Source organism: Tyto alba, unplaced genomic scaffold (assembly GCF_018691265.1).
Source record: "Tyto alba isolate M040663 unplaced genomic scaffold, T.alba_DEE_v4.0 Super-Scaffold_32, whole genome shotgun sequence".
Classification (NCBI taxonomy): Eukaryota; Metazoa; Chordata; class Aves; order Strigiformes; family Tytonidae; genus Tyto; species Tyto alba.
The window spans coordinates 4,684,646-4,745,593 of record NW_024881307.1 but is presented as its reverse complement, the minus strand read 5'-3'; the positions used below and the strand labels follow the sequence as shown (position 1 = coordinate 4,745,593).

The window sequence follows — 60,948 nt, the reverse complement described above, 5'->3', positions numbered from 1 at the left end:
TATCTCACTGTATCATCACTAGCATATAGGGAATCTTCCTGGAGATTCCCAACAGCCCTTTTCTTACTTGGGGGTCACTGTAAAAAAAAAAAAAAAAAACAAACATTTTTGGAGATCTTTTTGTTTAATTTGAAATATTTTCAACAACAAGAAGAGTTGTAACTTCAAAATTGTTTGTGAGTTCATCCGAGAACAATGTACCACTGGATATTGTATACAGAAAAGTTATCTACTCACCAATTAGGTTTTGCAGCCTTTTTTTTTTTTTTTTTTTTTTTAAGAGGAACCCTGACAAAGAAAGGTTCATCTACAGCTTTTACAAGATTGTCTAAATTTTTATATGCAGTTTTAATATGTTTCTCTTTGTGCTGCTTGTATACAAGTATGTAGCACAGCAAATCAGCAGGATTGCTGATTCAACAGGTGTGTGAAAGATGGGACAGGGTCCATCCGATGGAGATACGGACTCATATGAGGACTTATAAAGTTATTTGTAGAAGCTGGTCAGGTAAAAGCTGAGATAAAAGTAGTAAGGACTTGTTAATTGAATACTTCAACAATTCCAGACATAAAACTACTGAGTTAAAGTTGAACCAATCTGCAGCTGCAGCTTGTCCTCCTGACAATTTCTGTGATTCACCATACCAGCCCAGTATCTGCAAGGAGCAAGGCTTCATTTGGTAAAGTTATTAAGCATGTGCCTGGTTTCAAACTGATTCACTGATGAACTAGCTCAGTGAAACTACTCTTTTCTCACAGAAATGAGGCATTTATTATTTCAGGCTTCAGGAAACAACCCAACAAATTAAGTGCTTCTTCAAGGAATAAACGAACAAGCATAAGATGGCCTCCAAAACTCAGTACCAAACAACTCCTTCAATTTGTCATTATTAGAGTTTCCCAGTTTCTTTGGAAGGGGAAGCCACAGTTTTACTCTTGTTGCCTTGTGGCAAATGACACCTTTTACCCGTGATAGAAACACAATACACCCATGGATAGATGCTGGGGACCCAAAGAAACTATGAGTATTAATTTAATTCAGGGCAAGGTTTCACCTTTTGCAGATGGAACTTTTGAAAGCAAGATTGCTTGTTTGCCATATTTTCTGGATTTCACTCTGGTAGGTAACACTTTTGCATCTTCCCATGTCCCAGTTTATCTACAGAGAGAAGAGAAAAAGTAGCCGGTAAGAGAAGATCAAATATAATTCTTGTACTTCCGTGGTATACACCATGTCATCTGTGGCTCCGGTACTTCACGCACAATGGAAAGATATAAACAAGCTTTTTCTTCTTTAGGCAGTTTTAGTTTTTTAGTTCTGGAAATGAAGATTTCCCATTTTGACTATAAATTAAAAACCTTCTTCTTTAGTTCAGGCTTTTATTCCTCCCCTAGGAGCACAACTGATTTGATATTCTCTCCTCTCATGTTTAAGAACAAGATTATAGAAACTTCTACTTCAGGCTACCTACCCAGGAACTTTGGAGTGACAATGTTGTGGTCTTTCCACAGTCATGTAAAAACAGCTTCTTGGGAACCTTCATGTCCTGTGAGGGATAAAAGCACTGTATTAAACCCAGAAACATTTGAAAGAACATTTCCTGGAGGTAGAACTGGGACTATCAGGAAATCTCTGTCCTATGTGGAGGCAATCCTGACTTCCACTAGACCATTTGCAAAAGCAGCCTTAATTTCAGTGTCCAATTCCTGGTATCTTAGTTCTATCTTCAGTAAGTGTTCAACATCATTAGGTCCTATTTTCTCTGAGTGGAGCTAAGGATGCTCAGAGGCTCAAGCTAGGAATCTAGAACAAAAATCCTCTCTGACTTTCAACCTTCACCTGTGTGAGGATATTTCTTTAGCTACAAAGGAAAATGAAAACATCTCCAATATAGAGAGATATGTGACTAAGTAGTACACAAAACTCTGTCACTCAGGAGCTGCAATGCATAGCAGTCCTGGTTCTGGAGCAAATTCTTCACCTGGCCAGTCTCATCTGACAATTCAATTTCACCTGCAACACACAGAAGTCTCAGTCAGGGTTCAAGGGCAGGAAGCTAATAAGAGTTATGGCAATTAAGTTCAAGACATGTGTCAGTTATGTAAAGGTAACCCACATCTAAAAAACAGCTCAAAGTCTGGGTGCATTTTAGTCGAGTACTATGATTCAGGACCGTCTCAAAATAATTATCTCTCTCTCATCCTAGTGGTGAGCCAGCCAAGTCACATTGATGTGTATGCTTTTTCTCAAGGCAAAAACTAGGTTGGGTCATATAACTCAGCACAAACCTCTTTTGCTGTGGGATAAGCTGGCTTGTAATACACTGCACTTGCTGTGGTCTAGGAGAATTCAATAGGTAGCCATTACAGCTATATTCATCAGTGGCAATTTGGTAGGCTCAGTTAACACGCCTGTATTCAAGGACTGAGTGTGACAACCTGCAAAGAATCCACCAGCAGACGTGGGCTGTTAGGACATTTCATCACGTTGATATAGTAATGAAATCCTTATTGGGCATTTTCTTCAAATGGACATTTTCGTCAGACATTTTAATTGGACCTTTTTTCCTAACCCCATTTAAAAGCACGCTAGCTGTGTACATATAAGAGGCAAGGATTAACCAGATAATGAGCACAGCCAGGGGTGGCCTCAGTAACTGCAACAAGCATCGTCAGGAACATTATCTGGCTTTGTGAATGCACCGGGAGGCTTGATGACAGTTTCACACTGGAAGACAGAATCAGCAGAAACCATCCAGCTCACTTCAGGACTCAAGAGCCACACGCAGCCATAGACCAAAGAGTTTCCTTTTCAGGGAACTCAACCATACCTTCCTTCTCACAGCCACAGCAGTGTTTGATGTTCTCCAAGAGAAACTGAACTTTACACTGAACGTTGAAAAGAACCTTTCAATTTTCTGTTGAGAGGCAAAAGTCAAAGCAACTGAAGAAAAACCAACAGCCCTGTGATCCTTCTCCAAATTCCAAATTAAATGACCTTGCACTCAATCACTCTTATCAGCAGTCTCAGGGAAATGGCACCCTTCTGAATGTGAGGGGACTTCACAGCTACTCCAGACAGCGCTGGACTTCCAGAAGATTCCACAGGCCACTAGAAAAAGAGCTATCAACAGTAAATACTTCAAAAGGAGAAAAAACCCAGTGATTGCACCACTCCTCTTTTTATTTGTTCTTTCCTTTCCAAAAAAGCTATTAACAGGGCATGAAAAGAAATACTGTGTGAAACTGGTCTTTTCATTGATATTATTTTGTTTTGCAGGAAAAGCCAACCCAAAACATTTTGAAACTCAAAAATGTTTACTTATAGCTGAAGTGTACTTGTTTAGAAAACCACAGTGGGGAAAAAAATAAAACTTCTAGCAAAACTCCATACACATATATTTGTTTTGGTCCAAAAGAAAAAAATGTTTTCATTGGAAAGACGTTACAATGAAAAATTTGACAAATCTTATTTACTACTGCTTTCCACCCTGCATTTTACAAATGTAACCTGGGACCACAAGTCACAGAGATAAATTTATCACCTGTCTGGGTACCATGTTTCCCTGCGGATATTACAAAGACAGCAATCACTGAAGATGCTTACATCCATGTAGCACTGTTATAAACATGTCTGCTGTTAACCACAAAAGGAAGCAACGAGGACAGCAATGACAGTTTTTTCACTTCTATATTCTACAACAGGCAATCATAGAGAGTGACCTACAGGTGTTTTGTAGTGTTTGCCTGCGGGTTCCCATTTTTTGGAAGTCCCTTCAAAGTGTCAGTAGGTACCCAAATTCTCCCAAGGTGAAGTTGCAAAGGAACCATGTTTTGGTTTTAGGAGCAAGCTCAGAAAATGTGGAACCACCAAAAGGAGCAGATGAGGGCAAAACACCTTGCAGTTCATCTGGATCCACCAGAGGTACCAGGTAGTAAAAGCAAACCCAAGAGCTTCTGTCTTGGCTCCTGGGCACTGGAGTCTGACTCTCTTAATACCTACTATAGTTATGCAAAGGCAGAAGGAGCAAATACAGATTTGTGCCTAGGAATCAGGAAGGAGTGGGTTCACAAACGAGCAATTCAGTAAATATTGCAATGAGAAGATAATAGGCTTTGCTGTTGGAAACAGCTGCCTGAAGCCTACCTGTGGGGGCTGACAAGATACTGCGCTGGCTCAGAGTCAAGAAATTTTACGTTGCTGCTCTTGGAGCTAAGGAATATTGCGCAGAAAGAGATGGAGCAGGTGCTCTGATTCCGCTCCTGTTTCACAAAAGCAAAGCCCTCTTCACAGCCAGGCTCTCTGGGCTTCACGCAGACAGGCCAAAAGAATAAGAATGGCAGGAAGGACATTTTCTGTTTAAAGGTCAGGCTCCCAGAGAACTGGACAACAGCAACTACACTAATCCCTGAAGTCACTACTACTGGGAATAGTTTAAGTGTACTCTTTTCTCAAAAAAAATCACGTCTCTAGAGACCTTCAAGGTCTCTGCCAGTAGACCTTACTGAGATCAACATGTATATATCCAAAACATTCACAGGTGTTGTGGAGATGCTGGGCAAGGCTTAGAAATGTGGCTTTAAACTGTACTTGAAAAAACCTCTCGTATATCCTCCGTATCAGAGACCATAAAGGCTATACAGAACGCACTGGTAAGTAGGGGCTCTTTTGTCACCCACAGCCTCACAATTTTTCTGCCTTACTGACTTAACAATGAAAACTATAAAATTAGTAAGCAATGCCAAGAATCTCAGCTTCCTTCTCAAACCTATAAATTATCAATAATCCAAGGCAAGTATGGAAGTATTTCAACCAGGTTAAGGAAACAGAATAGGATTATTCATTACACATTTAACCAAGTACATCTCTAACCAAATACATATCTATTCTGATATTTCAGGTACTGCAGCTCTGTCCACAGACACACACACATGCTCCCATAATCCACCTTTAGCCATTGCCAAGGATGAGCTAGGTTCCTCAAGGAAATGAGCTGGTGGCTATTTTGCTTTGCAGAAGATGAAATACTTCTGCTTCTGTCTCTTCAATCCTCTGAACAACGCAGCTCCTCTTTATTTCCAGCAACAGAGCTTCATCCCTCTTTGTGGCCCAAGACTCCAGCAGCTCAGAAGAGGTCTGAGCTCCCCACACTTGTTTGATGTTTGCTGTCTGTTACAGAAATTCAAAACAAGACCAGAGTGTAAATTCAGTGGACAACATCAAGGGACTGCTATGGCACTACTAAGGCAGCCTAGTCCAATAGGCAAAAAGCCAGGACAGGATCTACTGTCAGCACTATACACTGACTTGGTGACTCTAGAGTATGTGGCAAGCTGTACAGTGCACACTGATAGCGTATTCAGGCCTTTGCAAAGCTCACTGTATCTGAATTTCAAAATAATGCAGATGATTCACTCATCATTACACCAAAACTACACCATTAATAATTCCAAACTCTAAGCATCACAGTCTCAAAATTCAACAACAGCTTGAGGAAAATGTTCTGTTCAGAAAACATCCTGTTTATTTTAACCCTTTTTTTATTTATGGCCATAAACCAGCACACATGAAGAGAACAAACTGCCTTATTGTCTTCGTGGTAAATTGCTCCCTAAGATCACAGATCTCAGCTGCATTACAACATTTTCCCCAGAAACCTTTTATGATGAACAGACAACCTCTAATAAATGAGTTAATGAGAAACAAAAATTCTCTGTTTGTGTAAGTACCTACCGAGAGAAAGAAGGAAACGAGTCTACACATGTGAATTAGTCAAGCACTTTGGTCTGCTTATGAACCTTCTGGTCGCTTCTATTTAATGACCTGTAGGTCAATAGCAGACATTTGTGCGTGCGTTTTACCAGCACACCAAGGATGAGACACAACTTCTTTCCCCTCATTTTGTAATCCTATAACCTATCCACTATAGGGAAGCAGAAGCTGCAATGCAGACTAAGATTTGTTACCTGGATTAACAAGGTCTGAAGGTTGCTGCAGATTCACTAAAGCTTGCTTGATCTCACACAGAGTCTTGGCAAGGGGGGAAGCTGCTATCAGGCTCTCCACCTCCAACTCAGTCAGATAAGTCAACTGGAGATCTAAATCTGAAGAAAACAGGGGGGCACTTTTAAGCCTAAAGGAAAAAGAGGCTCTTCATGGCTGGATAACTGCAACATCCACGCTGTCACAAGGAAATTCTGTATTGAGCAGAGAGAATGAATGAATGCCCAGAGGCTGTGAGAATCACAGAACTGATGTTATAGAATTTTCCTGACCTCTCCATATTAAAATTTAATTAGTATAATGACATCCAATCTCTTCCCTACAGGTAGTCGCTTAATATAAAGGTGTAAAGGGTCTGTGGGGATGAAAGTTCCCTGACTTCCCTCTTACAGAGGAATAGAGGAGGCAGAAGTGGCTTTCCTGAACTGAAGGAATTTCAGTTGTCAACCTCAGAGAAAAAAATTTATGTGAAAGTAAGAAATAGCATAAATGGGAAAAAGTAATTATATGTTTGCTCTGTTAGCAAACATACATACCCTCTCTTGACCTGGACTTCACCTGAATCAGCTTTCTACTGTGATCTCTGAAAAGTACCCATGGCACCCACAACTAAGCCACTGCCCTTACCATGTTCTTCGTGTCCAGGGAAGCTAAAAAAGCCATCTTTCCTATCGAAGAATTCGCATTGCTGAGGCAGCTCATGATCCTGTGGGATAAAAAATGCCCAAGAATTAAAAGAAAAGGGTAAGTGGAAAAAAACTAACAGAAAGGTGAGAGATGGCCCAACAGCAGACACCTGCAACTCACCTGCCCTTCCACAACTTCTGATTTACTTTCACTGCCCAGGCTGTCCAGTGAGGGTACAACTGTCACCGCATCCTGTCCTTGGACCTTCTGCTCCATCTCTTGTTTCACAGCTACATTCTTGTACAGAACGTTCCCAAGCAGCATTTCCAGAGCTTTCATTAACTCTGTTGCCTCTTGCCACGGAGCACCTAATGAACCTGACAAGCAATTTAAATGGACTTCTACAGAACCACACGACGACCTGTAATTATCTCCTGAGCAAAATCAAGAACAGGAACCTTTCTTTAGAAATTCCACAAGATAGCTCCAAGATGCCTTATGCTGTAACATTTCCAAATAACTCTGTGCTTACCTGTTCCTAAGCTGACAGACCTGTCCTCTCATTGAGCTCACATGAAGACAGGCTGCCAGCTCTTACAGAACTACACCACCACTAGAAGACATGATCTTGTGGGATCTCATCTCGTATATGATCTATGACTTTTTTTTAACCAGTCCATTGATGTTACCCTTACACTTCACTTCTGCTCTTGCTCTGCACTCTGATTCTCTCACCTGCTTGGAAGTTGTTGCTACAGTGTTCATCACATTGTTCAACACTCACTGCTGCCCAGCTGCTGTCTGCAGGTTTATGCCCACAAATCCTTTGCCTGGCAATGATTTTCAGGCTTTCAGTGTCCAGCGCTTGCACCATATCCTGTTTACAGAAAGCAGCAGTATGACACTCTGAAACCCTCACAATCCACCCATTCCACATGCTGCCTGTCATATCAAAACACAGATTAGCATAACTATTCTATGGCAAAATAAGGCATTGAAAGGAGGAAGACCTATCCCTCAGTAAACTGCCACTTCAAGGGAACAAGCTGATTTTACAAATGTCACGGTCCCAAGATTTCCCTTCCTCAATTGCTTCTTCACACTGACCATGAGACTTTGAATTCGCTGGCTGATTCCGTTGTAAAACACCAACACATCCATCCTGTGCTTTGCCAGCTGAGATGCCAGGTGCAAATTTTGATCTTCCAGCTTATCGTACAGGGTGCGAACACTGAAATCCTCCAGAACCCTCAGTGCAAAACGCTCTTCTGAAACACAAGGCAAGTCTCACACTTAACCACTGGCCACAAGTCCATTCTAATTTAATTCCCAGAAGGGGCACTGCCTATGAAGCAACAGCATTTTCTCTACTGTGAAGAAGGAAAATGGATGAAGCAAGAGATGGAAGAGAAGGTCTATTCCTGAGTGATGGGGAGGATGACAGAGTGCTACTATCAACTCCTGACTTGTCCAGTAAACTGTCAGGGTGCTACTTCTCTGTAAAATGTTCTCAGCATCACTAGATGGTGCTATCTGCTGGGCTCTGGACTTGCTGTATCCTGTGAACATCCTGAAATTCCCAAGATGAGGTCAAACCCAGAAGGTAAGCAAGCACCATGAGTTATGTGCTTTTGGAGAATAGAATGAGCAACAGGACAACTCAAGGAAATATTTTTAAAGATTGTTATTTTCTTCACTAGTCATTTGAACCCGCTGTTGTTTTAAAGGACTTTTCAGGGCTGGCCAGTTACTCTCCTGACTCTTAAGGAAGAAAACACTAACCCATTCCAATGACAGGAGGTTACACTCCTCAAATGAAGAGATCAAGTGAACCTAGAACGCAAGTGTGCCTGGTGTGTGTGTGTAAATGTGCACATACGTGTGAGTGCATAGCAGCCAAAGTGCCTGCGTGACCTCATGTGCATGCATAAATTTCTGGGTGAGTAGGTATCAAAATATCGTACTAGAGAGTTAACAGAAGACAACAGAATGGGGTGTAAGCAGGAAGAAGCCAAGAGGAGAACACCTGAAGTTGCCACAGCACTTCACCTGTGTTATGTGCAATTCCTTTTTCTCCAAAGCCAGCATCTTCTCCAGAACCATGAGGACCAACCATCTGGTAGAACTGAAGGCTAGAGGGAATGACAGAATAGGGTGAAGAGCATCTTATTCTTCTCAGTAGAATCAGATATTGCAGCATCACCTGTCTAGTTCAAGCAGATGGATAGGCTTCCTGTCTAGATTTTGAAGTCAAAACATGCAGGGTAAGCCTAGGTGAGGAAATTCAGGCAATAATTGTCTGTGCAGAAGACACAATGGAGCTGTTATACACTACACTGAAAGAGAGCTGGAATACTGCTGGGAAACTCCTGGGTAATTCCAAGAAATTCCCCGTGCAGCTAGAAACTCAGCGTACTGGAAAGCTGATAAGAAATCCAGCACTGGGGTCTGAGTCACTAATTGCAACCAGACATGCTTTTGTACTATCAAGGTCCGAGCTCCTGATACCTATTATCACACAAAGGTGGTTTACCTGTCTTTAAGGAGGATGTACTCTGGTGGGATGTGTGGCTCGCCCAGGCTCCTCCATCGCGGCTTCCAGCTCTTCAGGGGGCTAATGATGGGGACAGCAGGCTGGAGCACTATAGCCAGGGTTGTCAGCATCACAATTAGGAAGCCCAGAACAAAGAGGACCACTGGGGAAGCCAAGAGGGGTGGCAAGAAGTGAGAAACAGAGGAAGCAGTGTGTATCAGTAGCACAGACTCCCATTAACACTTTATGAAACGCTCTCCATCTGACAAACCCCCAGCATTTAGAAACTTTTGTAATCATTACATGGGCTTCTGCTTCTCCCCTTGCTGATCTGGTGCATGCAGGCAAGGAGGCAAAATGTTTTCTATTCAGGAAGCTGAAGGTGACAGAACCAAGGATCATGCTTGCAAGCCACACTTTCATTTCTATTGCTTTACTGTCTTCTCACTGAAGGACAAGGGACAGGCACGTGCACAGAGCTTAATCAGAGGTATGGCTTTGAGGAAAGACCTTAACTCGCCTTGTGTTTAGTCTTCAGTGAACTTTCAAATGATGCATTTAATTCCAGTTTAGTTTATCACGGAAACACACTGGCACTTTATGTTTTCAAGCCAAGGAAAACAAAGCCCTCAATTACTTGAATTCTTCAAGCAGGGTGTGGGGAGAATATACAACTGCTCCTTCCCTCTCTCCCCCTTCAGATACTACACAGGCAGGCTCTTGGCTAAAGAGCAGTGAAGCTTGGGAAGAAAAGCTCTATGTGAGAAAGGGATTAAAGATGACAAAGCCAGTGGTTTGATGGTATTTCCCAAAAAAATGCTTGTTTAAACACACCCGAAGAGGTACAAGAAAGGTCATGGCTAAGCATCAAGGTTCAAGGTAGGCGTCACAGTGTTTTGGTTGTACCTGTGATAGCAGCCCAGTTAGGAGCCAGGTTCAGATGCTGTTGCTTCAAAACCCCATGTCTGGCTAGCTGGAACAGAGAAGAGGGCTGGAAGGACACGTCTCTGGGGTCACAGCCCACATTTGCTTCATTTACAGTCACAATCAGGAAGTGTTCCTGAATGGTCCTATCCCTGAAAACATATGTCCCAGACTCCAGGAAAACATGGGCAAACCTAAAAGGGAGAAGTAAGGAAGGCACCGGTTGATTCAAGCTTCCTTTAGTCTTCAGCTGTGATGATGGTTAAATACAAAGACTTGAACACACCAAACTGGCATTTTCACATACTGCTCACTGCCAAGGACCACCTGATTCTGGAAAAGACTCACTCTCAAGTCCTGCCCATAACATATGCACTATTAATCACACCAGATATTACCAGGAGATGTTGAGGTGAGTCTCCTGGATGAGGTGGTCTAGCCTTCGGAAGGGTCCAAAATCCCAGCTTGGGTTGCTGTTATATAGATGCTGCTTCTGATAAACAGGGTAATGGCTGGATGCACGATCTGGGAACAGTTCAACACAGTGTCAGCAACTCTGACCCACTTTAGACAGCTGACACTGGTCTGGCAAAGAACTATGTAATTGTATTTCTTTTATAGGGCCATGCAGTGTCAGCTCATTTAATTGAGCATCAAATTGCATTACTGCCCAACAAAGACTTTCGTTTTCTAACAGAGTACAAATTTTATCTTTATTCTACAGAAATCCTGTGAAAAATGTAAAAAACACCAGGTAAGTCACCAGCAGAGCCTAGACTAAAGTTCTGGAATCCCCTGAAGGCAAGAAAGACAGGGAGGTGAAAGAATGTGCTCATACATGCAGTACTACCAAATGTGGAGTTATTGCTTTAAATGAGTTTGGACACACGTATCTGCAGAGAGCACCCAGACCCAACAACACTCACTGTGGGAGTTGATGCTAAGCTGGAAAAGGATCGTGTCTCCTGCTTCCAAACACACTACTGGGTTAGGAACAAGGGGCAAGGCTTGGATATCTTTGGAGGAAGTCCTCTGGACTTGACGACCCTTCTGCAGCAACTGATCTGATGAAATATCTCCTGCCACAGGCAAGAGAACAAAACAGAATGAATTCCGTAAAATGAGCAGCATGTGAAAACACCTAACCCTTAGCAATGAAGAACTATTTATTTTGTATCCGTGGGCAATTACAGCTCACAAGGCCAAATTCTGCTCTCAGTCACACTACCAAGAATGAGGAGCAACTGGAATCAGGAGTCAGCACACATTTGCCAACAGATTTGCCTCCAAATGGAGTTTCATTCTAGTTCCTTGGAAGGCAAAAATCATCCTACAGCCTTTATCTGACCCATTCCCACAGAATTAACCATGCAGCCAGTGCAGGTCCTCATTGTTTACTCCCAGATAGAATGAGATCTATCCCTACTTTGTAAATACTTTGAGATGTCTGAAAATAAATTGTCTCAGCGCCAGCTTGCTGTCTACTTGCTATGCCAACTAGAAAGAAAATGAATGGCTTTGGCTGGAACTTCAGTTCACTCTCAGGGGTTCTCGAGCCTTACCTGTGAGAAATGCATCCAGAACATCTGTGCTTGAGACAATGAAACCTAGCACTCCACTGGGACTAAACAGAACCAAATGCACCCGCTGGCTTTTCTGCACGTGTTCATCCGGGCCCAGAACGTTTCTCACTTCCTATTAAAAGCAGAAGGGAACACTGATCACTGATACAATCAATGCTGGACTCAGACCCTGGTTTGTGATCAAGCTTACCTTCAGCTGTACAAGACTGCTCTAGTGAGGTTTTTTTCCTCACCGTTCAGGAACTGTCATTTCTTATAATGTACCAACCTGCTGCCTGATCAGTATTCTGAGTCATGAGACATACCAAGCCTCTCCTCTCTGCTCACAGGTTCATACCTGTCTCTAACCTCAGCCCCCAGGAGTCCCTTTACCTAACTCTAATCTGTAAGGGCCCTCTCCAGACTTGCATGCTGAGAAACCATTCCCCCACTCCATACTTACCCTCACTTCTCCTTCATTCATCCTCAGAAGTAGCTCTCTATTGATGCCAAACCCCAAGGAGATTTGTGGGGCTCTCAGCAAACACACTTGGTCACAGAGTTCCTCAGCAGAGACATACTGCTTGCAGTGACATCTATAAATTGGACAAAAGGTCTTGATCCCTTACAATCCCCAAGCAAACAGCTACAACATACTGATGATCAGGCTAGTCCTAGTATCTTACAATCTACACAATGAGTGGGCCTGCTCTATGTCTGTGGAAAACAGGATAGACCAAACTCACAGCCCATCTCATCCAGAACTGTGTCTGCTACTCAGTGCATGGGAAATGCCAAAATGTGATACCCCAGTCTCTCACAGGCCTCTGCTGGTGTCTAATAGAGATCAACTTCAGCCCTGTAACAGAGCATTATGCATTCCTCCCTAAAGTTCTGATTAAAGGAAACAGTTGAAAGAAAGAGAGTATAATTTTAACACACTAAATTTCTGTGCAGTCCATGTCAGGAGGAAATTTTGCAATACAGAAATTCATTCACAAGGAGGAAAAGTAGTGTCACATGACAAGAACGAGCTTCAATGTTTTAGTCAATGTTCAAGGTGGGGAGAGAATGAGGATTTATCTCCTCAGTTCTTACCTAAATCAAACAGAGTGATCATCCACTTTAGGGGGGCTCAACCTGAGGTACGTGGAAAAGGTCTACCTCAGAAAATATGAGCTCTGTCCACCCTCACCTTGTCACTCAGTGTTCATTCTGGTGTCTCCACCCAAGCATATAAAATCACTAGGTAATGCAGAAAACACAGGCATACCCTCCAGGTCGAGGAATGAGGCCAATGAATGTGGACTGAAGGCCAGTTATGTCCACGGAAAGGAACTCTAGCAGTGGAAATTTTCTCAAAAATACCTCCCACAGCCCTACCCTGGAATGACCTCATGGGATTAGTAACTCAGTCAGTCATAACTAATTGTGAAGTGCTTCTTAATGAGGGGCTGGGCTGAGACTTACATGCCCAGCTCTGCGTTAATCTCTCCACCTGCAGGCCCACAAGAAGGAGAGCAGTCATATCGCTCAGGAAAAACGCACTGGCGCGTAGATGCTAGACGGACCTCTCCAGGAGCACAGAGCTCATCCACCTGGAAGAACAACACTCACCCAATGTGTGAAACCAGACAAGCTCTAGCACTTCAACCGAGATGCAGCATCCTTAAAATTCTCTTCTTCCTCCACCCACACTGCTGACATTCAACGTAAAGGTAATCCAACAAGGGCCATTAAAAGACAACTTGGAAAGCATGGAAGAAAGATCACAGCAATTTCACTCCCCATCCAAATTTCTCAAGCAGGTCTGATGAAGAACTCCTTAGCAACAATATGAAGGTTTGAATTCCTTCATTTGTCATCTATCTGAGACACTGCGCTGCTCCCCATTGCCCTATCATGGAAGTATCCTCTGCTTCCATCCCTTACGAATTTAGCTTCACAAGATTCTCGTAAAGAAGACAAGTGCCATTATCCTACAAGCAAGGGCTAAGGGTCACAAATCAAACAGCTGAAGGACCTGCTTGTGTCTGCAGCAGCCCAGAGAACTGAACTTGGATTGCACGCACGCACACACGCTGAGACAGAGCCTAAAAGTGCTGAATTACTCTCCCTCTCCTGCACGTCACACAACAATGTTTTGAAGCCAAATTTTACCTGAGGTCGGCAGTCCTGATCACTGTTGCTGTCAGGGTCTTTCTTGCCTCTCTCATCATAGTAAATGTAACCTGCCTGGCAGATACAGGAGGCGTCTGAGTGCTGGAAGGCCCGGTTCAGCCCATGGCAGGTACAGCTGGTAGCACCTTAGAGAAGAGATTGGATTTAGAGTGGTAATCAGGATAGGGAACATAGTGCGTAAAAACTGCACTTACTGAAAAGGAGCAGTTCCTATGGTGAATACTCTTTGACCAAATCACACTGCTTATTTTAGCGATGCTCCTGGAGTCTGTTGCCCTACTAGCACAGCAGAGCTGAGCCAACAGGAAAGCCAGCTGGAGCCAGCCTGCCTTCTGCTCCACCAGCAGTGTCATTAGACCATTTCCTGAAGTGTCCATTTAACAAGAGATGCAGAAAGGCCCAGCTGGTCCTCTGCCGCAGTGGCATTTTGACAAGCACTCCATTAATTTGTACATTAAGCCACTGGATAGGGTAAGGACCCAGTCTATCAAGACTTCCAAGCCCCTTGTGCCTCAAACACTCTCAAATATACTTGATTGGAGATGCTGGTACAGTACTGCACAGTACACTAAGGCATATGCACTCTACTGTGCTCAGTCACCCACCTCCCAGTTTTCTACCCTTTTCTCATCTTAACATGGCCCAAGCTGGACAGGGTTCAGTGTCCAATTTTGGCTCAAAAGCACACCCACACTTAACACAAGCTCCCCAATTCAGGGCAAAAGTACTCTTGATAAAACTCCACTGCTTTCAAAGCAGTGATAGAGCAAGAATTAGTAGGGCTGCTCATCTCTTCCTTCCTTTGAAAGAGACCAAATCCCCTCAGCTAACAGAGAAAAAGCAATGGCTTTGAAAATTGAATCCTCCTCCTGGGTGGGACAGAGGAAGAGCAGCTGGGCATTGGTAGCACGCTGAGCATCATGAGGGCTTGTGGTCCATTGTGAAACCATGTGGGGGAACCACATTACTAGGCGTTTTCAGTCTTTCTCCTAACAGAGGAGAAAGTTTCACTCACACAGAGCAACTCACCAGGCTGAGAGGAAGAAGAGCTGCCACAGGGGAAACAGGCAGCCTGGGCAGGAAGGTGATTGAAGGACCCAGCAGGACAGGCCTGGCAATCCTCTCTGTGCTTCGCAAAGTTGCTGCTCCCATGGGTGCCCGGGGGACAGGGCAGAGGGGCAGATGCCAGGGGAGGGCAGTAATGGCCAGTGGGACAAGGCTTCTTGTGGTAACTCTCGCTGCCTAGAGAAAGTGATGGGCTATCAGACACAGACACTGCTCAAGGACCCAGGGAAGTGCTAAGAGGTAAGCAGAGACCACTTATTTATTCCAGTTATAGGTGTACCCATACCCAAATATATGTACATACATACAAATGAATATATATACACATGTATGTACATAGAGAGTTAATCAGTTCAACATTTTTCAATCTAATTTATTAATATCTAAATATAAATCTTGCTTTCTTTGTCCCAGCTATTTCTCTGGAAAAATCCAGTGGCAAGAGTGGGTAGGCATGAACTCCTTCACGTTATACAGCAGGAGCTAACACATCAGTGAGCTTAATATAGGATCCCAGCCAACAGAGGCTTTCAAATGCTTGTAAAGTGATTCCTCCGGCATCCTAACCCAGCAGGTTGTAAGCAGCAGTGGATGTCACACAGCAGACTTTGAACCCCTAGGTTCGCTCTTCTACTTCTGGTAATACATTAACTCCTCTCAGCTAAGCCACAAAATTAGAGAAAACAGGTCTGAGAAATCATCCCCTGAGAGACAGGACACCAGTATCCAAACCGCTCTTGACCCATTTCCCTAAATTCTCATAACAACCTACCACAACAAACGCTCCACAAACTAAATGTGACAGCCCACACCAGGGATTTATAACTGTAAAGGATTGAGAGTTTTGGCCACATAGAACTTAAAACTTTCTGGTTACAATTTAAGCTGCTATTTCTTGCCCCACTCCTCCATGGCAGCACCATTTACCTTGTGGGCAGAGGAAGCCGGCTGGGCAGGGCTGACAGGGTGCCGCGATGAGGGAGTCACTACGATAGGTGCCTGCATCACAGATTCTGCAGAATTTCTCGAATGAATCCCTTGGACCAGGGGAGCTGAGGGCCATGTACCCTCCCTCACAAGGCAGGGGATGGGCACTGCCTGGGGGACAGTAGTAGGGAAACACACACCTGGAAAACAAAACAAGAAAGAGGGAAAAAAGTCTCTGGAAAGGTTTTGATTTCTGGATTCAATGACCAGTGCAAACTGAGGGCAATATTAAAAATGGTTCTCATCTGGTTCCAGGCTCAAACTAGCTAACAGAAATCATAAATCACCCTATTCAGTCTTAGCAGTCACCCAAATTCTTAACTGTAATTACAAATGTACCTTTGGCTTTTGTGCAATGCACAGACTGTGCTTGAAGCATTAACTCAGGTTTTATCACAGGCACATTTCACAATATTCAGAGTTTTTAGAAACTTAAAGCTGGCTGCACCAAACATTCTGGGTACTCACAGCTGCTCAGGGCTATTGTATGTTGATGATCCTTCAGGACAGTAATACCCAGCAGGGCACGCAGAAGGCACGGCTGTGTGAGCACCACAGTACAGGCCAGGCCTGCAAGGCTTTGGATTTACTGAACCTGGTGGAAACAAGGGGGAATGGTGACTGATTATGTGACATTACCAGAACAGGAGAGTATGTGTTGGGGAGACAGTGAGCAAAACCACACTTTATTAAGTGTGACTATCCATAAACAATCACTTTTCCTATTGCTCACAAAAGGGCACAGATCTGTTGGGGACCAGTTTGCTATTTAGCATGAAATGCTAACACCTGAATGCCTAGCCCTGGATGATGAAAAACATCTGCTCCTTTTCTAGACCCAGACCTCTTCCTTTGGAGACCTCAGCTAAATGAGAACAGAAAGGGAGGGCTGAGAAACAGGACATGGGAATTCAAAGGCCAAAAGCCAGGACAACTCCATCATCGACCATGTCCCATTCTTGCAGCAGCCCTCCTAGGACTACATTCATGGCTAAATGCTATGGCTGTAGCCATATAGACTTGGAAATGACTGGAAATAAAGAGAACAAAGGAGCACGGTCATGTCACCTGCTGGGCATTCATAGCCAGGTTTACAGGGTACTCCTTGGGTGTTAGGCAGCCCTGTCTGTGCTGGATCCGGGCAATAGTATCCAGGTGAGCAGGGTTCACACTCTTCCAATGATTTTGCACCAGGCTGGATCCTGGAAGTGCCAGCTGGACAAAGGAAAGTGTCCCCCTTACCAGGGCACCAGTATCCAGGGGGGCACGGATAATCTTCAAACCTGGTCAGACCTGTTAGGAAGAGAAAAGAATGAAGAAAGGGAGGCTGAGTGGCCAGGACAGGTTTTAGAGAAGAGCTCTTAGCTCGCTGTGAACATGAATTACCTCTCCCTTTCCCTATCTCATCACAGGGAGTTCTGTAACCAGCTCCAGAGGTGGGAAAGGGCTGGCTTTCACCTGGCACTTACCTGATAAAGGGCAGTGGTAGCCTGGAGGACATGGCTGGCAATCTGTCAGGCTCTGAGCACCAGGGTGCTTGCGGTAAGTCTGTGGAGGGCACTTCTGAGGTGCCAGGAGACTGCTGTGGTCGCTGTCATTGCCTCCGAAGCAATAGTGTCCTGATGGACATGGGTAGGCCTCTGAGTCCCCTAACAAGCAGAAAGCAGGGCTTTAAGGAGTCATCTTTACATTGTAATTGGAACATCTTTCTTCTGTGTCCTCACTAGGTCTTTCCTAAACTACTGCATGTATGTGTACAATCTACCTCCACAATCCAAGCCCCTCTCCTGACAGAGAGCACACAGGGATGTTTGGAGACTGGTTGTTATCTCAGGCTTTGCTACATTTCCAGTGTTTGCTGGAACAGCACACTATATTAACAGTGTTAAATGTCTCTTTCTCTTCAGACACTAGAACTCATCACTAGAGGCATTGTATCCCACTGCAAGGACTGTTCCACAATGCTGTATTTGGTATGGAAGCTAGCCACACCAGACTCAGGGATACATACAACTCTTGAAAAATAACTCCCATTCCCTCCCCTCACTGTTTACCCCCAGTTTCCAACCTGCTTTACACCAGTGGCCCAACGGACAGGGCAGGCAGTCTTCTCTCTTCACAGCCCCTGGAACATCTCTAATAGTATTGGCAGGACATGGTATAGGTACCTCAGATCCCTCCACGCAGTAGAACCCTATAGAAATGGATGAGAGAGAGATGCAAGTAAAATAGGAAAGCCCTCCAATGACAAAAATGACTCAGCAAGAGCCTCCTGTGGCTGTAGAATGAGCATCTATACAGCTGTTGGGATGCTGCTGTGCATAAAGTCAAACCAACAGCCTTCAAACTTTCCTGGGCTAGCAGTCTAACAGCCTTCAAACTTTCCTGGGCTAGCAGTCTAACACCATACATTCAAGGTGGCCTTTTTGGTGAGGCACACATCTGTTTAAAAGATGTAAAACCAGAGGAAACCAATGAGCCATGGCAACTTCAAAGAAGGGATCACAGTATATTATGCAAAATAACAGCTACACTCCAGTTGATTAGAAGCAAGTCAATATTCTATACTTTAAATACCACTGAGATTCTCACCTACCTGCAGGACACAGCCCTGCACACACCTGACCCCAGCGGCACCCATATGGGAAGCGCCAGGAAAAGCCCTGGCCCTGTGGAGTAGCTTGAGAGCTCCCAGCAAGGCAGAAGTACCCAGCAGCACACTTCCCCTCCAGCCGTCCATGCCTGCAGCAGAGAGGACAGTAAGAATTTATATACTACCTACTGCTGCTAATGATCGGTGCAGAAGCAGAGCAAGTGTTGATGCAATGAGCTCTACAAAGTCTGCAACAAAAAATAAGAATGTTTTACACTGATATGAGAGAGAAAGCAGACCCATTTTTTCCACTTACAAAACCAAACAAATGACTAGAGTGAGCCAGGCACTTTTGAGTTCAAATTCCATAAACATGGTCAAATTGCTTTAGATGAAATCGTGGATGACTTTCCACTAGGCTGGACTTTGTGGATTACTTCCATATTTTCACAAATGCTACCTACTATCTCTTTCAGATGCTCCTCTGTATCATGACAATGACATCAGTCTGCTTTGAGATGCCTCCCAAAATTCACAGACCCAACAACTCCATATCCAAAAGCTGTATCTAAGCTTACACCTCTTTTCTTTGAATGAGAGGTGTGGTAGAGAGAAGCTGGGAGGAACTTGGCATAGACTTATCAGCACAAAACAAGAATGCCAAACTGCTTAAGACAAAGTGGATAAAAAAGTCAGATTGAAATGAATCATAACCTGCAGTAGTGACCAGGTAAGCAAGACAGGCATTCCTTCTCATTCCAGAGGCCAGTCATATTTGTAGGAGTGAAGGTGCCTTCAGGACATGTGAGAGGAACCCATGTGCCTGAAATGGAGACCAGAGAGACAATAAAAATCCCTAGGAAGACTGTTGCAATTCGACAAGTCTCTAGAACCATATCAGAGCATAACAAATGACTCCCAGAAACCAAGGCAGCAAACTGTGCCACATTTGCTCACTGCCACCTTCTCATCACTTTGCCTACAGGAAGACACACATTAGGTTTGTACAACTCCAAAATCACAGCGAGGCACACAACACTTGAATCCTTGGCATAGCTGGTATGCGAGTTTCAGCGTACCTGCAGGACAATAAGAATGTGGTGGGCAGCGCTTGGGGTCTCCTGCCACCAGCTCCTGGCAGTAGAACCCCCTCTGACATGGAACGCAGGATCCAGAGCCCCTGGCTGGCTGGTATTCCCCGGGAGGGCACGGCGTTGGGTGGGCTGCCCCTGACGGGCAGAAGTGACCCTGGCAATGACAGAGAAGGGAGAGGATTTCATGGACGTGGTGGCAAACTTAGGGGCTGTGTAAAGCGTGAATCCCAGAATTATCAAAGCCTAGGGCAGCCTCCCGTGTGGATGTAAGTCAACATTCCAATCAGGCATGTGTGACCCTTTGCCACTGTGGAAAATGAACACCTCCTGCCCAGAGCTGAGACCCACCACTTTCACAGCCCCGCTGCCACTAAGCAGTACCTTAGGGCAGAGGAATGCCGTGGGGCTGACGGAGCTGAAGTTTGCTGGGCAGTAAAACCCTTCAGCACAAGGTCCTGTTGGAGAACTCAAACCAATGCTAGCACAGAAAGACCCAGGATAGCATGGCACACAGCTGTCTGGGGAGGTACCACCTGAGGAGGAAACCAAAAGAGAAGGCCAGTGAGAGAGGGAGATGAAAGTACACCCAGTACAGTCACAGCGTTGTCAGTACTCATTTGAACTGGTATCACATCGCCACTGTCAGGCCTGGCTGAGTGTCCCAATACCCTTCAGTGACCAAAGGACACCCCCTCACCACGGATCCTGGCAATGAAGTCCCTTATCACAGTGGGCCACCGGAGAAACCTGTGGGTGAATTCACGCTCACCTGTGGCATTGTTCAAGGTCCCAGCTGGGCAGGCAACTGGGAAATGAGTACCCTCTGGACAATAGTGCCCAAGTGGGCAGGCCCCACTGAGCGGGAAGGCAGGTGTCTCATGTGGAACAGCATCCGTGGCTCCTCCTTCACAGTAGTACCCAGCTGAACACAGACCTGCCACGGGAGAACAGAGAGGGTGGCAATTGCCAGCCCATGGCATCGTGATCAGTGAAGAGGCACTTCCTCAAACCCTCAGAAGCAGGCAGGTAACTCAGAGAAGGGAAGCTGAAAGCCCATCCTTGTCCTGTTTTTTCACTGCTGATATCCTGGGCTGTTCATCTTTGGTTTGCTTTCCCTCCTTCTCATCAATCTTTGGCCTCTACCACTTCCTTTCTTGATCCCATGTGACATTTTCTTACCTTCTCACTTCTCTAACTGGTTCCCTGTAGGTTGTTTTCTGTGGAAACAGATCTGCACCTCTTCTTTTCATGCATCCAACCTTTGCATTTTGGCTCAGGGATGATTACTCTGTGTTTTAATGGGAGGGAAAGGATTTAGGACAGAAAGAAGAGCAATAAAGCGTTAAAAGAAAATGAAGAGAAAGTGGAAAAAAACTAAGGGAGACAAGGAAAGTAATACAGTAATGTAGAAGTAACATCCAAAAGAAATGCTCAGTTAAAAGAGTGAAACAGAGAAAAGCAATGAGTGATAGGCACAGGCATAGGGTAGGAGGGTGCCCTCCAATAGCCTTTACTACCTCTGCTCACTGAGATACGTTTTCTACTTCCCTGCATCCTTCAGCCCTGAATCTCCAACTCCTCTGTCGTGGGTGGTCTGTTATTAACTAAACTCACCATCAGGTTCCCAGTTAGCATCTCCTCTGCAGTACCTCCCCACTGGGCACAGCTTGCAGGCAGTGGGGGCCAACGCCCCCTCCAAGGTGTTCAGTGTCCCCTCGGGGCACGGCAGGGGAACAGCGGTCCGAACTGGACAGTAGTAACCTGTACGTGGAGAGCTGAATGAGCCACTGCTCAAAAAAGAAAGGAGAAAGGGGTGGGAACACTGAGCTTGCTGTAACTACTGGCCGATACCCCACTCCCTGGAGCAAACCACTGCTACAGCTCAGCCAGGAAGAGTTGTGGGGGCATCTGTCCTATCTCTTCCCCTTTGGGTGCTGGGGGGTCTTGCTGCACACACGTATCGCTCACCTCTGGGGCAGCTGAGTGGCTCCACAGTGGTGGCATTGCTGCAGGCCATGCCAGCCGGGCAAGGGAGGCAGGCGCTTGCCCCAGGCACAGGGCTGAACGTACCAGGCTCACAGGGCAGTTCTAGCCCCGTGCCTGCAGGACAGTAGAAGCCACTGGGACATCTGTATCCATGAATCTCATCAGAAGGGCAGGGAGCAGAGTTTCCTTCCAGGCAAACGTAACTGCAGAGAGAGAATTCAGACCTGAAACAATGAGCTCACAGCCCTGTGCAGAGGCAATAGATGGGGGAGGCACTAGTCAAGAACCAGGGGTCAGCACATTAAGAAATGTTTATGTCAGTTTTTCTATCATGTTCTCTCCCTGATCTGTAATTCAGTATCCACCTGAAAATCCTGGTAAAAGGCTTTTTTTTGCTAAGCTGACGGGGAAGTGTTCTCTTTCTGGAAGGAAAAGCCTTTGAAATCTAAAGGGTTTTTTTACTTCAAATCACAGGGCCTGAGTGTTCAGTTCCTGCTGTCTTTTCTTAGACTCCTTTTATCCCCAGTCTTCTTGTAGGCTCCTGCTTTAATGCCATCTAGTTCTGTATTGACTAGCCTTACCACTTTCCCTCCCAACACCCTCACAACAAGTAAAGATAATGAAATACAAAAGCTATTATGGTAAGAGATAAGTAACAAGAAAATGAGAGCCATGATCCCATCGCATGGGGTAGACAAGGATTCAAAAGAGGTAATTTCTGAAGAAGAAACAATTCCTAGTCCTTAAGGCAAATGACTGAGTGCAAAAGGAACAGCACTGAACAAAACAACAGCAAAGCTGTGGGTTTTTTTTGTCTGGAAGCAAGACCTATTTAGACTGAACAGCAGGCTATGGGAAGTGATGGATGCTACATGGTAGAGGTGTTGAAAAGCAGCCTTGGCAAAACCCAAATTGTACCCTGTTGGAGGGCAAGAACTTCACAGATTTTGGAAGTTGAGGATCGCTTATAATCATGTAATATTCATTATCTTTCAGCCCAGAAAACCTTAGCCAATACTGTTGCAGACAGGCTATAGCGTCTTTCTAGGGTTAAAGGAGTTTTTGGGAAGGCTTAAAATTTGACTGAGGTATGGCAAATCCCTTTTATTCCCAGGAAACCTGTTTCCGTGGCTAATTATTTTTAGTCATTCCAAACACAGCCCTTGCTTGTATTCTGAGCTTAGATTCACCATCCAGCCAAATTTTGTTGTTATTTTCGCCACTAGATTCAAGAGCCATCTGCTATCAGAAATCTTTCCCCACAAAATCTCATTATATTACAGTGAGATCACATCTAAGACTTTCTTTCACAGATAAAATAAACTGAGCTTCTGTAGCCTTTTGCTATGAGGCATACTCATGAGATGGACAAATATTGCTAACGGCACTTTCTGCTTGCCTTATGAAGTCTGGAAATGTTACCTTGTCACTGGTTATTGCACCATCTTGTGGGAGAAGAGATAAAACACAGAAGGGAAAAAAGATGCCCAGGTCAAATTCTCAGCAAGTGTGGTCATGAGGCTAAATAAGGGATTTGTAATACACTAAACCTATGGTGAAAACAGTGAAATATTATGTATAAGGCTAGGGCAGAATATCAGGCAAAAATAAAAGGAAAAGGAATGGCCCTGAAACATCTACTGAGATCACCAAATAGATGCTATATAGCTGACTCAAAGAGCTAAGAACAAAGTCTGCAATGTAATTAACCCTGAGTATAAATATTTGCACTCAATGCATTCAACGACAGATGTTCAGGCCCAGTATCTTTTAGTTTGGATGTCCTTCTACTACAACCTACAGCCATCCTGCTGGCCGTATTTTGCTGCTAACAAGTGACTGTCTCACCGCACCCTGGGTTACACAGGGATGTCTGGGCCAGATCAGACAATCCTGCTCCGCTGCAATACCGTCCAGCTGGGCAGGGCTGGCACTGTTCCTCTGCCTCCAGGCCCATGATGGAAGAGAAGGATCCAGGAGGACAGGGCATGGGATACCCTGTACCACGGGGGCAGAAATGCCCCACAGGACAGATGTCATTCCCAGGCAGACCAAGGCTGGAAGATTCCACCTGTATCAGAAAATCACAGAGGAGAAAAAAGTGTTATTGAAAGAAGATTTAGCACAATGTTCTACAAAGACAGGTTCTGGAAAACATGGGAGCTGAGCCCTAGAGGTTTGCTGCCACTGGAATGAAATGAAGACCACGGCTGGCATAAAAAGGACACTGGCTGTCAAGACGTGGATATCTTACCCCAATGCCATCTTTTGGAGGAGATATTAAGACAGCATACTCCAGTGCAATCCACAGAAACAGAGAACTGGCCAGAATTTATTAGTAGGCAGCAACGTATTCCAGCAGACATTAAGAGCAGCGTGTCACTACATCTGAGGAGCTCTCAAGGGTAAAAGGCACGAGCAACCTCATACAGAGCAGTAATGCTTGGAAAATGCTACACTGAAGATAAAAGATTGTGACAGTTGAGTCCTTGTCCCCAGGTCACTAGGTTTACTATGCTGCTGCCTGGCACCCACTCACCCTGTGTTTGAAGGGGGCTGGGTTGATGGCTCCCTTGGTACAATGGTAACCTGAGTAGCAAAATCCAGAAGGCTGTGATAGACCTCGTGTTGAGCAATACATGCCTAAAATGAACAGAAACGCAGCCTCAGTGTGATGGCCGGCACAGAAGATCAGCGGACGAGTCAGTAACACAAAGGGAAGAGTCGTATTTTCCTCAACCTTCCCTCACGTTCACCCCTGGGTTTCTCGTGCCAAGTCCCCACCTACCTGCTGGGCAGGGCTCACAGTCAGACTCGCTAGTGGCACCAGTCCTGGGGCCAAAGGTACCCTTGGGACACGGATGCTCTGTACTGAAGTTGGTACCGGGCAGACAGAAGTACCCAGCAGGGCACACCTCAGGTGTGTGTGCTCCAGAACCTAGGATACAAATAATAGCACCTTGCTCAGGAGATAGTACAAGAGGTGACAGTCAATGTTGTTCTCTACCAACACAGACAGCCTTCCTCCCCTACCAGTTCAGCCAGGACATGGGATTCACTGTGCATACTTCTGATTCAGTTGTTCAGATTCCTGTTGCAGTAATTGGAGAGAAACAGCACTTCCAGAGGAACTGCACTTCAAGTGCAATTCATCTCATCCTAAGGTAGACATCTGAGAAAGATAATTTGCATCTCAGAAGTATCACTTTTTGTTGACTACAGAGGGAGTACGTAAAACTAGCTCAGATACTATGTCTGAAAAGGAGCTGTCTACAGTTTTATTAGAGTAATCTCATCTAGAGAGTTCAATCACACCTGTGCAGCCATATTTTTTGTGTTTTTTTTTGTTACATGCATTAGCTGCCACACAGAGATATATATCTTCCTTACTTATATTCTCCTGGGCACGTAGTTTCTTTCCCCAGACAGGACAAAGATTTCATTTCAGGCTACTTGTTCACCTACAACCTCATATTCTTTGAAATGTGTTTTGATTTCCATTCTTGGCAGAAACTGATGCACCTGCCTGTCCAGTCCCATCTATGTAATACTGACTTAGTAGAACCTTAACAGAAGAAAGGAAGCTGCAGCATTCAAAATCCCTTTTTGTTCCACTAGGTCTAACGGGAAGACTCAGCCCTTAGTGACATGGAATCCCTTTTTATCACAACACACAGCCCCCTCCAGACTCCTCATTTTTGTTAGGCTGTTCACAGAGGAGTCCTGCTGGGCAGAGGTCACAAAAGTCCTTCCTCTCCTGTGACTGATATGTCCTATTCTCACAGGGTATAGGAAAAGCACATCCCATGGGGCAGTAAAAGCCTCGTGGACAGTGATAGGGAATGGGAGTCACTGAAATCTGGCCAGGTAGGAAGTAGCAGCCTGCAGAACATCACAAGTGGTTTTGCCCAGCCTTGCAACAACAAAAGCAAAGCCTTTCCTTTTCCTTTGCCAGGTCAAAGACAATGGAAAGCCTTATCTCCTGAAATAATGATCTCCATCATATACCTGTAACGTGTCAGAAAGTACCTATTCTCTGAAGCTCAGCCTCAGACAAAGAACATCCTATCGCACAGGAAAGTCAGTTCTGAAATATATGCCTCGGGTAATCATAGGCTTCCAGTTAAAATGCTCAGCTGTAATTCTGAGGCTCTCAGTTGTGGTACCAGCTCTGCTATAAACTCCTGTTAGCTCAATCAAGTAATTTCCTCCCCTTTGTTTCAGGCTCACGGAAGGTGATGGGTGAATCTGTTACTGTCAGGGTGACTGTAAATATTTCAGTGCTGGGGGGAGCAAATAAACATCTTGGACAGACAGCTGCTGAGAACCTCTGAGAAGGAGCAGCTGTCTCAGAGCAGAGACCCTGGCTGCTGGCCAGCACCAAGCACCCGTTTGACAGGATATTTTGCTTCCCCCAAAAGGCCAAAGACATACAAGATGTCTAGAAGAGGTGGCTGTGCCAAGGAAGGAAGACGGTGTAATAGCTAGCAAGAAATGTTATGGGTAACCTGAGACTGGTATCAAGAACCCAACGGGAGTTTTGGAAGACAACTGATTTGGGGCATTTAGACTTAGTGTACATCCTGCAGAAACTGTTGCTAACCAAAGATGATATGTGGCATTTAATGAGTTTGTTTTTCCTCTATCTGCTAAGGACAGGCTTGTAAGAAATAAAGCAGTAGTGGGAGTCTATCCTGACTCACATTGCATAACCCCCCCAGTTCCTAAAGACACCAGCAGAGACTCACCACTGCAGAAGTATCCAGCTGGGCAGAGCTGACAGTCTGTTGACTGCCATTTTCCACTGTCAGAATTGAAGCTTCCAGGGCTGCACGGGGTTGGAGATCCAGAGCCTTCAGGACAGTAGAAACCAGGGGGACAGTGCTTATGATCTGGCTGCGTGGATCCAAGATCACAGAAATATCCAGCATAACATGTGCCTGCAATAAAGAAAGGCTTCAGCATTAGGTTGGAGCAATCATAAAACATCATAAAATCCAAACTAGGAGACAAAAAAGATGTTGGATGTAAGTAAAACGCACCAGAAACGCTGGCCTGGCCTTCTCCTTGGCAGAACTTCCCCTGAGGGCAGGGCAGACAGTCATTACGGTAAACCATCCCAGACTGAGGTAAAAACGTGCCAGTGGGACATAGCTCTGGCTTGCTGCTGGCTGGCGGGCAGTAATGGCCTGCTGGGCAAATGTCACCCGCCTCGTCATTAACAGGATTGGGTATATGTGCCTTTGAAGTGCAGTAATAGCCAGGCAAACAAGGACCGCTTGGGGATGAGAGTCCTAAAGAAAAGGAACATCAAGTCAAATAAACCAGTGGCATTACATAAATCAGAGCTTCCGGACTAAACAAACCAGACAAGCCTTGTCATCACAATGCTTTCAGAGTCGATTGGCCTGCGACTAGCTCTGTTACATAAAAGCTCAATCTACAGTCTCCATATCTACTTACACAACAGATTACCAGACAGCTAAAGGCCTAAACCGCTTTCTAGATCAGCTTTACAGAAGGGGCCGCTTGGTACCGGCCTTTCCACTAAGAGACAACCAACAATGAATGAGTCATAGAACCAGAGCTGCTTGGCTTTTGGTTTCATAATCTTTGTTAAAACAAAAACATGGTAATATGCCTCTTTGATTAAATTTACAAAAAATAGTTTTCAAAAACATTTAAAATTATCACAAAGAATCTCTACTCAAGGGATCTCAGAGACCACTGCCAATGCTACTTAAAAGTCATATGAACTGCATGCAGAAGAATACTCATTGGTGGAACTTTTTGATACAAAACAGCCTAGGATTGTATTTAATCCGTACGCGATTCCTACCTGCACTGGCACAAAACGTGCCTCCAGGACAAGGCTTGCATTCCCTGGGATTTCCCAGTCCAGTTTGGTTACTGTAGGTACCCTCTGGGCATGGGTACCCATCGGCAGCTTTTGCTCCTGATGGGCAGTAATATCCTGCTGGACATTCTACTGGTTTGACCACGCCACGTGAGAAGTTCTCTTGGAGATCACCTGAGTGATCCTTTAGGGCACAGAACCTACCAAAAAAACCCCACGTCTTGCCTCAGCCCCTGTTCTCCCTCTGCTCTCACAGAGACTAAGAAACTTTTGCTGTACAACAGTGACAGTCTAAGACTACGCAATAAAAGGAAAGCAAATTACTTGAAAGGAAACAAGCAGAGAGCTAAGATGCAACCTGTCGGGATCATTTTGTCCAATCCAGCAGACAGACCTACCAGGATGGATTATTCTACAATACATGGGTTGTGGTAGAGAAAATGACACGATAAAGAGAAAGATGATACAAAAACAGAAACAAGAAAACCAGGCCTTGTATATCAAAGGATACCACAGAGAGAACAGCCTAAAGCAGAGGGAAATACACAGACTAATTCCTAAGGAAAGCATCAAAAGGAAGAAGCAAATCCATTTCACTTACATTCCTGCTGGGCACGTTTCACACTGGCTTTTACCAGCCTGGTCCTGATATTTTCCAGAGGGACAGGGTATGGGCTCTGGGCTGCCAGTGGGGCAATAGTGACCCACAGGGCACAAATAGTCTAGGAGCAAAAAAAGAAATACTTTTCTAATATCGCTGCTCTGCTTACGTCCTGAACAGCTGTACAGTGCCACTAGAGGAAGCATCACCATAAATCTAAAACTGGAAGATTTAATAAGATAAAAGCTTTACTAAAAGAACAAAAAAACCCCTGGTTTTGTTAAAAGCACTGCTAAACACAGATTTGAGCAGCGGAGGCCCACACGCTGCACTCTCAACACCAACACCACGTATCACTGAACTAGGCTTTTAACTGAACAGCCATGCAGGTGTGTTGCTCTTAACAACTTTCAGAAAGCTGACAGGGCTGCAGCCTTTCTGTGCTGTTGCATGGTTCACTAGCTTCCTTTTCACAGAGCCACCTGTATGTTTCTAATATGCCAGGATTTCATTTACGCTTATCCCTACATCACCCTTATGCAAGGGAAAATAGACAATTGAGTATAACCTCTCTCACTAGTTCTTTCTAACAAAGGCAAATGTATCACCAGGAATGGACTCCTTTTGGTACTTTTTCTTCAGCTTTCTTTTGCCTTGGTAAGATCTCCTATTTTTTCTCCTATATTTACACATAATTACCCACTACTTAAAACCTGTGTTACCTGAAATAATTTTTGGAAAACACTTTTTAATCCAGCCATTTCTAAACTTAAATTGAAACAGTAAGTAAAGTCAGATTTTAAATTCATCTTGCCACTGAAACTCCTGTAATTAAAAAATGACCCCAAAGATTTCCTACCTGAATGCTGGCCTGACACAGAGCCCGCTGGGCAAAACCATCCTTCTTTACACAAGCCCTCTGGGGAGCTCTGAGCATGCTGAGAACAGAACCACCCTGGGAAGCAGGCCTGGCAATCCTGTGCTGACTGGCCACCACGATGAGCCAAAAAGGAGCCTGAAAATACAAAACCACAGAAAGCACATTCTCACATCACCCTAAACCTTGCTGGAAGTGACTGTGGATAGAAGCACAAGCTGCTGCTCACACATTAACTTTCTAGCTGCGCTAGCCCTGGCTACTTCTGCAAGAAGATGCCAAAAGGATGCTGGCTGGAAGGAATTCAAAGGGAGCAGAGTCCCCAGCGCTCCCTTAGGAGGGTAGACGACAGCCTTCCTAGAAGAAGAGTCTGTGAGAGGTTGGTCCCGAGTGCTGGCTGAGGTGAATTCCTATTTATTTCTGGTCTGGACTGAGCAGTGCAATCACTTGCTTAATGTAACCTTAGATTTAACCCAGGAAAGAAACAAACATTCCATAGTCTTTCTAATTCCACTTAATCCTTTGCCTCATTAACGGTGATGTTAAAGGACAGCCCTGTGCAGGAAGGGTGGCAGAGGCTCTTACATATGCCTGGCTGTGTGACGTCTCCTTCAAGAGGGCTCAGTGAAGAGCATCCCCCAGCAGCTGCACAGCAGCGTGTAGGCCACAGACTGAGGCTCCAGGGGAAGTTTTGCAATCACTGTCTGAATGCACATTTAGGATTGATGTTTCCAGTACAACAACACTGGATTAGAGGCTAAGCTTTCGTGTGGACAGCAGCTGGAACATAAAGGCATGCTTCAGCACAAAGTAACAATGGCACAGACTCAGACAAGCTCAGCAGCTCCCAGGGCACTGGGCAGAGAAATGATGGCATGCAGCAACTGCCATCAAACCCACCTGGGGGACACGGAGATGGAGAAGTACTCCCTGCAGGACAAAAGTGGCCTGGAGGACAAATGTTCCCCGCTGCTCCATCCATGGGGTTTGGGAGTGTGGAGCCCCCGGTGCAGTAGAAGCCAGCCTCACAAGGACCAGATGGAGCTGCCAGCTCTGTGGCTGCACAGTAAAAACCTGACGCAGGGGGCAGAGGCAAGGCTGTCATTTACAAGACACCAAAACCAGTCATAGCACAAGACGGGGATTGCCTACTGATCTTGGCAAAAGGGAAGCGTACATATGTACAAAAAACCCCAACCCGACAAACTTGTGCAGGAGGAAAGATTCTTCTCCTACCTGGAGTGCAGGGAAGAGGAAAAAATGAACCAGCAGGACAAAAGGTTCCTGCTTGGCACAACCCAACAGATCCAGAAGCTGGAGCTGCCATGCCTGCTAAAAGACACAGACTGAGGTGAAACATAAGAATTGCAAACACTCTATTTTATCTAAAGAGCTCAGGAAGAACAGAACTAGAACACTGAATTAAAGAAAGCAAAAAGTGAAAGTAAGCCATCCTGAACCTGGCTGGGTCCTTTGGGTGACTCTGTAATACCACCTCATCAATAATAATCATCATCACACGTTATTTTCCCCCTTTGTACCAGAGTAGTTTCCAGGAAACACGGGTTTGCTTGACGTGGATCCGGGTGGACAAAACCATCCAGGCATGCACAGTCCATCTGGTCTTGCTAAGCCTGGCTTGGAACAGACCCTTCCAGGGGGACACAGCTGGCACTTGGAAGCATCACAGATATTTAAAGCTTCGCTGTAGGTTCCAGGGGGACAAGGATACTGTGTAGCAAATTCTGTATTCCTGGGGCAATAGTGACCTAGGAAAGAAAAGACGGGTTTCATAAAGGTTAACTCATGCTCCTGGTAACAATCTAGGAAGAGTCCCCAGCCTGTACAGATAGCATTGTCTTCATCTCTTTCCGTGAAGGATCGAGCCCATACTACAATGGTGGGCCCATCTTGCAATTTATCACTACCCTGCGATAGCTACGTCACATAGGCTGCATAAAATGAAGCTGGTCAGGATCGAGGATTAACAATAGTTTTAATAGCATGTAGTTTTTTTTAATGAAAAGATCTCAAAGTGTGTGATAAAGGTCAAAGCCATTTGCTCCGTTTACCATTTTCCACATTCAGACAGGAACTGAATCCCAAAGAGCTTAAACACTTTGACCAAGGCCATTGATCCGTCCAGTGCAAGAGATTTGCACCTCATGCAACCCAGTCCAATGACAAATGTAGTCCAAAGAGCTGTAGGGGCATCTGCTAATCCCTTACACAAAATTTCCCAGAATCAGTGGGCAGGTGCAATTGGACCCACCTGCAGGGCAATCGGTGTAGTTTGTGGAAGCAGCTGTGCAGTAGAAGCCTTCTGGGCACTCCAAGCACTGTGCCATATTCCAAGATGGGCTGTAACTCCCTGCAGGGCACGGCTGGGCTCTGCTGCTTCCCACCACACAGTAATGTCCAGGTGGACACGGTCCTCCACTGACTGTTGTCTTTGAAGAAAAACACCAGAGTTACAGTCTACAAACTTAGAGGGTGGCCTTGCAAAAATCTGTGTCAGATTCTAACGATGAAGTGAATTAGACATGTAGCATGAAATGCTGTGCTCATCCCTCAGTCTTTAAGGCAGCACGCCCATCCTTTTCCAAAGTAAGGGATCAGAATTCTGCCCATAACAAGTCTCACTGGAAGATGGCACCACCCTTTCTTCATTCGTAGTCCATAGAGAGCTGTGGCATAAAACCAGTGCCTTGTTATCATCTTCAGAAATTCTTAATGTATCTTGCCTAGGAGGAGGGTTGACAAATGCAGTATTCTAATCAAACTCATGCACTCCTAACCTCTAATTTTAATCTGATATGGCATTCCACTCTGTTTTGTAGCATCAATATGCAAAGAAAGAACTATTTTTGGACAGCTTTTAGATGTAAAAGCTGAAAGAAGGCCAGGTGTATTTTGCTATCTCTAGCCCCTTTCACTATCAATAAACCAGATGTACCTAATACAGAAGATATCATAGTAAGGGAGAGTTTGGTCTGGTGCAGAAGAGCAAAGGTGACCTTATGTCAGGTATGACATTCTACACTATTTACACCACAAGCACAGTTTACCCTGGGAGGTTTAGGAGAAATGGTTCCTCCACTACAGTAGAATCCAGCCTCACATAATCCAGTTGGAGACAAAAGCCCAGTCCCATTGCAGAAATAGCCTGAAATTGAGAGGGACCACAAAAGGACCACAATGATATTGGTCACACAAGACAAACAACAACAAATACATAAAGAGGAAATAGTTACTGAAGCATCATGTTTGATGTCACCTACATCTATTGTCCTGCAGATGCTTTTACTGAGAAGAGCTGCAAGTAGAGCTTACATACAAGGAGTGCCATTTGTTCAGGCGTCATCTCTAAGTGTGAAAGCATCTAGAGAAAGGGTGAAAAGGGCTGCTCACAGCACAGAAGCTCGCACCTCACTGTGAGTATCCTCTTGTGTGGAAAAGTAGCAGATTTAGTCTTTCTATGCTCTACTTAACATCTCTCTTCAAGAAAGCATCAGTTCATGATTGCCTGCTCTAGAACAAGAGTTTCTCAGGAGCCCTAAAAATGCTGGTGTCTGGCTAGAACCTTGTTAATCCTTTCTTTCAGTACCGTACCTGCATCACATAGGAGACAGTCCTCAATCCCAGTATTCCCAGTTGAGTTGCTGTAGTAACCAGGAGGACACAGCTGTGGAAAGGCAGAGCCCATAGGACAGTAAGTTCCCTTCGGGCATGTGTTCCCCAGAAGACCATCTGTAGGTGTTGGAGTAGAAACACCTCTGCTGCAGTAAAACCCGGGTAAACAGGGTCCTGTAACATGTGACTGCCCCGCAAGTGCACAGTAGTGCCCTGAGGAAGCAATGCAATGCTGTTAGCACCAGCAGAATAAAAACAGAAAGATACTTCAGAGGACAAGCCACATTCGTACGCAATTCATCCACTGAACCACTGAAGCTCAAGGACAGTCAACATATATTTTCATACATTCTCCTGTCACCATCCTGAGATATGCTTATCTGCTGTTTACCTGGGTCACAGGGGGTGCACTGAGACATCAGGCTGCTTCCAGTCTGTGGGTTGTAAGTGCCCCTAGGACATGGGAACTGAGTTGCAGAAGAAGTACCGGTAGGGCAATAGTGGCCAGCTGAACATTCATTCCCCAGAAAGGAAGAAGAATTTTTGGGGCAGAAGAACCTGGTCCAAAGAGAGATTCAAAAAAAGGGAAGGAGAAAATTTTTTTCTAGCAATATTCTATCCATAAGTATCTGAATAATAACCTAATGAGGGAACTAGCTAGTCTAATGTGGCTGCTGTACTGTGCTGTATTGACCACAAAAGAGATCTACATATACATATTACTGCATTTTAGTTGTTTCTTCATATGCCAAATTGATGGCATAATTGCAAAAGCCACAGAGACATAATTTTCTTAACTTGAGTCATAACACATCCAGGTTGTGATTCATCAACTTGTAAAAGTTAATCAAGGTCAAATCCAGTCAGTAATTGGAGATGAATCCCCCAAGGAAAAGCCAGACTCAGCATCAGGTGATATATAAAAGATCCTCTTCCTCTCCAACAGACTTCTGCCAACCTGTTACCAAGGGAACCATCTATTAATTCAGACACGAAAAAGGTTTATGGTGCCAATGGTTTCCTTGTTCTGAATAGCCTTCTGATCTAAATTCTCTTCCAGTGTAGTTGTATCTGGGCTTAGGACTTTGCCTGGTCCCATAAATCAACTATACAGTGTTACTAAACAGACTTCAATAGTTGCTCCTCTTCCTCACAGAGACAAGTGCTTTTCAGTGGTAAAAGAAGTCATTTTCCCACTGCACACTGCTATCTGATGACTGTATAAACAATTATTTCCAACAGTCTCGTACTCATACACACAACGTTAAGCTCACTGTCTCCCCCTTACCCTGTAGGACAGGGCAGGCAGCTGGCTTGCCTTTGTGAAGGGTTATAGGACCCTGCCGGACAAGCAATTGGAAGAGCTGTGCCCTTGGGACAGAAATACCCTGGAAAAGAAAGAACAGATCAGAATCGGCAGTCTGAAAATCAAAAGCAAGCCAGGCATTTAACTGGGCCCCTAACTCACCCAGGGGACATGGCTGTGGCTTCTCGCCAGGGACACAGTAGTCACCCTCTGGGCAAGCCTGGCACTTCTCTCCACGGATGTGTGGTGTGTAGGAGCCAGGGGGGCACAGTGCTGGGCTCCTGGATCCAGGTGGACAGAAGTGACCGAGTGGACAGGGAGCTCCTGACAGGCCATCAGTGGGTGTTGGGATCTGGGCCCTAGTGACACAGTAGTACCTGCAGCCGTGAACACAGGAACATCCTCTCTTTGTTTCAAGAAGGTAAAGGCGACCCCTTGCAGAGCACCTCTCCTTACACTAAATACATAAATGTGATCGCTCTTCTACTTACCCTGCGCTGCAGTGCCCGGAGGGGGCCCTCTGGCCAGAGCTATTGCAATAATATCCCCCAGGGCAAGGCTGGCATTCCTCTGAGCTCCTACTGCCTTCACTGGCAGACCAAGTGCCAGGAGGGCACTGTAATGGAAGTGGTGCACCTGGAAAAATCAATTGCACCAGGGTGAGGAAAAGCCACCTCATGCTTTCTATGAATAAAGAAAAATTACACTTTAGCAAAGCACCCTACCTTTGGGACAATAATGACCAGGAGGACAAGGAAGTCCTGATTCTCCATCTTGAGGGTTTCTTACTCGGGCACCGCTTTTGCACCAAAATCCCTCAGCACAGTCTCCTAGAAAACAGAATATCATATACAAAATACTAGGCACATAAGTGAAAGTTTCACACTATGGACTGAAATACAGTCGTTTACTATGCCATTGTGCAGAGCCACTGCCAGTCTACAAATCAGTGATCTAATTAATGGTCATCAAGCAGAGGAGTTGCTTATAACTGTAAGGAGTGCAGAACTGGTAGCAGATGCCAGACCGACAGTTTCTAGATAGGGAAGCAGGTTACTCAGCATTGCCTCCATATTTGGGGAAGTACTTAAGCACACATTTCTCTTTAGGCACGTATTCAACACATCTGTAAATGAAGCCTGAAACATTAAGAATGTTATTAAAGCGCTTTGCTGAATTAGGGCCTTTATGCAGGACAAAGAGCAGCAAAAAATCATCAGTGCCAATGTGAAAAAACAATCTTGAAAAAAAAAAAAAAAAGCAGAGAGATGTCACTGCTGCATATTTTGCCCTCTCTTTCTCTGCTAAGCCTAATCACATGTGCACCAATTACGTCAAAGGATTAGTTCCTTGGGAACTAAGCTGAAAAATCAAACTAATTCTAAAAAGAATGGCAGATAGGTTTGACTGGAAAACTCCCCACTGGATTTTTTTGATGAGGTATCATACATAGAATTCTACTCTCTGTAGTCCCCCTCTCACTTCTTGCTTAGAAAAAAAAAATCTTTCTTTCATAGAAAGTTCTTGACAAGTAAAATGGGACAGTTCACCTTAGCTGAGATCAGATCTCTAAAGTCCTAACTCCAATCCCTGACACTAGCCATCAGCCACTGACAGGACTCTAGCAGTAGTGAATATGCTCAGAACAGCAGTATACCTGTTGGGGCAACAAGGCCAGAGAATTCACAGTATTTTCCAGGTGGGCATCTTTGACATTCCTTGATAGTTTTCAGTTTTTGCCTTGGTCCAAAGGTTCCTGCAGGGCAGCTGTGCTGAGTGCTCCTGTTTGTCCCTGGTGGGCAGTAAAAACCTTGTGGGCATGGGTAAAGGGTAAAATCAATCACTGGCCCTTGCTGGCTGTCACAGTAATAGCCTGCAGTGAAGACAGAGGAAAAAAAGCTAAATCAGTCACTGAGAGATACTAGCTATTGAGGTCCTGCTCATTAGAAGAGATCAGGTTTTCCCAGGCATATGAAGCACCTCACTGGCCACTGAAAAAATAGATTTACTGCTGACCTTAAATGACGATTGATTGGAATCACACTGCTGGCTGGGACAAAGGCACATCAAAACCTTCCACTTGCTGCACTCTTCAGAAGGAAATTTACCACCCAGTGAGCCCCAGAACACAGGACTGAACTTACAGGTGGCACAGGAAAACACTTGACACCGTATTTATCTCTCTGTTTCCTTTCAGTTACTGAAATCCTTCACATCAAGTTCTCCCAGTGAACATCAGTTTACCCTTGCCAATATTTTAATTGTTCAGAACACACAGACATTACCATTTCTGCTTTCACATCTGAATTGCTGTAACCTTTAATGGCCTTTTCACATAGAGCCAGAAATTGTTGTTCTCCAGTAAAGATAAGGAAACCACCAAGGTAGGCAGTGAGTCTGTACATTTTCATCCATAGGCAGGCTCAAGAATCAGAAAGAAGCAGGCTTTCCTTTTATGAGGCGTGCACTGAATAACATTTGGATATTGTGAAAAACATAACTCCTATTTTCTGGATGCCTGCACAGTCTACAGCTCCTCTCTGACTCCTGTCAGATCTCCCAGCAAGGAAATGGCTTTTCCACTCTAAAACAGTGACTCGCAGAAAGACATTTATTTTGAACTTGACCGATACACGCACACACGTGCTCCTTTGAGTGTGTCCCCAGAGACTTTGTCAATCTGCAGTGCAGTGCAATCTATTCTTGATTTACCTTCCCAGCACTCTCCAGTTGGGGCACTGAGGCCGGGTACCTCACAATAGAAGCCAGAGGGGCAAGGCTGGCACTCAGAAAGGCTTCTCCTCCCGAGGAGGCTGGAAAAGGTGCCAGCCGGGCAGAGCTTGGGTGCTGCTGATGCTGCAGCTGTGAGGACAGAAGCAAAACAGAGAAAAAATGAACAGTGAAAGAGTGAATGAGATCACTGCATTCAGGGGTCGGATGAGCACACAGCAGCGTGGAAACAGTACAAGTGAAGTCTTATTTTTCACTCATAGATCAAACAGTGCTGCATGGAAGAGGGCAGACATTATTAGCTTTATTTTACCAAGGGGAACAGAGGCAAAGCTAATTACATTCTAAATACAGACAAAAATAAATGTGTCACCACTTGCAAAGAACAGGCCAGTGGAAGAATTCAGGGAAGGATCTGGGACTTTGGGCACCTCTGGTCAGACCCTAGCAAGTTGGCCACCACCACTATCTCAAAACCACCCATCAGCGCTTCAGATATTGAAAATTTCATGTCACAAAATCTGAATTACTGAAAATTCCATGTCCTATAATATTTCAGATAGTACATGACATTAAATTTTTAGTCATGACTGAGGCTGGATACTTACTGCAGTAAGTCCCCACAGGGCAGATATTCCCACTCACACCATCTGTTGGTTTAGGGAGAGCTGCTCCACCTTTACAGTAAAATCCAGCAGTACATTCCCCACTGGGGATGGACAGACCTGGAAGACAGAGAGGATAATGGCCCTCAAAGCACTAAGACAAAGGGAGAAAAGCAGAAAAAAACACCACTCCCTCTGGGCAAACATTGCAAGGTAACCCTGAGCACCATTCTATGCTAGTCCAAGGAGACACCAAAGGCCTCTTGCAAGCACCATTACAGCTCTACAGAAGTATCAGGGTAAAAACAGCTCCAATTTAACACACTAAAAGAATACTGAAAGGACAGAAAAGGAGTAGGAGAAAATGAAGCAGCAGTCAGTATCCCAGCATCTGCAGGCTCTCCAGATGCAGAGAATACAGAGGAGTCTGGCAGGAGATCCTGATCCTCCATTTCTAACCTGATATGACACTAACCTGAGGCATTGCAGTAAAACCCTGGAGGACAAGGCAGAGGCTCTGGGCTTCCTTTGGGGCAATAGAAACCAGCTATGCATTTCCCTCCAGTGGCAGTGGCTGGGCAGAGGCAGTTGGCATTGGTGTAGTTATCCAGATCAAAAGGCTGTGAGGTCCAAGCAGCTGAGATGCAAAACCAACCTGAGAACAGAAAACATCACTGAGAAGCTCTAGCAGTGACAGAGCCCCAGAAATCACCATGAATAAACCAGCTGGGATGGCTTTGCATGTAATTTGTGCACAGCACAAGCATAAGTACACAGAATAGGGGACAGGCTAATCCCACCAAAGTTTAACACTGTGGCATAATTTTCCATGCAATAGTACATGCAATGATGTTTCTGTATCAGCAAAGATGATAAGAGATCTTGCAACCTTAAGTTCAGTAATTTCGCTTTATGGTCACAGGGCTCAGTTCAGCTGCCTAAGCAGGTTCAGAATGGCAGATGTAGAAACAACCACTCATGGTTACCAGATACATCCTACGTGAAGCCTGTGCCCGTCTGAACCAGCAGATGCAAGTCAGGTGGATGCTCAGGGTGTCTTTAATCGTACTAGACACAGACTGGAATTGCTGTGGTAAAAGCTGCAGGATATAAGTATCAGTCTTCCTTTCCCCCAAGTGCTGTGCAATACAACAGCCAAACAGACCCAGACTCACCTGCATCACACATGCCTGAGGCAGCTGTCAAGTTCTCCTTCCCACAGTAGTGCCCAGGCGGACAGGGCAAGCAGCTATCCAAGCTCTGGGTCATGGGGTCGGGGTTATAGTAGCCCCGGGGACAGGGAAACTCCGTAGCAAACCTGGTTCCTTTGGAATAAAGAGAGCAAGAATTTTTCATGGACTAGATGCTATCTTGGCCAGTCTTCCTGCTGTCTCACTTCATGTCATCTTTGTCAGTGTCTCTCATTGCTGATCTCCACAGCACATGGCTTGCCCTTCAGGGACAAGACAGTCTCTGGGTGCTGTTTAGCTTGTCTGTGAGGGGGTTAAGCAACAGCCTTATCTACAGTTTAGAAGACTGTTTGGGGTTTTTTTCTGTGAAGAACCCGACTGACACTGAAACATTTTGTTCACAGAGATCATTTCTTGCTTTGAAGAGGAAGGATGTTTCAGCCTGGCCAACAGAGTGACTTGCCTGCCCCCCCAGGCCCATCTCACCTTTGGGGCAGTAAAAGCCAGCTGGACAAGGATTACTACTGTAGCTGGTAGTATTTTCTGGGCAGTAGTAGCCTGCAGCACAAGGGAAGCATGCAGCTTGTCTGGTGAGGTTGTTGTAGGTCCCTGCAAGGCAGGGTAAAGGAAAGCTGCTTCCTTCCGGGCAGAAGTGGCTCACAGGACAAGGGCCTCCTTTCTCCCACATACCTAGGACACATCAAGAGACATGGCCAATAAGGGCAACTGCCAAGGAAGGGACAATGCCAACAAAAGGAGCTAACACCCCACTGATGAGGATCTTTTCTCTGGGATCCCAGAGGACAGATCAAGAGGATGCACAACACAGTAACTAGAATGACCACTGTATCCCAACTTTGGAATTATTCGATGCTGTGTCACCATGTCTCTTCTTTCTTCACAGTCAAAGCCAGAACAAACCATATTTAACAGATCAGCGCTCTAAACGCTCTGCTTTACGTATACCAGGAATTCTGGAGAATATGGAATTGTCCACTGGGGACTTGGAAGTCTTCACTGGAAATTATTATTTCGGAGACACAATAACATGACAAGGAGGAATCAGGCTGTGTCCATTACAAGCAGGCACCCATAACCTTCCCTGCGTTCAATGCAAGTGCCTAATTCAATAACAGATTGGTGGACCAACTGCTTCCTCATCCTTGACATGTATGCATTGGTACAAATACCTCAAACAAAATTAATACAGGGACTTGGATGACTGAGAGAAGGCAGTGGCAGGAATACTGGGGAAAAAGGCGACATCTTTAAAGCTGCCTGTTGCCAAAAATCTCTAATTATTGGACACAGGCAGACGGAGACACCAATGTTCTCCCAGTGCAGCTCACCAGCTGGCGATGGGGAGGAAGCTCCAGAGAGGCAGTAGTGTCCTGCTGAGCAGGGTCCCGAGGGTGCGGTGAGGCCAGCGGAGCTGCAGTACTGGCCAGGTGGGCACGTGGTGCAGCTGGAGTCCTGCCGGCTGTAGAGCCTGGTGAGGGACATGAGAAGGCTTCTGTTGGCAGGTGTGCAGGCTCAGCAGGGTAGACCATCAATGCCTACACTTCTCACCAAGTGAAAGCAACCGTGAAACTTTACGGTCAATGCAAAGAGGGGTCTAATGAACCTTACTGAGCTGCACTTTGTTGGTTAGAGGACAAAGGGAGAAGCCATAAACCAAAAGGAAAATAAAAATTAGCATCAGCAGAACTGACAAGCTTACCTGTCTGAATAAGTGCCCATGGGGCATTGCTGTGGGATACTTGTGCCAGCTGGGCAGAAGTGTCCAGGTGGGCATGGGCCACCAGTGCTCGTGTTTGTGGCTCCATTAGGGTTTGGTACACTTGCTCCTACATAAGGAAGATAGACCAAAGGTAACCCATATCAATCAGGACACTATCCCTAGGCAAGTCTGTCCCCCTAAAGAAACATTTCCATAGCTGAAAGAACAGCTGGTTGTTGTTTATGACAATAAAGCAAAAAATCTATAGTGGAACAGAATAATCAACAGCTAGAACCATAGAGGAATAAAAATGGGAAATTTGGATGGTTTGCCTTTTTACTTTATTTTACCATAGACCTACTGCTCTAAAAGCTGGGATGTTAGAGAGGAAGGAGACAATGACCATACATCATGCAATTATCTCTAAGCCCCTAGAAGTATGTGAGCTTTAACTATAGCTCACAAAATCCTTCTCTGGCATGTTTCATCAATCTCTACCGTATAGCCAGGAAAACTGATATCTGGAAAAGAACAGCTCACATGAGTTCCTGCTGCTGCAACCAGGATGTTGTGGTTTAACCCCAGCCAGCAACTAAGCACCACGCAGCTGCTTGCTCACTCCTCCCAGCGGGACAGGGAGGAGAATCGGGGAAAAAAAAGTAAAGCTTACAGGTTGAGATAAGAACAGTCTAATAACTAGGAGAAGGAAAAGGAATATGACAAAATATAAAAAGAGAGAGGAATAAAACCCAAGATGCACAACGCAGTTGCTGAGCACCTGCTGACGGACGCCGGAGCAGCGATCACCCCCTCCCGGCCAACCTCCCACCAGTTTATATACTGAGCGTGAATTCCTGTGGTATGGAAGAGCCCCCTGGCTAGTTTGGGTCAGCTCTGCTGGCCGTGCTCCCTTCTAGCTCTTGCTGGCAGAACATGGAAACTGAAAAGTCCTTAACTTATCCTAAGTGCTACTTATCAACAACTAAAGCAACAGTGCGTTATCAACAGTATTCTCACAGTGAATCCAAAACACGGTGCCGTACCAGGTAGCAGGAAGAAAATTAACTCTATCCCAGCCAAACCCAGGACACAGGACTAAAAGTCAGTGACCCCAAATGCTCATTTCCCATGCTCAACCCAGAATTATCGGTTTGTTGAAGCAGCCACTATGTACAGAAGCTATTTTATTTACATGAGAGTATCGGGAGCATCTATGAAGGTCAAAGGCCTGTCATCCACATTGCAAAGCACGGATCTGAATGTGGATCACAGTAAAGTTGACTACTGTTTTAGAGCAGACTCTGGGTTTACATGCTAGTTAGCAAATAGAAAGAAACAAAAGTTTCCTGTTCTTAATGCATGCTCCCCCTTCATTGCTGTGGCAAACAACAGTCAAAATTGGCTGTAAACATTTTCTTTAAATTGGACTGCATGAAAGGTATCTGAAATTTTGACTTGATCTTGGTAAAACATTCACGACAACTACCCTTCAGAGAGTGCAGAAATTGGTAAATACGTGAAAGAAATCTTGAGAAAGGGATGAACTGCCAAATCAAAATAGTAAAAATCAAAGAGCTAGACCTCTATAAAAGATCTGTGTGGTTTTTTTGGCTCCTGCAGTTGGCTCTCATTTCAGACTTTTCTTAATAATTGCAAGGACATAGTAACTTAAAAGTAAAGTGATCCTTACCACTAATCCTCAGCAGCATAGTTACAGCATGCAGCACAGAGAAAATTCTGTGCTACCGAATACTGTGCAGAAGGACTGAATGAAGTCGCCACTTTTCTATCTGTCTGTAGTCCTTTGTCCCTACAAATACAATCCCTTATTTTATACAAACACGTTGAGAGCTGCTAGGAAACTTGCTCACAACTGTCAAATTCCTATGGTAGCAACTTGTTTGAGACTACTTCTTGCAGGTTCTCCTAAGTCCTTCTACTAGCTTCAGAAAGCAGGTGTTTTGACTAGAGAAACTTCTGATGCGACTGAGTATAACCTTATCACGCATTAATTCCTCAGGACTATCCTGTACTCTGCAATAAAAGCCAGTGGGAGATTGCACAGAGAACATACAAAAAACAATTACTAAAGAGCCAAAGCTTCCTACTTTTTCACTTCTCTTTTTGCCCTGTGAACACTAAATTCAATACCTGCTGTGCAGAAGAATCCTGGCCAGCAGGGACCACTTGGAGAGGATAATCCCCATTCTCCACAGAACATTCCTGGAAGACCACAGAGGCAGAAGAGCATCAGTTAACTGGGAGAAACAGAAGAGGAGCTGCATGCACTCCATGGAAGGAAAAGGGGAAGACTTTGAGAGCCAGTCCCTCAGCATCAGCACAACTGGGACAAAATCACATTCCAACTCAGCTCATGCTCCTCTGGGAAACCCTGAGCGTAAACCAAACCCTTCTGCTGAGCTTCAAAAAAGCCTGTGGCTCACTGGGGGACGCTACCAGGGGGACAAGGAACCTACTTTGACTGTGTATTTTTATGCTTGTGTTTCCTAGAGATGAAACACACATCAATGGATTAGGAAAAGAGAGATGCAGAGAGAGCACCTTCTTGGACACTGTCCTATGTGGAAAGTGAGAGTAGTTGGCCATTTCCTCACCTGCAGGGCACTGCTGACACCTCTCAGCCTGGCTGAGTCCATAGGAGGGGTTGTAAGTCCCAGGGGAACAAGGGGAAAAACTGATTCCAGTCTTCTGAGGGCAATAGAAGCCAGGAGGACAGCGATGTCTTAGTCCTTTTGAGCAGAAAGACCCAGCAGGACAAGGAAAGCATTTGTCTTGACCTGTGAAGTAAATAGAGGAACTACAAGGAACCATGAAGTGGAAGAAAAATACCATGTGCACAACTTCCCTCTGCCTGGTTGTGCACTTAAGCAGAAATTGAAATAAAGTTATTCTGTAAGCCCTCCTGCAGTAACTGGCCTTCAGACATGTACCTGCTCCCAGGAGCATTTGATTCAGCAAGCTTCTCAGCTCCACCTCACCAGCCTCACAGTGCCAGTAACCTCCACATCTCACCATTAGGTGGCAGGGAGAACGGAGAGGAAATCTGGTTAACTGCTTACTAGCTCTGTGCACTGAGTGTCGCTGCTACAACCCTAACTGGGGAAAATTAGCTGAAATATATTTCCCATGTGACACCAGGAAAAACAAAACAAAACAAAACAAAAACCCCAAAACGAAAAACCATCCCCCTTCCCTACCCCCACCCCCGATGGCCACCAGCTACCATGGCATTCTTGGGTACCAACAAAAAATACGATGTATCTCTCCCAAATCACATTGAAGTGGTGAAGATCCAGTCCCTGACCTGTTGCGTTACTGTATTCTCCACTGGGGCAGGGAGAAGGTGCTGCTGAGCCTGCAGGGCAGAAATGTCCTCGAGGACAGAGATCTCCAGTGATACCATCCTCTGGCTTTGCAGACTTTGTCCTTCCTGTGCAGTAATAGCCTTAAAGCAGAAAGCATTTGAGTCTAGTTTCCCATTCAAAACCAACTGAATTTCTAAGTAGCTAAAGAAGTTCTGGGCTTTGTCTCACCCTGTGCACAAAGTCCTACAGGAGCATCTTGGCCAGACATATTGCAGAAAAACCCAGGGGTACAAGGCAGGCACCAAGTGGCATCCTGGGCTCCTCTCTGTCCATTCCAGGTGCCAGCAGGGCATGGCATCTCTTTTGGGTGTGTTGTGCCAGCAGGGCAATAATGTCCTTGTGGGCAAAGATCTCCAAATGGAAGCCCCATCTGAAGCAAGGAAAATAAAATGAATACGGTTTATGAATGCTTTTGTAGTGCCAAGAGGTCTGAAGCAATGCAAAATATTCAGTACTCACAGGTGAGGAGGTGCTGGAACCTTGAATGCAGTAATATCCTGACTGGCAATGCCCTTCTGGCTCCGTCAGACCAGCCGTGCTGCAGAACATGCCTGCAGGACAGGGCTTGCATGAACCTGCCCTGACTACATCTGTGTAAGTTCCCTGCATGAAGAGAGAGAACCAGTGAATGCCCCTTGCCAAGGGACTGGAAGTCTGCTGACAGTGACTACTTGAAAAACAGGTCCATATTTGATTCTTACTGCTGGGCATAGGAGAGGCAAGGAGCTTCCAGTCAAGCAAAAATGCCCTTTGGGACAATCCTGCGGTGCAGCCAGGCCTGTCTCATTGCAGAAAGTACCTTCTGGACAGTCCCTGCAAAAAGACTGACCACGGTCCTAAAGAGGAAACATGGAAAAAGCTTGGCAGATGCAAGGTATCACTGGTAAAAGCAAAGGAGGTGGTGATTACCCAACTAAGGAGAAAACCCAAGTGCCCCTTTTTTAAAGATGACCACCTACAAACACCTCATGAATTTCTATTCCCACACTTTACAGTTTCCAAGGGCTCTAATGACCCCACAAGTATATTACAGAGTGTATAGTAACATACTTACAGGCTGGAAGCTGCCAAGAGGACATGGCTCTGGCTTGAAAGCTCCTGTTAGGGAATAATGCCCCTCCATCACCACCTGCTGAAGAGCACTTTTGGCACCTCCTGTACAGAAGTAGCCAGGTTCACACAGCCCCGAGGGAGCTTGGTTATTTGTCCCATCACAATACAGGCTATATGGGGAAAACCAAAAACCTTGGGTAGAAATAGTGCCTTTTGTCACTGGATAGCATAGTCCCTATTTAAAAAAAAAAAAATATATATATACCTGCAGTCTACCTGGAATCTTAGAGACATGGTTCCTGTTTGCTTACAGGCCTTGGAAGGGAGTTACAGAGGGTATGTATCACTTCTCACACATGCTTTTTAAAGACCATAACCTCTCAGATTCGGTAGCTTTATCCTGGAAAGAATTCTCCCCTCCACAGTCAGGGAGTGGCTTCTACATACGCTTCTGAATAAAGATCACACTAACACCAAAATGTTGGTTTTCCTCAAACCTTCTCTGCAGGTTTGGGCTAAAAATATATATAAAGACAAGGACTTTGATGGTTGTCCCTCCAGCTTCTGGACAAAATATGAATTCCAGAGCAGTCTTTTGTTCTCTTTGCCTGCCTACCTCTCCTGAGAAAACTGCAAGTGAAGGAAAAGTAAAAAATTGAGACAGTTTTTTGAATTTGGATTCTATCAGAGCCTTGGATTCCAACCCATGTAGACCTGTGACTCTACTCCAGTTGGTCTCCTTCAGAGTAACGCAGAAAAATTACAAATTTTGTGCCGCCAAGCCCCAGATGATCTTGTACACACCATCTGTCATGCCAGCATGAAGATATGACCACCTGAAAGTCAGACCACCCCTCACCAGCCTTAGCAAGCTGTACATAGTCAGTGCACACTCACGGAGAGGTGAAAGCCCCCACAATCCATACCTTTTCCTCCAGAATCATATGTGTAATTTTGGTGTCGTTACAAGGAGTGCAACAGGGTGGTGAACTATACTATCTGTTAATATAAAAAGGGACTACTCAATTAGTATTAATGAGAATGTTTAAGCAAGAGCTGCTAGGCCAAGTCATCCTGTGCTACAGACATAATGAGTCTTGACAGAAACCAGTGACCAGTAAAAGCTGGGGCACAACTCAGACAATTCAAATCCCTTATCATAAATCTACTGATGCAGGTATGTAGCCATGGAGAACGCAGGTAGCACGTTTGCTTTAGAGCCCTGGGGACAGAGAGGACTCCTCTGTAAGAGGGCTGAAGGCAAGGCTGGGCTGCTGCAGCAACAAACCCTTTGCAACCAGACAGAACTGAGCCATATTCTCCGAAGATGATACTCACCCGGGTGGGCAGTCCAAGCACTCACGGAGGCTTCTCAGCCCACTCACGTTGCTGTAAGTTCCTGGAGGACAGGGGATAGGTAAGGGAGAGCCGGGAGGGCAGTACGCCCCGGCAGGACACACGTCTCCTGTCACACCATCTGTGGGCATCTGAAATTGGAAAAAGCATCATTCAAAAAAAAAAGAAAGGAATAAATGAGGTTACAATATTTAAGGCATTATACTGATTTGGGGCCAAGGCAATAAAGAAAAGACAGAAACATACTCTGTTGTACAGAGAACAGACAATACCTCCTTAAAGGAAGAGTAGCAAACACAAAAAGGATAAATATGGATGACCTTTTAACATTAGCAATCCCACTGTGATTCACACCCTCTAAGCTTTTCACCTGCTACATTTTTAGTCAAGGGGGTGCTAGCATTGAGAGGGAAAATATGACGTGGTTACACTCCCTTTGAGGGCAGCACAAGTGGTCCTCATATCATGAACTTGAGCGTGAGTAGTACAAAATTGTGACTCTTTAGGTCACTCAGTTAATAAAAAGCACCGCAGTGGAAAAACAAAACAAAACAAAACTGACAAAACACAGCGAAGCACAATTAGACAAGGAGGATAAAAACTTGCCACGTGACTTACTGGAGTCAGGGCCCTGCCCTGGCAGTAGAACCCAGCCCTACAGGGACCGCTTGGCCCAGTCTGTCCTGGAGCAGCACAGTAGAAACCATGGGCACAGGGACTGCACTCCGATGGTCCAGACAGTCCCTTCTTGTTACTGTATGTACCCTCCGGGCAGGGTTCAGGTTTAGAGCTGCCTTCAACACAGTAAAAGCCCTGCAAAACAAAGCCAACTTAATATAGCATTCAAGGCTCTTCTATTAAGTAGACCCCCACGTACCAGCTCCTTCCATTAGGTAACCAAGAAAGAACAACTCACTGCTGGGCAAGGTTTGGGCTCTGACATGGCGGGAGAGTCACAGTAGTACCCAGGTGGACATGGTTTGCAAGTGTTCTCGCCCTCTGTGCTGGAATTATCCCAGAAGAAACCTGGCATACAGGGGAAGGAGAAAGGGAATCCGGTCCCGGGAGGGCAGGTATAGCCAGGGGGGCAATTCCCAGTCTGGAAAGCAAAACACAGAGTTAGGCATGGCTTTGTTGTCTTTTTCTAAGTAGGGAAGAAGAATTTGTTAAGATTCAACACAGAAAGATCCAAGCTTTATAAACAATTTGAATAACCTGGAATTTTTTTACTTCAAGAAAATGGGGCAGAAAAGAAAGGAAGGAAGGGAATGCACAGTCTTACCAGAAAAATTCTGACCATGTACAGTAATTATTGCACGTGAGATTGTTTTTAAGGTAAAATATTGTCATTGAGACAGGCCCTGCACGTTGCCTGTACAGTTGTGGAGAAGATGCTTTTCTTCTGCACTTGGAAAAGAGTTGTAACTGAGATAGGAGTTATCACCTTGCTCATAAATAAAAGCATGGATTCATCCATGTTGAAGAGAATTTTTTTAACAGCTATTAATATTTGAAGAGTCCACTCTTTCCAGAGACAAAACAATCACAATGAAAGATCCCAAAACTCATTAGAGACAGAGCAGCAACCAATTCCCAACCTTTGAACTCTCTTTCATAGCCTGCATTGACAGGCAGAAGACAAAGTAAAGACGGAAAACATGCATTAAGCATACTCCATTAACAGTTACAGCCTTTGGGGGAAAAAAAAAAAAAAAAAAAATGTCTGGGGAACCAGGGCTATACTTACAGGATGGGGAATTCCTGGAGGCTCGATCCCATCTCTGTAGCAGTACTTCCCTGCGGGGCATGGTAAGCATTCTTCAGCGCTGCTCAGACCTCTCTGCTCCCCATAGGTGCCACTAGGGCAAGGTTTAGCATGCAAGCCCTTGAAATGAAATAGAAAAATAGGTCTTTACTATACTAATGACAGCTACATCCCACAAGGCAAACATACAGCAGCTGAAGCTGTGAAAACCTTTTCAGGAACTGGAAACAAACACTGAAAAGTGACACTAAGAATCTGGTGTGAGTACAGAAAAGAAGGTATAATAGAATGGGGATCCAATCCTCTGTATTGTATACAGCACCTCAGAAAACATTATTCCAATATTACAAACAATTTTATGCAGGGCAAGTGCTGCTAAGTTTTATGAACACCAAAAGAGTACAAAAACCAGTAAAAAAAATTATTAGGAAAGGCTCCCATAGCAAGACTAATCCCAGTGCAGACTGTAATGGTACAGCTGACGTGAGAAAACAGTGAATCCCAAGGACCAAAGCAGATTCACTTACCTTATCTCCCCGGGGACAGTAGTACCCTCTTGGGCAGGCATTTGCATTGGCATCTGGAACAACTGCCTGTCCTTCTGGGCACAGGAGACCCGCTGGACAAATCATGGCAAGGAGCATCACCTCCCGGCTGGTGTGCTCACTGGCACAGTAGTGTCCAACAAGACATGGCAAGCAGGAGGCCGAACCCTGGTCCTACAACATGAAAGGCACACGGTTTCACTTCTAGAGCACAAAAGCAAGCTGTGTTGAGGCACAAAACAAAGGAAATGAATGCAACCAACTCTACAGCACAAACCTATTGGTAAACAAAACAGTCCACAAAAACATGGACATTGAGCAAAGACATTGTCCTTGGGAACTGATGACAGGACCTTCCTCTTACAAAACATTCCCCATTATGCTCTTCTGTCATTCCATCCTGTTGTTTTACCTTCTGAAGCCAACTGATAATTTAACTCCATTGCACTAAAATACTTCGTTTTGAGCAGGAACTAAATATGGGTGTCTGCTTTCTGCCAGGGTAGAATATACCATGAAAACCCAAAGTAACTACCCAACTACATGCTGCCAGACACACGACTAATGTACTTAGACTGCTAGTGCAATCCTCTGGAGTGAGAACAACAGCAAGAGCAGTACTGCACACGTGACGTGTACTTTAGTATGTCTGGAGCAGCTCCAAACCTGACTGTGTAGGAACATTCTCAGTGCCTTCTCTGGACTAGCACTTTCATTCCTTAGTCAAAGGGTCAGCACAGGCGGCCAATATTGTTTAAAGCACTGTAGCCAATCACCCCAAACGCTCAGACTTATCATGCAAAGAGATGGCTCATTCCAGTGCCTCCTTTGAGGCACTTAAAGCCTCAACCTCCCCTTGAAGGTCCCCTTTCTGCCAAAATTCAGTCTTTATGCTGAGCAGATGCCAGGGTAAAATTACTGCTACTTACCGAGAAGTTGCCAGCACCACATGTTCGAGGAGTAACAGTGCCAAGCTCAGGGCAGTAATACCCTCCAGGACAAGGGGTGCAGTCTGCAGCCACTTCTGCACCATGTTCCATGCGATAGGTTCCTCTGCAGGAGAAGATACAACAGAAGGGAGAATCACAAACAGCAGCAAAGTTACTGAGAATCATCGGATAGTTTGGGTTGGGAGGAAACTTAAAGCCCATCTAGTCCCAACACCCCTGCCCCAGGCAGGGTCCCCTTCCCCCAGCCCAGGGGGCTCCCAGCCCCATCCAACCTGGCCTTGAACCCTTCCAGGGAGGGGGCAGCCACAGCTGCTCTGGGCACCCTGGGCCAGCGCCTCACCCCCCGCACAGGGAACAATTTCTGCCTTAGATCTCATCTAAATCTGCCCTCTTTTAGCTTAAACCCGTCACCCCTCACGTCCTACCCCCACCCCCTGATCCAGAGTCCCCCCCCACCTTTCCTGCCCACCCCCTTTAAGCCCTGGGAGGCCACTCGAAGGTCTCCCCAGAGCCTTCTCTTCTCCAGACTGACCCCCCCCAACTCTCTCAGCCCGGCCTCCCAGGGGAGCTGCTCCAGCCCCCCCAGCATCTTCGTGGCCTCCTCTGACCCCGCTCGAGCAGCTCCGTGTCCTCCTTAAATCCGTGTCCTTAAAAGGACAGTGCACCTCTGGTCTGCATTCTTAGTCTTTTGTATAGACCAAATCTACTATTGCTGGAGCCAAGAAACTGCCTGATTCAGAAGAAACTTGACTGGAACACCTGGTAACATGCAAGGTGAAAGGAACTTGCTAACATGTCTGCTGCAGAAAGATATTACTTAAAATCAGAAGTGTTCTGAAATTCCAGGTAGGAACATTTCCCTTTGTACCTGCACAACTACTGCAGCATGCGTAGTGTACTTACACTGGGCACAGAACTGGCTTGGAGGTCCCACTGGTGCAGAAAGCTCCTGCAGGGCAGGCAGCACAATCCTCCACTCTGCCATTGCCCAGCCTGGTACTGTGAGTTCCTGCAGGGCAGGGGTACTGCGTGCCCCTCCGTGTACCTTTCCAAAGAAAGAGGAGAGAACCATCCTAATTCTTAATACAGCCTTGAAGGCAGAAGCCAGTAAGGCCTCCTGTTCTTCATCGCTATCAAGTATTTACATGAGTTAGATATAAATGCATATTTATATAAATAAAAATCACTGCTCACAGCTCGAAGAACAACAACAAAATCACCATTTAGCAAATATTGCAGAACCTTTGCAGGAAGTTTCAAATTTAGAATTGTGCTTGTACCAGACACTTGATTGTGCATTTTAATTCTTTGCAAATCAAGGGAAAGAAAATAGCGACACCAGCATGCTCAGTTCAATCAGTATAGGTTTAAAATATTGACTATACAGAATGGACAGCGTGCTATCCAACTGCACACTGAAATATTTTGGTGCAAAAAATACGCTGATGAAGTCAGCGCATGACTCAATCAGAGTCCACAAAATTTTGGAAGAGGGAAATAAAGTAAATCTCCTTTGTTCCTGGGAAAAGTTGCTTACCTTGAGGGCAGTAGTGCCCTGAGCTGCACATCCCAGTAGGGATGCGGGCTCCTCCTAAACAAAACCAGCCTGCAGGGCAGGGGAAGCACTCCTCCTCTGAGGTCAGGCTTGTCTTGTTGCTCCAGGTGCCTGGGGCACACTTGTGCTGCATTGGGTGCTTTGTGCCCGGTGGGCAGTAGTGACCAACTGGGCACGGAGTGGGAGGCTTCTGTTTCCCACCAGTTCCTGTAAAGATAAATATAAGAGAAGCAGTGTAGCCTAAGGGGTAGCACCCTGGCTTCACACAATCCAGTTCCCTCCTTCTGTTTTCAGCTCTGCTGGATGACCCGGAGTTAAGTCTTCTCATTTTGCGCCTTTCCTCTATTAAAATGGGATAACAATAATTACTTCCTCTGTTGATGAGAGGCTCTATCACAGAACTGGTTACTAAAGCAATTAATTCTTTGACTCAAGTATCCGGCACAGTGCCCCCTGTCCAAACCTGCCATAGATATTAAAGTGAAGAGGCCACCATTAAGCTAAAATCTTTGAAGACTGTGAAAACTGGCCAATTCCAGGTTATGAAGTTAAAGCAGTAACCATGGGTGGCATAAAGAGAAAATTTCAGAGTAAAATTAAAATCAGCTTGTCCAGCAGGCACAGCAGTCTCTGCAGTAACACTAAAGAGCAACTTTTTCCCATTTACCATCATTGTGATACCTCACTGACCTGCTCCAGTACTTACTGGTGGGCTGTGTGACACTGGGTACCAAAGAACACAGTTCACTTTGTCATAAAGCCACCTACCTCTCACACAGACAAATCCAGCGGGGCATGTTTCACACTGGGACTTATCAAAGAGGTTGAAGTCATTGCCCACTGTGCCTGGAGGACAGGCGTTGCTGGGAAAATGAGGGCTGGATGACCCCGCTGGACACACGTACCTAACAAAACACAGCAGGCTAGATGGGACAAACATTTTGATGCAAAAGGGAGACAAACTCTGTGCCCTACCAGAATATTAGGATGAATGCTGCAGCTGGGAAAAAGCTGAAGCACTTGATGCTGTAGCTGACAGCAATGTAACTGACAACCAATAATGCAGAAATACTGAAAACTCAACACCGTAAATAAACTAGCTGTGTCATACATTTTTCACCAGAAGTGGGTTATTCAGCCAGGTCATGCTGTTGATAACTATGGGATGTATGGCCCGGCTTCATTCTTGTCTATTTTTGCCACCTGTTCAGCAGCAATAGCAGGCAGTAGTGCCTTCCACCAGAACAGTCTACGTCACTCTGATTTACCAGAAACTACACTAAAATCTTTACAAAGCAGAGGATGTCACCTGCACCTCCCTATGCACAAATCAAAAACCATAGAGGCAAAATATGTGCGCGGGCATAAACAGAAGCACAGAAGTGAGCAAATCCTTACCCAGGTAAGCACTCTGTGTCAGGCTGGGCTAAGCCAGCCTGAGTACAAGCTCTCCCTGCCGGGCAGGCTCTGCAGTCAGAGGCTTCGTCCTGCCCTTGGAGAGGGTTGTGTGTACCTGGCTGGCACGGGACTGGGTAACTTGCTCCAGCAGGACAGAAATACCCAGCAGGGCACTTCAAACACAGTCCAATTCCTAAAGAGAGAGAACACATTTAAAGTTCCAAAGGGAGCATGACCTGCTGACAAAACAGAGGGTCCTAGAAAATATGATTCCTTTGCTTTCACCTACAGCAAGAAAGTATGGTGGAGGTTAATTCATACCAACAATAAGGTTACTGCAAAACCAGAAGGTGGTGGTATTGGATTAGCTGAATGTTACTGCGGTTGAGCAGCTGATAGAAGCAGCAAAACCATCTGGACTGCGTCTGAGCCAATAATACAAGAAATGAGATATATTTCAAATTAAATAAAAACATCAGCCTTAAAGCACACTCTGATGCAGGTATGTTTAATAATCATGATGCTTAGGCCTCAGTTGTAAGAGAGCCTGGTGTTTCCACAAAAGCTGAGCTGATTCCATGTTTGCATTCTGAATAGAGAGAGAGATGAACGGGTTTTGCAGACTGGAGATAGACTCAGTACAAACACATGGATACCTGTTTGAACGACAACCAGTTTGAGCTGTGATCATCTCTAAAATCCCATGTGTTAAACAGAAGATGCTTACATTGTAACTTAAAGGAACACTAGAGTAAGATCAATATATACTAAAACAGGGATCTCTTACTGCTGCTACCATGTTTGGAAAGTGCATCTCATTACAAAATGTCCCCAAATGTTTAACTCTGGAAACACAAATTTAGCATAGGAGTAGTTGCTACTCTCCTGAGTCAGGCCGTTCAACTGCACAAAGCAAACAGAGCAATTCAGGGGGGAAGGAAAAACACTGGCTGATGATGATGGCTCCACTGGAGTACTTCCAGGTCGAACTCCTGCTGCCTTCCAAACGCTCATCAAGGCTGAAGCATATACTAGTGTGTACATGCCTCTGCAGGCTGGAGTACAGCCTTACAGCACCCTCAAAATGATCATCACTTATTAAAATCTAGGTTTCCCCCTCCACAGATTGAAGGAGTAGGTCCAGATTAGGATTCCTCGGGGTGAAAAGCAAATTTAAAAGGTCATCTCTCCCTCTGCCTTCCACCCAACTTGTTCATTCCCACCCCTCAGAAAAATCTCATTACTTCCCCCTTACATTTAGTCCACACGGCACAGATGAATGTAAGCTTCAAAAACCTCAGTACGACAAGATTTTAAGTTCTCAAGACTATAAAATTCCACAGCTCTGAGCACAGCAACTGAATCAACATACCTGAGGGGCGCTACAGCCTCAGGGAGCTGTGGGACGCTTTAAACATTGCCTTAAGCAGACAAAAGCTTCATGATGCAGATCTGCACCCCTAGTAAATCCAGTGGCACTGTCATTTTATATAACCAGAATCCGTGCCACTTGGCCATATGGACAAAAAATTCCCATTTCTTGCCTGACTTTCTGGAGATGATACTTTTCTGTGGAGTTCAGAACAGAATTAATAGCGTGGCTGCCTGGGCACTTTATATGACATCAGTCAGGGCATGGATCTACAGTTTATTATCTATTATCTACCAGGCCAGCCCACGTACTTGCTGTGCAATAAATGTGATGCAGACACACTTGGTTTCACTGAGGGGTAAGTACGTCACTCAACACACTGTAGGCAGATGGTGGACACGGGGTAATACCATATGATTCATCACCTACCTCATGGTAGTATACTTGAAATATTCTATGGCTTGTCATAGTTTATTCATGTATCTCCTGTCTACTCTGCAGCAGGCGTTGTCCTACCTTTGCCAAGTGTTCCTTAGGTGAGTTGACAACAACATTAGATAAAGTAGTACAGGCACAGCTTAACAGCTTACATTATTAAACCAAAAGCGATTTTAAACTCTAATTTACTTTGCAGCTTCTACAGTTTGTTCAGGTGCCACTGGCCCCATCTCTTGAATTTTACTGTCTTGATAAGATGTGAAGTTTGTTCCTTGCTGCACCATGTAAATGCACTTCTGGTTTTAATTTCAGAAGTGGGCGGAAAGCAGCAATTTCCTAGACTTAGCTGGTGAGTAAAAAAATCATTCCACAGTCAAGAGGCTTTAGCAGCTGAGTCATTTGCTAGAAAAGAAATGATCGAATAGAAAAATATATGGCTTGATTTGAAGGAGATAATTATTTTCTTAGCACACATACCTCTCCGAGGGGAAGAGCCCCGTACATGTAAAGGGAGGCTGAGCAACTGGACTCTAGGTTCCTGCTCCTAGCAGTACACCTGATGATCTGTGACCCTGAACAAAAACACTCTGGACTTGGGCCAAAGTTTACTTTAGTGAATTGAGCTCATTCCCCGAATCTCTCTCTGACTCTATTTTCTCATTTGTACAGCATTGTTGAGGAGAGAGAGGCATTTTTTTATACCACTGTGAGAGACACTGAGGTACTGTGAAATGTTCAAAACCAGGCAGAGCTAGCCTCAGCAACACATGATCTCTGTAGCAGAAAGCCAAGTATCCCTTTCCACATCTAAGCAAAGATTTAGTAGCAGAGAAGACTTAAGCAAAGCTCTATTATTCTGTCCTTTTAAATGAATTTATCCATTACTAAATTGCAAATTCTAGTCACTTTCAGCAGGCTTCCCAATCATTAGCGTGACTCAGTCCTACTGGATGTAAAACAAAGTTCCGCTGATTTAGAAAACCAAAACGAAAGTATTTAGAAAGAAACATCACAGAAAATAGAGCTGGAAATCCGTGAAAGCCTTGTGCCTACCTCCTTGCATGCATTTCAGAACATTACACTGCTTCATCAGCTTGGCACTTTAAAAACTCTTAAAGGCAAGGCTTCTACAGCTTCTGAAGACACAAATTCCAGTGCTTTTTTACTGTTATAAGAAAAAATTTTTTGCCTAATCTGTAACCTAATTTCCTCCTGCTGCAAGAAAGGGCCGGGGACTGTTGTGATTGATTCAAACACACACAAATAAAGAACCCCTCTCCCAAAGGGAAAGTGTACGGTCAACTTACTTTAATTACGTTACTCCTCTGTTCCACTCATAAAAAAGCTTGAAAATGAGCCTGTGTTACAGCATAACACATCTCAGAGTTAACTAGTAGTGCTAAAAAAAGCATCTCACATGCAAATTGACATAGCTGAATAAGATTTAACAACAGGCCAGCTGCTGACCTTGGCTTCACAACTGTCTTGTCAAATGACTTTAGCACTAGCACATCATTTCAAATTGCTCCTTGATTTTCTTTCATTTTACCGCAAGTACAATAATCACCTTTTCCCTCCATTGCAACTTCTTTGAAATCTCTGCATGGGGCAGATCTCTAATACCAGGGTCCATATCCATAAAGGCTGTTCCAATGAAGTAAGTGGGTAGTAAGCACTTCTGGATGTAACAGCTTTGTAGTTCCTGAATGCTTCACCACAAATCTGGTGACTTGTAGGAGATTCCATGGGTGTTCCTCCCACCCAGAGCTCTAGGATTGCCCGAGTCAGACAGTAGTAAATAAGTACTGTAACTGCCAGCCGCTTCATAAGGATGTACTTAAAGGTGTGATTTACAGCAAGACTGCTTACCCCCCCAGTTCAACATTAAGATCTTTTATGGCACAGACCTGGCAAGCATGAGGAGCTGCTGCTGGGTGTCTGAAGTCCCTCTTTGGGCTTGAAACTCCCTGCTGGGCATGGAGAGACTGCAAGGCCATCAGAGCAGAAGTGACCTGTAGAGAAGAAGAAAACAACCTGTGGTTCAGAAACGACGCTCTGGACAACTCAGACACATAGTACAGTGGTGATGGGTCTCTTGAATGCTGATGTGTGTGTGTGTGTGTTGCGGGGACAAGTGGAAAAGCACAAGTATTTGCTCACTAAATCATATCAGGGTGTATAAACATTGCGCCCTGAAGGCGGACATGAATGTGCTCTGATCTGGCAGGATGCAAACCACCTCCGAAGTTAAAACAGGAGAACCAATTGTGTCAGCATGGTATTCAGTCTGAGCTAATACAGTGTCCAATTAAAAAGGGTTTGTTAGCACAAGCTCAAGGCAACGCTAGGGTGGTAGTAGTAACCTAAAAAAAATGAGGTGGTTGTGTGATACAGCACCACACAGTTTCCCAGAGCCTATTTAAACTTTGTCTGCTCAAAAGCAGTCCAGTCCAGGATGGTCCCTGGTAAGCTGGGATACTACTGGTGAAAACAGCCTAGAACCTGAATAGGATTGCTGGCTGCTAAGTGCGCTTGCTTTACTTACACATTAAAAGGGGTTTATACCTAATAGCACAGGGATGTCAGATCATTTGAAGGCATGGAAAGGAGGCCATTCCAGTAGGCTGCGTTTCAAAATAGTCTTTCACAGCAGTGAGCAAAATTAAGTAATAGGTGAAGTCAAAGATGGATAAGCCTCGCCCATGCATGTCTGTTGATCCCTCCAATTCCAACCCTTTTACTCACTAAGTCAATATATGTCAGCAGCTAAATTGGGGGCAAGGGCTATCTGAAGGAAGAAAGGGAACCTGTTCCAGAAAAGACATTTTAAGATGTTTAAAGCACTTGAACTTTGAAAAGATCGCTGCAATAGATAGACAAAGGATTTTCCTGTGCGTACACTGAGAAAAGACAAAACTCAAGAAGCACAGGGCAGAAATCCAGAAGTATCACTTTTGACTAAAGCTAACCAATGAAAAATTAAAAGAAAGCTTTGAAACTCAGTCATGTTTTCAAAACTCTGATTCACAAATCATTTTGAGCATTTATCACAAGTTGTAAAAGAAAAAAAAAAAGGGGGGGTTTACAAATATTTTACATGATTTTTCTGGGTTTGCTTAGTTTTGAATGAACATTTTCCTTGAGATCTAAAGTTTCAATAGCATTTCAGTCATCCCTTGTTTGTTGACGGCTGCCATTTAAATGATTGACTGTTTTTTTTATCCAAGAACATGTTCATTTCAGGAAAACAAACAAAGCTGCTGTGAAGACTATAAATTGCTTGGTTCTGCAATATAAGCAGAGATGCATGGACATAATCAAGGAAAGAAAACAGCAGCTTACTTTATTTAAAAGCAGCACATTACAGATAGCCCAAATCTTTTATGTTTTGGAAATTTTAACAAGATTTGAAAAACAAATTATCACGTATTTCCTGTCTAAAAATGTTTCTTCCTTTTGTAAAACTAAGATGGCAAAGAAAATAAATCATGACATTTTACAGTTCAAAACATATAATGAAATTTCAAGCTAAATATCCAAGTCAGTCTTATTAGTTAGCATCATTAGAGTTAATTGCTCTCTCTTTCTACTCCAATTCTTCTGCCCTCTCCAAGCTCATGTGTATTAAAGATCAGCTGAAGCGTTCCTGCTACTGCTCTAAGGACCACATTCCTCTCCCCAGTTCAATACACCACACCATCTTTCACTTAAAAATCTTCTGCCAGTTGTATATTTAGTGATGAAATGCTCATATCCAGCTAGAATTAATTACTCTTTCCAAGTTGGATTTTGTAGAACTTGATTATCAAATGCTTTACTAAACTCCAGATGGATATTTGAAGAGTGAAAGAAAAAAAAGAGGAAATAAAAAGAAAAAAGGATTTAACTGTAGCATGAAAGTGCCACTGCTATGTTGAAATATACTGCTATGTATCAGCATAGCAATGACGCTTCGTTGACATGCACGCCACACTAAGTACACAGATTATGCATAATTAAAGTCAGTCAGTCAGTCAAACCATGGAAAAATCATGTAGAAAAATCTGGGAATCCTCAGGCCTCTCCTGCTTCTGACAGTATCCAAACTCCTTACCATCTAAGGGCTTTGCATTTGGGCCGGATGACTTATACAGATTTAAAAACACAAGAGGGACTACTTTTGAACACTGAAACACTGAATTTCAGCATGGGGTACTCTGCATATGTTTAAACTGTTGATCATCACCTCAGAGATTTTCACTTGCTCTCTCCAGGTTTATGGTTGATACACTGGAGCTGAAACATGACTGCAACTTTTGGCTGATCTTGCGCTATAAACAATAATAATAATGCAGTAGCAAATGTGTCGCTCTAAAATCCATGCTCTAACATGCCCGTGTCTGTTCACTTGTTTAATTGTTTGGTAAGTATAAGTTATAAATACTTCCTTAAGTCCAAAGAAGCCAAAGTTTCCTGATTTTTTTTTTTTTTTTTTTTTTTTTAATGGAGTCACAATTAGTTCCCTGGCCCTCTAGAAAGCACAGTAGATAGTAAGCGTAATACAACACACACCCACACCACCATCATTTCCCATGTATGACTGACCTTGTGAGAGATTGTTTGCTATTCATACCTGACCCCAGGCACTGGAAATAAGACAAATCCTCTGTTCTATTCTCTCACCTATGTATTATAACTGGATCTAAACTACTGAGACCTTGGTCTAGCATGATTGATCTCTTTAGCTACTCCATTTCTCCCTCCACTGGACAACATGTAAGGTACCCAAGACTACAGGAACTCCTCCTCATTATTTAATAAGCGGGATTCTAATTACAGACTTAAGAATCAAGTTACTGAGTTTACTGAGTGAGGCAGCTGGAGCTGTTCATTAAATAGCGCGTCTTCACATGCAGTACAGGGTTTACAGGAGACAGAAAAGTAGGACTGCAGATCACAAACTGCATCCCGGTAGTAACATTACACATCCTTTTACAAATTCACAGCTACACGCTGCTCTCCCTATAAGGTCTTTTTGCTAGGATTCAGGTGGGCTAGGAAACATGAATCAAAGTCTGAGGGTCTGTGAAGAGAATTGTTGGCAATATTGCTGTTACCTGCAGCACCAAACTTTTCGTATTACCAAGTACTGTACTGAAGAGTGGAACAGATTTTACGAGGGCTTCGGAGGGATACCGAAGCACCACACTTCATCACAGGAAACAAGCCCAACAGGAAGCTAACCTTAGGCTGCACCAAACCCTCACTAGGCTTATACTCATTGTCTGAGATGTATAAGGGACATGCCAGGATTTTAATGCAGCAGACAGCTCTCTCTTTACGGGGAGACTATGCCAAACAGCCATTCAGTACTAGAACGGCTTAACCTGCACTCTCACTGAAGAGTGGCAGGCTCCCAGTCTGAGCAAATATGAAGCTCTGGGATTTTGTATCAGGATTATTCACAAACAGCAGATGCTCACAGAATATAATTTAAAGTGGCTTCCTGAGTTACCCCATCACTTCCTTTGATAGATGTTTTTGGCTAATTAATCATGTGAAATGACATTCTATGCTTGCCAATTTCAAAAGATAATGATTTTGCCACAAAAATCTAGACCCTCCTATACTGTTCCCCTACTGCCTAATTCTGCATCAGCATCTCAGTGAGGAGTTTGTGATGCCCCAACAACAACATTCGGCAATTTCCTAAACGTGGACTTATTTGGATTTCATTGACAGTAACAAGCAGAAAGAAAAATTAGGTTAGAAAACCAGAGTGAGTCCTTATTTGATTCCTAATGCCTGCAGCACCCAGTGGGTATCTGTGATGGACAGCGAATCAAGGTCCTGAAGCGCAGAAAGCTATAACTGTGTGTGAATCAATTTTACAGATGATCAGCTAAAAATCACAGGGTGAGAGATCTGCTCTCTGTGTGGAAAGAAAAAGCAAAAGCTTCCCTCATTGCTCAGCAACACTTATACATTCAGACCTACTACTTTATGTCCCAAGGCTACCTCAGCTGGACATCTCCCATAAACCCATCAAGCGCGATGACTGTCAAAACCAGCTGTGATTCTTGGGGTTCTCATTCTCATCCACTGCTTCTAATGAACTTGTCTGAACAGCATCTGCTTTATCTCAGAAATTATTTTTCAACCTCCAGGTTTCCTGTAACACAAGAAGCCTATCTCTGTTCCAAGACTACCAGCTACGTTTTAACAGAGCAAAGTGTCATTTCAGTCTTCTTAAGTTCTATGTTTTAATGACAACAGGAGGCGACCGTGAGATGTACTTACCTGCTGGGCAGGGCTGGCATAGCAAAGTGTCTTCAGTCCAGAAAGAACCAGGAGCGCAGGTTACACAATGAGTGCGGCTTGGATTCGGCTCCTGACCGGCCAAACAATGCTAAGGGGAAGAAACACAAATTCATATCACCCAAAGGTCTAACGGCCATTGCTGCCCAAAGCTGTCCCCCATGGAGAATTGAGTCAGGAAAAAGGCTGGTACCACATTCTGCCTCATGCTTCCTCCTCCTCCTCTGCCCTCTCCTCCCTTCCCAGCACTGATACAGCTCTATTCTCCAGGGACAATTTCTAGAAGCAAAAATGGTACTTCAAACTCCAAGCTTCTTTGAGTCTTCAGCTGAGGGTTTAGCGGTGGCAGATAATCTGAGCACTACCATCCTCAGAATTTAGATGAGAAATATTTATTTCTCTTAATACAGGCCACTTGTGGGAGGTCTTAGATCTACTATACCACTGAAGTGTTTTGAATGCTCTTCTCCATTAAACCAAGTAAGCCTGTCTTCTCTTGACAGTGCATTCAAGTTCAGGCCCTGCCTGTCCAGAAGAATGGAAGTTTGCCCTCAGAGAATAACTCGCTCATTCTGTACCTGTCTGGTCCGTCCGTCTGGGCAGACGTATCTCTCCGGACATTCCTGACACTCCAACTCTCCCTCTGGCGAATACTGACCAGGACTACAGCTCCTCTGCACACCACTACGTGGGTCGCATGAATAGCCATCTGGACACGCACGGCACCCAGCTCCACTCTCTAGGCTGAGATAACCACT

The 60,948-nt window shown here is 44.8% G+C and overlaps 2 protein-coding genes across 4 annotated transcripts; both read right to left on the bottom strand.

Annotated features, from left to right (window-relative positions):
• Positions 1–323: 323 nt before the first annotated feature.
• On the bottom strand, positions 324–10,212 carry LOC116961569. Its single transcript, XM_042800689.1, has 10 exons — positions 10,071–10,212; positions 9,165–9,327; positions 8,681–8,763; positions 7,739–7,899; positions 7,367–7,508; positions 6,812–7,008; positions 6,632–6,710; positions 5,968–6,105; positions 1,473–5,170; positions 324–1,391 (listed from the first exon to the last, which is right to left on the bottom strand). The coding sequence occupies exons 2-9, from the start codon at positions 9,293–9,295 to the stop codon at positions 5,127–5,129; spliced, it is 975 nt and encodes a 324-aa protein (XP_042656623.1). The 5' UTR covers positions 9,296–9,327; positions 10,071–10,212; the 3' UTR covers positions 324–1,391; positions 1,473–5,126.
• LOC116961572 (multiple epidermal growth factor-like domains protein 6) lies at positions 10,212–29,221 on the bottom strand. Of its 3 annotated transcripts, XM_032993052.2 has the most exons (28): positions 29,121–29,221; positions 28,874–29,029; positions 28,015–28,135; positions 27,396–27,613; positions 26,599–26,850; positions 26,305–26,496; positions 24,345–24,494; positions 24,096–24,199; positions 23,410–23,627; positions 21,539–21,759; positions 21,185–21,331; positions 20,340–20,504; positions 19,952–20,103; positions 19,556–19,724; positions 19,191–19,299; positions 18,480–18,625; positions 17,952–18,077; positions 17,353–17,532; positions 16,952–17,176; positions 16,352–16,478; positions 15,824–16,023; positions 14,861–15,073; positions 13,811–13,956; positions 13,121–13,248; positions 12,114–12,246; positions 11,651–11,783; positions 11,015–11,167; positions 10,212–10,282 (listed from the first exon to the last, which is right to left on the bottom strand). In XM_032993052.2, the coding sequence occupies exons 1-28, from the start codon at positions 29,122–29,124 to the stop codon at positions 10,212–10,214; spliced, it is 4,359 nt and encodes a 1,452-aa protein (XP_032848943.2). In that variant the 5' UTR covers positions 29,125–29,221. The 3 variants fall into 3 exon arrangements, with proteins under 3 accessions (XP_032848943.2, XP_032848944.2, XP_032848945.2); XM_032993053.2 differs by lacking the exon at positions 11,015–11,167; XM_032993054.2 differs by lacking the exons at positions 12,114–12,246; positions 13,121–13,248.
• Positions 29,222–60,948: the final 31,727 nt, after the last annotated feature.

Excerpts from the sequence above, each read along its gene's own strand:
- LOC116961569 (XM_042800689.1), bottom strand. The coding sequence starts at position 9,295 with ATGCTGACAACCCTGGCTATAGTGCTCCAGCCTGCTGTCCCCATCATT. Across the intron at positions 7,900-8,680 it reads AGGAATTGCACATAACACAG|AAGAGCGTTTTGCACTGAGG; the intron begins GTGAAGTGCTGT and ends CTTGTGTTTCAG. Across the intron at positions 7,009-7,366 it reads TAGCAACAACTTCCAAGCAG|GTTCATTAGGTGCTCCGTGG; the intron begins GTGAGAGAATCA and ends ATTGCTTGTCAG.
- LOC116961572 (XM_032993052.2), bottom strand. Across the intron at positions 28,136-28,873 it reads TGTGTCAGGCCAGCATTCAG|ACTATTTGTGCCCTGTGGGT; the intron begins GTAGGAAATCTT and ends TTTTGCTCCTAG. Across the intron at positions 11,168-11,650 it reads TCTGGATGCATTTCTCACAG|GAGATATTTCATCAGATCAG; the intron begins GTAAGGCTCGAG and ends TGCCTGTGGCAG.